The sequence below is a fragment of the Cajanus cajan genome, chromosome 4, assembly GCF_000230855.2.
Source record: "Cajanus cajan strain Asha chromosome 4, NIPB_CcT2T_4, whole genome shotgun sequence".
NCBI classification, from domain to species: Eukaryota; Viridiplantae; Streptophyta; class Magnoliopsida; order Fabales; family Fabaceae; genus Cajanus; species Cajanus cajan.
In genome coordinates this window covers 24,259,918-24,332,006 of record NC_138520.1, presented here as the reverse complement: position 1 = coordinate 24,332,006, position 72,089 = coordinate 24,259,918, and the positions used below count along the sequence as shown (strand labels likewise).

At 35.7% G+C, this 72,089-nt stretch overlaps 3 protein-coding genes across 4 annotated transcripts; 2 read left to right on the top strand and 1 right to left on the bottom strand.

Moving 5' to 3' along the window:
- Nucleotides 1-7,945: 7,945 nt before the first annotated feature.
- Nucleotides 7,946-12,234, top strand: LOC109803078 (cysteine-rich receptor-like protein kinase 42). The gene is made up of 6 exons (XM_083072425.1): nucleotides 7,946-8,975; nucleotides 9,947-10,063; nucleotides 10,173-10,523; nucleotides 10,706-10,940; nucleotides 11,219-11,363; nucleotides 11,454-12,234. The coding sequence occupies exons 1-6, from the start codon at nucleotides 8,150-8,152 to the stop codon at nucleotides 11,835-11,837; spliced, it is 2,058 nt and encodes a 685-aa protein (XP_082928551.1). The 5' UTR covers nucleotides 7,946-8,149; the 3' UTR covers nucleotides 11,838-12,234.
- A 32,784-nt stretch (nucleotides 12,235-45,018) lies between these two features.
- RCK (DNA helicase ROCK-N-ROLLERS) lies at nucleotides 45,019-55,505 on the bottom strand. Its single transcript, XM_083072424.1, has 29 exons — nucleotides 54,771-55,505; nucleotides 53,760-53,846; nucleotides 52,936-53,119; nucleotides 52,549-52,710; nucleotides 51,913-52,150; nucleotides 51,776-51,812; nucleotides 51,633-51,679; nucleotides 51,350-51,387; nucleotides 51,199-51,220; nucleotides 50,870-51,082; nucleotides 50,575-50,731; nucleotides 50,429-50,480; nucleotides 49,831-49,902; nucleotides 49,634-49,683; nucleotides 49,417-49,534; nucleotides 49,269-49,332; nucleotides 49,053-49,136; nucleotides 48,832-48,957; nucleotides 48,552-48,748; nucleotides 48,285-48,473; nucleotides 47,927-48,178; nucleotides 47,797-47,846; nucleotides 47,595-47,612; nucleotides 46,908-46,987; nucleotides 46,618-46,807; nucleotides 46,482-46,519; nucleotides 46,018-46,362; nucleotides 45,637-45,932; nucleotides 45,019-45,495 (listed from the first exon to the last, which is right to left on the bottom strand). The coding sequence occupies exons 2-29, from the start codon at nucleotides 53,825-53,827 to the stop codon at nucleotides 45,298-45,300; spliced, it is 3,585 nt and encodes a 1,194-aa protein (XP_082928550.1). The 5' UTR covers nucleotides 53,828-53,846; nucleotides 54,771-55,505; the 3' UTR covers nucleotides 45,019-45,297.
- An 8,973-nt stretch (nucleotides 55,506-64,478) lies between these two features.
- LOC145957046 (vacuolar protein-sorting-associated protein 33 homolog) lies at nucleotides 64,479-68,322 on the top strand. 2 transcript variants are annotated; one of them, XM_083073274.1, is made up of 8 exons: nucleotides 64,479-64,793; nucleotides 64,899-64,978; nucleotides 65,140-65,207; nucleotides 65,608-65,712; nucleotides 66,006-66,062; nucleotides 66,425-66,487; nucleotides 66,588-66,694; nucleotides 67,554-68,322. In XM_083073274.1, exons 5-8 carry the CDS (start codon nucleotides 66,030-66,032, stop codon nucleotides 67,651-67,653), a joined length of 303 nt encoding a protein of 100 aa, XP_082929400.1. In that variant the 5' UTR covers nucleotides 64,479-64,793; nucleotides 64,899-64,978; nucleotides 65,140-65,207; nucleotides 65,608-65,712; nucleotides 66,006-66,029; the 3' UTR covers nucleotides 67,654-68,322. The 2 variants fall into 2 exon arrangements, with proteins under 2 accessions (XP_082929400.1, XP_082929399.1); XM_083073273.1 differs by having other exon boundaries at nucleotides 65,998-66,062.
- Nucleotides 68,323-72,089: the final 3,767 nt, after the last annotated feature.

The window sequence follows — 72,089 nt, the reverse complement described above, 5'->3', positions numbered from 1 at the left end:
AGTCACAAAAGTTGTTGAGCGTCGGCTTCATCCGTGAAGTCAGGTACACCACATGGCTGGCGAATGTGGTTTTGGTGAAGAAGAGTTCGGGGAAGTGGTGCATGTGCGTCGATTACACCGACTTGAACAAAGCATGCCCCAAGGACTCATACCCCTTGCCAAGCATTGACAGGCTGGTCGACGGAGCATCCGGGCACGCCCTCCTCAGCTTCCTCGATGCCTACTCCGGGTACAATCAGATAATGATGTACCCACCCGACGAGGTGCACACGTCTTTCATCACTGACCACGCCAACTACTGCTACTGGGTGATGCCCTTCGGCCTCAAAAATGCGGGGGCAACTTACCAGCGACTGATGGATAAGGTTTTTCACCAGCAGATCGGGCGGAACATGGAAGTCTACGTCGACGACATGGTGGTCAAAACCACCTCGGCAATAGACCATGCTACCGACCTCGCCGAGATGTTCACCTAGATCAGAAAGCACAACATGCGTCTCAACCCGGAGAAGTGCATCTTCGGCGTTCAGGGGGACAAGTTCCTCGGTTTCATGATCACCAGCAGAGGAATCGAGGCCAACCCCGAGAAATGCAAAGCCATCATCCAGATGCATAGTCCGCAAATGGTGAAAGAGGTCCAATGCCTAGCAGGAAGGTTAGTCTCACTGTCCCGATTCATCCCCAAACTCGCGGAGAAAGCAGGGCCAATCTTCACCCTACTAAAGAAGCCAAAAGACTTCTAGTGGACAGGTCAATGCGAAGAAGCTTTCCAAAGCTTCAAAACCTTTCTCTCGACCCCACCGATCCTATAGAGGCCAAATCACAACACCGACCTCCTCCTCTACTTGGCCATAGCAGAAAATGCCATCAGCGCTGTAATAGTGCAAGAAAACCAGAAGACGCAAACGCCGATCTATTTCATCAGCCAAGTCCTCCAGGACGCGGAGAAGCGATACCAGATGGTTGAGAAGTTGGCGCTAGCACTCGTCACCGCGGCCCGATGTCTCCGACCATATTTTCAAAGCCACCAGGTGGTAGTCAAAACTGACTACCCCATAAAGCAAATCCTGAGAAAACCGAAACTCGCTGGATGAATGATCGCATGGTCAGTAGAATTATCTGAGTTCGGCATCCGGTACGAAAGTCGCGGCGCCCTAAAAGCCCAGTGCCTGGCCGACTTCGTAGCCGAGCTCACGCTTGCTACCGCCGAGGAACCCCAGGTATGGACTTTACACGTTGACGGGTCCTCCAACTCTAAAGGTGGTGGTGCAGGTATCATTCTGGAGGGGCCAAATCAGGTTACCTTGGAACAATCCCTCAAGTTCAGCTTCAAAGTCACCAACAACCAGGCAGAGTATGAGACACTCCTCGCAGGACTGAGGCTAGCCCGCGACCTCGGAGCCCGAAAAGTGAGCTGCAACAACGACTCAAAACTCATGGTCAAGCAGCTCAATGGGACGTACCAGGCAAAGGACACCCTTCTGCAACGGTATTTCCACATCGCATCCCAGCAAATCTCGTCCTTCGACGCGTTCGCCATACAGCATGTGCCGCGCGAACAAAATGCCCGGGCATACCTCCTATCGAAGCTCGCCAGTACCAAAAAGCCTGGACAGCACCGAACTATCATCCAGGAGACTCTACACTCGCCTAGCTTCGATGACAAGGTTGTCAACGTCAGCGACAGTGGAGACCTGGGCTGGATGACGGGCATCTCGAATTACTTAAAAGAGGGTACCTTGCCCGAGGACAAAGACGAAGCTCAAAAATGAGAATGAGGTCGGCCAAGTTCGTCATTGTCGGAGACGAACTGTTCAAACGTGGCATTTCCACCCCGCTGCTCAAGTGTTTGACCGCACCCCAAGCAGCCTACATCCTCGACGAAATTCATCAGGGCATATGTGGCTTGCATTCCGGAGCTCGCTTGATGGTCACCAGAGTACACCGGGCTGGATACTACTGGCCCATTCTGAAGTTAGATTGCCAAGACTACATACAAAAATGCAAAGAAGGCCAGCAGTTCGGTAACACACACCGGTAACCGCCCGAAACCCTCCACCACATGATGTCGGCGTGGCCTTTCTCCCAGTGGGGAATGGACATCCTCAGGCCATTCCCCCCTGCGAAAGGCCAGCTCAAGTTCCTCCTTGTGGCAATCGATTACTTCACCAAATGGATTGAAGCATGCCCACTCGCAAAAATCACCACTGAAAATGTGCAAAAGTTCACCTGGAGAAACATCGTTTGCAGATTCGGAATCCCTCATACCCTCGTTACGGACAACGGCCGACAGTTCATCGCACAGGGATTCGAGGACTTCCTCCGAGAGCTCGGTATCAAGCATCTCCCAACCTCGGTGGAACACCCCCAAACCAATGGCCAAGCCGAAGCAGCCAACAAAATCATCCTCCGAGAACACAAGAAACGGCTGGGAAACGCCAAAGGACAGTGGCCCGATGAACTTCCCAGCATCCTCTGGGCATATCATTGCACCCCCCAGTCAACCACGCAAGAAACACCCTACAGGCTGACTTATGGAGCTGACGCAATGATCGTAGTAGAAGTCGGAGAGACGTCCCACTGACGTCAAGTTTTCGATAGCGAGCAGAACGCTCAAGAGTTGGCAGCTAACCTCGACCTGGTGGACGAGCTTAGAGACAAAGCTCAAATCTACGAAGAAGCATGCAAGATCCGAGCTTCCCGAAGATACAACACCCGGGTACGACCTCGCTCTTTCCGAGTTGGTGACTTGGTGTGGCGATTGCTAGGCGAAGCCCGAAAGGACACGTCAGATGGGAAGCTTGCACCCACTTGGGGTGGCCCATTCCGAGTTACAGAAGACTTGGAAAATGGAGCGTACCGATTAGAAGAACTCAGCGAAAAACCTATACCGCGAACTTGGAATGCTACGCATCTCAAGTTCTACTTCAGCTGACTTTTGTATGAATGAGTTGTGCACTCTTTTCCCGCCTCAGCCTTTTGTCCCAAAAAATAGAAAAATGGGTTTTGGCTGAGAGGGTTTTTAACGAGGCACATTTATATAATCAATAAAATGACTCATTATATTCAACTCACATCTTTTTCACATTATTTTACGTTTTACAATAAATGGAGGTCGAGTTCAAACCAATTTATTTCGCCCCCACTCAAGGTCGAGTTCGAACCTTCACAACGTGCTACTAAACAAAAATTTAAGGTCGAGTCCGAACCTTCACAAAAAATACTTAAACCTGAGGTCGAGTTCGAACCTCGGTTTGATTAAGGTCGAATCCGAACCTTCACAAAAAATACTTAAACCTGAGGTCGAGTTCGAACCTCGGTTTGATTAAGGTCGAGTCCGAACCTTCACAAAAAACACTTAAACCTGAGGTCGAGTTCGAACCTCGGTTTGATTAAGGTCGAATCCGAACCTTCACAAAAAACACTTAAACCTGAGGTCGAGTTCGAACCTCGGTTTGATTAAGGTCGAATCCGAACCTTCACAAAAATTACTTAAACCTAAGGTCAAGTTCGAACCCCGGTTTGATTAAGGTCGAGCCCGAACCTGCACAGAAACTACTTAAAACTGGGGTCGAATTCGAACCTCGGCGTGATCAACTCAAGGAAAAATATCACCAAGTATAAGAGCACACAACAAACATCGAACGTATGTCTCAAAACGCGCAAACAGCACAAGCAGAGCCAAGACATAAAGGCAAAAATATATATATACAAGCAAAGTTCCCAGAGTTCAACACTTGAATTCAAAACAGAAAATTAAAGCAAGGAAAAGTTAAACAAGGCTATTACAAAATTGGCCTACGCAGAGGCATTGTCACTGGAGCTGTCCTCGACGTCATCCTCCTTTAACAGCCTCCCAAAGCGGACAACCTTCTCCACGTGCATCGCAGAGAAGTCAAACCCCGGCGCGAGGAGCCTAGCCTGGTGGGCGGCCTTGAGGAAACCCCTCTTATGCTCAAAGACAACAGCCTTCTCGGTATCCTCGAGCTTCCTCTCCAACCTCGCCTTGGCTTCCTCCAGCTTCGCCAGCTCCACTTTCAAAGAGGCGACCTCCTCCTCTTTTCCACCGAGAAGAACCTCGTCACAGAGACGCTTCTCAGCCGCCGCCGCCAGCTCTCCCTTCAGAGAAGTCACGACATCCTCTAAAGCCTGCACTCGGCCATGGGAAGATGTCACCTCATCCTCTAAAGAGCATACACGACCTCGGGAGGAGGCGGCGAGCTCCTGCAACTCACCCACCTGGGAGGCATAAGCCTCATTGGATCGTAGGGCGATCTCGAGAGACTTCTGCACCCTCGCAAGGTCACCCATAGCAGCTCGAAGCTCAGCCCCCTGCAATTTCGCCTCGCCAACAGCGGCCCCTAGAACTTTATTCTCCTCCTTCAGGGCCTTATTCTCCTCTCTCAAAGGCTGAACTCGGCCCTTCAACCTCGCCAGGTCCTCCTGCTGCCTGGACCATTTATGCTTCCAATAGTCCATGATGGCCACCCCCTTCTACAGGAGAACCTGGGCAGCATCTAGACCTTCCACAAGCCCGGCCGACTCGATCATAGCTTGATCAGCCGTGCTCAGTGACCCTTCAAGAAAAAAATTAGCTGCAGTCACCCTAGCGCTCCACCAAGAATCAATGTCCTCCGAGGCACTCAAATGATCCAACCTCACCACTGCGTCCCCCTTGTGGTAGCGCTGGGCGAGGTACTAGGTTCTGGGAGGCCCCTTCGACAGGCCAGTTGACGGCACCGACGCCACTGGGGTGGGCATCGGAACTTCAGAGCTTGGCCCCTTCCCGCGAGCTTCAACAGAAGCAGGGGCAGACGCCCCCTGCTCGACAATAGGAGGATCCACGCCGGCCACCTCCGACCTCAGGGGCACCGAGATCCCAGCAACGCCCCCTGCCTGGAAAAAGCGGCCCCATGTCAAAAGACACAAGAACAACACGTAAGGTAAAAAGAAAGTCGAAAAGAGAAACACTCACCACAGCCGCCCGGACGACGCGCTCAGCAACCTGGGCTCCTACCTCGGTAGCTATCCCGACCTGCAAAAAGCCGCATCGCCTCAACAAAGTGAGCAAAATCAACACAGTAGAAATGTTGAAGAAAATAAGACACTTACCTCGGTGGAGGGAGCAACCTGCTCAGCAGCCGGAGTCGCCACCTTGGCAGCCTGAGCAACATGCTCAACGACCCGAGCCATCTCCTCAGTGGCCACTGGAGGAGCCCCCTCGGGCAGGGGACTCCCGGTCAAGTCCACCGCCTCGGCATCAGCAGCCTTGGAGGTAACCTCCTCCGTTTCGCGAGGGGCAGAGGTTCCCCCGACCACTTTCACGCCCCTCTTTCTTTTTCGGTTGACCTTAGGGGGGAACCCTCCTCCTCTTGAGGCTCGGGCACCTCGAGCTCGGTAACATTGTAGCGATGCTTCAGCTTACGCCACAAGTTCTTCCCCATGATGCCTGCAAACAGTAAACAAAACACATCAGCAAAGGAACATGACACAAACCCTAACAAACTACCAAAACACAAGATACTCACTCTCCAGGCCCCTCTCCCTGTGCGCCGAGTTCTCGAGCGACAGGATGAGCTTGCAATCCAGTGGCCGAGGGAGCGCCTTAAGATCTTCAATGGCGGTCAGCTTCGCAGCCGTCAATTGCAATTGGCCCTCCCCGTGAAACCTAGACAGTTTGGGGCACCAATAGAAGGAACTTCGGCAACCCGCCAAAGTAGAATGCCCCATCCTCCATCGGGTCGACATCCACAAGGGCAACCCGGAAAAACTCTTGTTTAAAATTTTTGTATGACTGGGAGTAGAGAGTGAACAAACCCCCATCCCTACCCCCATTCAAAGACAATATGCCGTAAGGAGGAACGCCCAGCTTCAGCTGATAAAAATGAAGAAAGACGGGAAGAGACACCTCTATCCCTAGAACTGTACAAAGGACTTGAAAAGCCAGCAAAAAACCCCAACTGTTGGGGTGCAACTGGCAAGGAGCCGAGTTGATGAAGTCCAAAAAATCACACTCAAACTGAGTGAAGGGAAGACGGACACCCAAGTCCCTGAAGAAAAACTGGTACATATAGAAATGGGGAGGGTCAGTGGACCTCCCCATATACACACCCTCACCGGCCCGACAGGGTTCAAGCCGGATCATCCGAGAAACGGAAGGGTCAAAAATCCGGTGTGTCTTCTAAATCGCGTTGACCTCAAGGAACGACCGGAGCACACTTTGGACCCCGGCCACATCGCGTTTGACCCAATCGTAACCAGGAACCCCTGGCTCTAGATCCTTAGGCGGATCACTCTTCTCAGCGGCGGCCTTTCCAGCAAACCGTCGCCTTGCCGCGCCCCCTACCCCTACCCCTAGCAAGCGCAGAAGACTCGGCACCACTCTCTCTACCCATCGAGAAAGCAAAAAGACTCGAAGAAGGAGAAGATGGGAGAAATGAGAGAGAACAGAGAAATCGAAGTACCTGGTACCCCTTTGACAAAAGAAAGAATGAATAGGAAGAGGCGAAACCCAGTTGCCGGAAACAGCGACGGAAACTGAACGGAAGCGAAGGTGCACGAAGCAGCTTGCACAAGAAACTAAAAAGGAGAAAGAGAGCGAAAAGAGTAAAGTGGAAGGGGAAGGGGCGCGAGTAAGAGAAAAAGGGGTTTTCCAAAATTCAAACAGCCACGACACGTGTCAGCCAGGGGACACACCTGATCACGCATTAAATGAAGCCATCATTGCATAACCGTCGCGCCCATTAACGCGCCAGCCTCGATCATCGAAATGGGAAGCGACAGTTATGACACATGGCATCCTGACAGGCCAACGTACGCGAAAGGTCACTTCCCTCCAGCAAGCTCGGTCTTAACTCCTCGACCTACGATCTTCGGAGCTCGGGGGGCTAGTGTACTATCCGTACTGCGAGACCGAGCTCCGAGCTCGGTATCACAGCGCAAGATGACCTCGGACACGCGCTACGCGACGTCAGCTCGGCATTTAAGTAGATCATAACTGATCTCAGGGAATCTCGCTCCAGACGGGATCCATTATCTAATCTTATCATATCTCATCTCAGGCCCAAGGCCCAAAGCAACCCTAATTTACACTAAGGTACGTGCATTATTTATACGAGACTCATACTCATACAAACCCTAACTTTAGCATCGGAGTCTCTTTTGCAGGTACCACCCCCATCTTGGAATACCAACGTACCAGTGAAGGAGGCTCACCAATCTTACTCGACAGATCATCTCTACAGCAGATTTTCGATAAGAACAATGCACATAAAACATTTTATTGGTGCAATAATGATAGAGTTGCTTAATTTTATTTCATCTTATCTTCTATTTATTTGATTACCATATATAACATTATACGAAATATCCATAAGTAGAAAATATTACTTTTTATGGAAATCGTAAATTACACTATTAGAATTGTTTAATTTTGTAATGCCACTTGAAATTTATTTTTTAATAAACTTATTTTTTTTTCCTTTTATGAGTATTCCTAATTCACTGAATTTGATGACTATAATTAACTCCAAAGGTTTTCACGCACAATGAGAACTAAATACAATTTTTTTATTATTTTCTGTTAAATAAACTGCCCGAGGAGAATAATAAATTTCCTTCGAATAACGCACTCTTTAAAATCATAAAATAAAGTAATAAACCCTACAATTATTAAGAAAAAAATAAGAAACGTCGCCTATACAAACAAACATTGTTATAGTAAAACCTATGACGCCAATTATTAAATAATAAAACTGCAAAATTATTGTCTTTTAAGTCCAGGAAATTCAAAAAACCCAATTCGTACTTAAAAGTGCACGAGAAAAGAAACCTCTATAAAAAGTGATTTAATATTTTTATTTTATGTCATCAGTCATGATCACACAGCAGAAGATTTAGGCACGAACACAGTACTAGTTCACCACTCCACAAATATGGGAAATACATGAACAAAGAAATTTGAAGTTTGAAGTTACCAACTGTAATAACTCTGTTTTCTCCATACTCTCTAACAGAGGTAGGAAGAAAGAACACGTTGTTATAATAATAATAATAATAATAACAACATCCAAGTCCCACCTACACACAAAAAAGTAGTTAAGCAATAACAGTACAGCAAAGCAAACCCAGCAAGGGAATTGCCAAAAACATGTTGATGTACTCATCATGGGTTGTCTTGATCTTCACCTCGTTTTTCTCAGTTGCAGTCTCGGATCCACGAATCACGGAAGCGGGACTGTACTGCGGCACAACGAAGGCGCCTCTGAAGGCGAACTACATCCCAAGCTTCATCAACGAAATGGAGAAGCTCTCGCAGAAGGTGGCGAGTAGCAACTGGGGCATGCACTCCATCAACGCATCACCATCACCATCACCATCATCATCATCATCATCATCATCTTCATCATCTTCATCGTCATCGTCATCAGTTATTCCCATATTTGGGTTCGCGCAATGCTTCGGCGACATGTCGCACACGGACTGTCTCCTCTGCTACGCGGCCAGCCGGACGAAGCTGCCGCGGTGCCTCCCATCGGTGGCGGCGCGCATCTACCTGGACGGCTGCTTCCTGCGCTACGACAACTACAACTTCTACGCGGAGGCCACCGACGGCGCGAGGGACGGCGTGAACTGCAGCGGCGGGGGAGTGGAGGAGGACGGGAGGGCGGGGCTTGGGGAGAGGGTGGGGAGGGTGGTTGAGAGAGTGGTGGGCGTGGCGGTGGGGGAAGGTGGTGGTGGTGGTGGTGGTGGTGGGTTTGGGGTGGGAGAGGTTGAGGGGGTTTATGCTTTGGCTCAGTGCTGGAAGAGTGTTGGGAGGGAGGGGTGTAGGGAGTGCTTGAGGAAAGCTGGGAGGGAGGTTAGAGGGTGCTTGCCCAAGAGGGAAGGGAGGGCCTTGAATGCTGGATGCTATTTGAGGTATTCAACTCACAAGTTCTATAATCAACAACCTCTTCTTCATGCAGATCCTCAAAATGGTCAGTAATTAACCCTGTCAACTAGGGTTGAAAAAAAAATGCCACACTCAACAAGTTTTTTTCTTTCTTTTCATTGGAATGGGTGTTTTTCTATTGGACTTTGATTTAATCTGATATCTAAATTTACGCTGAATGTGGTGACTTTTAGTTTGTGTTGGGGGTTGAGTCTATTTGGATACAAGTTTAGAAGAATTTGTGAGTGTAAAGAGAATTTTTTTTTACTAATGAAGCTGTTAAAGGCTCTTTTAAATTTGCATCCAAATAGATTGATTGAGTAAAGGATTAGGTACAGGCAACTTCTTTGGTGGTTTTAGACTTTAGTAGCAATGATTTCTGAATATGGTGATAAGGCGGTGGTGGATCGGTGGTGATACATGCAATGACTTTGAAAGAAAGTTTTAATTGTACTCGTGGTCGCCATTTTGTTACAATCTTTTTTATGATTTATTTAATATGGTAGTATAACTCTTTCAAATTATGTTTATCTTATGGGGTAAAGTGATACTTTTAATTTTGATTTTATGTCTAAGTTGGAGGGATTGAATTCAGCCTCTGTTTATGAATACAAGTGTCGATCAATTTGTGTTAACAGTTTTTGATATTTTGTCATGGTGTATGACATATTGGGGAATAACATATTAATGAGGTCACAACTGCTGACGGTCCGAAAATCCAGATGTTGGAGCTAAAATTACGGTTGCAGATCAATTTTAAAAACCTTTGTTTTGAGTTTTGTCCTTTTGTTTTCAAATGGGGTTTGAATCTTTCTTGCGAAATTTTCATCCATTAGTCTTTTATCATTATAACTCAAATGTTTTTCAATTTTCCTACGCCTAAATAGATTCCAGATCTTAATTCATAGATGACACTAAGGGAGAAAAAAATGTTTCTGTTACTGTTTTTTTTTCCTCAGCAACCAAACAGCCAGTTCTATCATATGTAGATGTCTTGTCTGAGTTTCAAATTTTCAGGATCTTTAAGGAGAAGAGGAGTCATAGTAGCAGAAGTATTGGCAGCAGCTGCAGTTATAATGCTCGCTCTCTCTGCCTCTTATGCGGCCTTCACAAAATTGTCAAAGATAAAAAAAGGTGAACATTTTGGAAATGAAACTATCATTACCAACACCGTCAAGATGGATTTGTTAATTGTTATATGTTACTCTCTTATGCTGTATTTTTCTTCTCGTGAATCACTCAGAAAACAATAACCTTGGTCAGATTTCCTCTTCCATAAGCAAATCTAGCTTGAATTACAAGTATGAAACACTTGAGAAGGCCACGGATTATTTCAACTCTTCAAGAAAAATAGGCCAAGGTGGAGCTGGTTCAGTTTACAAAGGTGTTCTCCCAAATGGGAAAGTTGTTGCGGTTAAGAGGTTGATCTTCAATAACAGGCAATGGGTGGATGAGTTCTTCAATGAAGTGAATTTGATTAGCGGAATTGAACACAAGAACCTTGTTAAACTATTGGGTTGTAGTATTGAAGGCCCTGAGAGCCTCCTTGTGTATGAGTACTTACCCAAAAAGAGTTTAGACCAATTTATTTTCGGTAAGTTCTCTTGTTTCTTTTTTTTTTGTTTCATGGAGGTAAGTTCTCTTTTATATTGCAGTATAATGTAATTACTTTTTTTAATTTCCTAACATCAACCAACCAATATGTGAGTAGTAAGATATATCAAATGCTTTTCTCTAGTTTCATGAAGGTGACAAACACGGTAATGTGTTTTGCAGAAAAGAACAGAACTCAGATTCTAAACTGGAAGCAGCGGTTTAATATCATTCTTGGAACAGCAGAAGGGCTTGCATATCTTCATGAAGGCACTAAAATAAGAATAATCCATAGAGACATCAAAAGCAGCAATATTCTTCTGGACGAGAATCTTATTCCTAAGATTGCAGATTTCGGCCTTGCCCGGTGTTTTGGTGCTGATAAGTCACATTTGAGCACTGGAATTGCAGGAACACTGTAAGTACTTGGATTTAGCATATGATATTGTGCATGTTACATACATAATTAGTGTCGGTTCTTGATATCTGTTGGTTCTTTTAAGGAGTCGTTCAAACTTAAATCCATAAGAATTAATCTGTTAAGTAAAAAATAAGACTTAAATAGCTTTTATGTCCTAATATATGGTCGTTCTCGTTTTTTAATTTTTTGATAAACAAAAGGCCCGTTGATTTTATTTATTTCTCTTACATGTTCCATAGTCTTAATCCACACTTGATTTTTCATTTCTGGAGCAGAGGTTACATGGCTCCCGAGTACCTAATTCGAGGACAACTTACAGACAAAGCTGATGTGTATAGTTTTGGGGTACTTGTTCTGGAGATTGTAAGTGGCAGGAGAAATAACGTCTTCAGAGAGGACTCTGGTTCACTTCTACAAACTGTAAGACTTGTGCTTAATTTGAACAAAATTTGAAACAACCATTTCATTTGTTTGTAATTACCTAGTGATAAAATATCATTTTGTCACCAGGTTTGGAAACTTTACCGATTAAACACATTAACTGAAGCTATCGATCCTTGCTTGGGTGGTGATTTTCCTGAAACTGAAGCATCAAGGGTGTTTCAGATTGGATTGCTTTGCACACAAGCTTCAGCTACTCTAAGGCCATCCATGTCTCAAGTTGTTCACATGCTAAGTAATTCAAATGTGAATGTTCCAACACCAAATCAACCCCCATTTTTGAACACTGGAGTGCAAGACTCAGACAGCTCCATTAAGTCTTATAATAGCACTAACAGCTTCATATCCAATGCCTTGAAGAAGATTGGAGTGTCCTACAGCTACTCAGAGTCCTCTACTTCACGCAACTCAGACGGCCCATCAAGAAGTGAAGAATCAATTGTCCAAGTTTGATTTTCAAGAGTTTTAAGTGCAGTCTCCAATCACAATGTCACAGTTTTGAAGGGTTTTGTGACTGCAATAGCTGTTGTGTCACTTACAGAAAGATCATGATTTTGGCCTCCAGAGGGTGACAACAACCGCAGTTAAAAGCCTTGCTGATTTCAAACATGTTCCTTGGTTTTGGGTGGTCATGTTCATATGTTGTTTACTAGAGTTAGGACTTAGGAAGGTGATTTATATTAACCAACCAAATCTAAAATACAAAGGAAAAGGTCGCTTGTTGAGAGGGTAGCAAGTGAGAAAGGTTTAACAACAGTTCACTAACTGTAGAGATGAGTGACATAACATGATTCACATCCTCTTATTTGTAATGTTTCCATAACTTTTATCGATGATTCTGTATTCTTGATTCTTGTATACAAAGAATTTAACACACACAACACCAAAAAAAAGGGAAATAAATAAGAGATATCTCACTGTTCAAATATGTAATCTAACTAAAACTTTAAAGGCTAGATATTTGCAATTTCTAATATTATATTATTTTTATGAAGTTATAATATATTTTCCGACCTTCTAAAATTTTATTTTAACCCTAACACTTAATAAAATGCATTTCCCCCCTTATAATTATGAAATTTCCTCAGTCCCTAGGTATAGTTATGTTAACTTATGTATCTCAAAATGATAGAAAGGGTATGTTCTTCCTTTATTTGTTGCGTCATATAATACGTAACATTTTGTGATAGTGAAAAATCTCAAGCTTAACTTAGATACTAGTTGTCTTGTTTAGTTACCCTTGAGGTCTTTTGAAGGCCAAGTACAAAAGGGTTTAACAAGGAAACACATTGATACCAAAGAAATTTGAGGCATTACTTTGATATTAGCTGAGTTTTGCAAATGGTGTTGAATTAGAGTTTCAATTGTTGAAAAATTGTTAGCTATTACAGGGTATCAAATATATAAACTCTTAATCCAGTTTAAGGAAGGAGTTGAAGGAAAATAATAAGAAGGATTCAAGGGTATTATTTGTTCTTCAACAAGCTATTGTTGACATAATGTTTTCAAGAAAAATGGATTTCACAAATGCAAAGGAAGCATGTGATACATTATGGGAGGAATTTTAAGGAAGAGACAAAGTACACAATGTTAAACTTCAATTTTAAATTTGAGTTAATAAATATGAAGACTTTAAGACTACAAAAGATTATTATTTTAGAATAAAAGATTCAGTTAATCAAATGAGAATATATGAGAAAAATATTCTTGACGAAAAAATTGTTGAAAAAATTCTAATTTCTATTCCTATAAATATGATTCAATCATAATTACGATTGAAAAAATTAAAAATTAATTTATATTATAGGTGACACAATTAATAAGCTCTTTTAAAATCTTGAACAAAAATTGAAAAGACGTGAAGAAAATTATGTTGAAAATATATTTCAATCAAATTTCAAATAATGGTTTCATAATAAAGAATATAGAGAAAATAAAATATTGGAGAAATTTTTAAAAATAAATTTTTTTTTAGAAATTTCTTTAAGACGAATCAAGAAAAAAATCCTCAATTAATTAATTTGTTTATGATGAATTAACATTTATTCCATTATATATAGGGATGTCTTTTAACTTGAGTGAAAGTAAAGTCATCTATTATAATCCTCTCACAATTTGAAATCAATAAAAGGTCATGTCTTCATCTACACTCTTCCTTATATCTATATGTTGATTTTTCTAGACAAAAACAAATAATTATGTGCTTTGTTCATAACTCTTCTAGAAAGCTAAACATAAACAAAACAAGTCACTTAATCTAAAACAACTAATAATCAAAGGCTTTATTAATTGAAACAAATCACTAGTTTGAAAATATGATTTCTTTTTTATTTTCATATTAACAAATAATATATATATTAAAATTATTAATTAATATTTTCATATGATAATGAATGAAATTATTTCAAGAATTACTCTCCATCTCATATTTTATTTTCTCTTAATCCAATAATTTTAACGAGTAATTCATTTTTTACTATTAGATTGAGAAAAAATAAAGAGTAAAAATAAAAAGTAACTATTTTAAAGTTATTCTAGGAGTAACTTGATCCCTTATCTTTTCTTATATATTAAAATTATTTTTATTTTTCTATAGTAGTTATGATTATTATTATTCCATCACCAATAATAAATGTATAAAGTATTTAAAATTAAATAAAATATAATAATTAATATCATTTTAAACTTATAAATAAAAACTTGTTTTAAAAAATAGTACGACAAAAAGAAATAGAGAAAATATCCATATTCATTTATTAACCTCACCTAAATTTCTTTCTTTCGCTCTCAAAGTGTCCCACGTGTAGAGTACACATTCCAACATCTCCAACCACACCGTAGCTATCAAAAATCTTTTGGTACTATATCTTTCCAACACCTATTATAGTGTCTACGTATTGTAATTATCACCATTTATAACTCTTTTTATTTCTTTTAGTAATATTTTTAGATGCAATTACTTCCACGCTCTGTGCAATTATTTGGAAAGCTTTTATTGTTATTTCCTGTTTACACTCGATATCTTGGCAATTTGAAAGTTGACAAACGCGGATTTGTTGTAATTGTTGGATAATGTTATTCATCTGTCCAATTTTCTTTCTAGAGTCAAAATTTGTACTACTTTTGAGCTTGACAAATTCGGTGATCATTTAATTACGGCTTAACGTATATATGCAGTTCTCTTCCAAACAAGGGTGTAATTAATGCTAAATTTTGCTTCAACTACTAGGTTTGCAAAACGAAACTGGTTTTGATAAATTCATGTTATTCATTTAATATTACAAAATACAAATACACATTGAATAATTTCATTTTAACACAGCAGAATATGGATTGTATTCTATCCCATTGAGAAAAAAGTCTCACCTATAATGTAGTTTATAAATATTTTTTCTTTTATCATCAATCAAAATATTAATGAGAATTAACATAGATAATATTTTAAATATAAATGCAATGATGATATATATTAGCATACTTAAAAAAGGGTTTAAATCATACTTTGATTATTTAGTCCAGTAAATATCTTCTCTATTTCTTCCGTTGTTAAAGTTTTAAAAGCATAAATATAACTCTTCTTAAAATATACATTTTTATTTTATTAATTTTTTCAAAAGTTTAAGAAATGGAAGTAAAAAGAAATGGAGAGAATCCATTTTCTATCTAGCCCTCTAGCTTCTTAGTCTTGATTAAGTGATCATAGTTTCACTAAATAAAAAATTCATGAATTGGTGAAGGTTTATTAAACTGTTTATTTTTTTACACAATCTATCAAAGTGCTTTATAAAAATCAAAATCATAAAGGTTTGTGTGAATTAAAAGTAGACAAATGTATGCAATAGGTTTATTAAGATATCATTTAAACGACAAAAATGTAAGGAAAGACAAAAATGAAAAGGTTCGTGCAAGTTAAAGTAGAAATAAGCCTAATAATGTAATAAACTTAAGGTTATTGTTAGTCCCATAGCCTCAATTAACTTAAGAGGGGGTGAATTAAGTTTACTAAATTTTCTCTTTAAAAATTTTTCAATTACTTTTTTATCAATTTATTTCCTTAGACAAATTTGAAGGAATGAATGATGATGCAAACTACACAATTATAATTAATAACAAGAAATTAAAAGTGTAAGGAAAGAAGAATTACAAACTTGATTTTATACTGGTTCGGCCAATCCTGCCTACATCCAGTCCTCAAGTCTCCCACTTGAGATTTCCACTACTCTTGTAAACCTTACAAGAATTGAATCCTCCAACACCTCGGAACTCCCTTTCCTTGTGTTGAGATTCAAACACCAACAAGGATAAAAACCCTTTCTCCTTTACAGATCAACAGATCAACAGGGTATTACAGAATGACTCTCTTTAAAGAATGACTCTCTTTAAAGAGTAGATATTACACTTTCTATGAACTTGATGAACTCTTTAGATAATTGTTTGCAAATGATTTTTGGCCAAGTAGTTTTTCTAAATGATTTTCACAATAGAGTTCGTCACCTTTCTCTGAAAAATTATAGGTATTTATAGACAATTGTATCTTGAGTTATGTCTTTTCATGAAGAGTTGTAACTCTCTATAATTTTTTAGAAAATAGGCTCTGGTAATCGATTACAAGACTTGGTAATCGATTACAACGGTTTAAGTTCAAAATGTTTGAAACGTTGTATAGTTCAAATTCGAATTTTGAAAATTTCTCTTCTGGTAATCGATTACAGTCAATGGTAATCGATTACCAGAGAGCATTTTAACATTTTGAAAGGTTTTCTTTCTCTGGTAATCGATTACAGAAAGTGGTAATCGATTACCAGAAACATGTCACTTGTTTTGGCTTATGAAAACTTAAGATATAAAGAGCTTCTATTTTCCAGTTAAAAATATTTTTGTTTAATCTTTTGAATACTTTTTTTGCTTTCTTTTCAAACAACTTATTCTTATATTCAAAAGTATTAAGTTTAGGTTTTCTTGAAATTCTTATTTTAATGGCCAAGTCAAATTTGCAAATTCTAAAAGTTCATTTTACATACTAAGCTAAGCAGTCAAGACTTATCTAGTTATTACTTGAGATCTTGCTTCTTGATCAGTTTGCTTTAACTTGACCTTTATTTATTTCAATGCTTTGGCATCATCAAAACTTTGTGCATATTTTCTTCCACAGTTATAACAACATAAAAGTTGAAAGAAAAAATTTATAATATTATGGAAAAAAGGAAATGTTGGTCCATTATTTTTTATTTCATTGAGGTCAAATATTAATATTAAGAGAAATTGTTCTAATTAACAATTTGAACATGCACTACACGCAAAATTAATTTTTTGTGGCAATTAATTTATTATTTAGCGGCTATATAATTGACTATTAGTTTTTTTACCAGCATTTAAATAAATGCTTATGTATCCAGTGTCGCTAATACTATTACCGACATTTATATAAAATGCTGGTAAATATCTACTATATTGTCGAAAAAACTTATTTTTTTTAGTGACAATTCTAGTAGTCATTTTAAAGGCTATTAAAAATTATTTTTTTCAATTGTCTCATTTACTTTAAATAATTTATTCCTATAATTTCCTTTTCTAAATTCACAACTTATATACTTTTTTTTATCTCTACTCGATATGAGATTTATAAGATGAGGGTTATCTTTTATTTATATAATTTTTAATTTATTTTTTTAATTATTTTGTCTCTTAAGAAATGTGAGATTTATAAGGTGAAAGTTGTTCTCTAATTGTTTTTATAACACTATTGAATTTGGTAATAATGGGTGATTTGATACCAATTTAGAATAGTAAATTAGAAGTCAACCCTATAAAATGAACCTGTAAGGTGATAGTTATTACTTACTTATATACTATTTAATTATTTTATCTCTAATCGATGTGAGACTTAAGTTTTTTCTAATAAATAATTGTCGCTAATAGTAAACTTTAATGTAATATAAATGCATTTTTAGTGGCTATTATATATTAGCCATTAATATTTTTATATATGACAACAATTAAATTATTGTCATTAAATAATTGTCGTTAATAACAAATTTTGTTGTAGTAATGGGATGATCATACAGTTTAACCTGTGCTTTTGACTAATAATAAATTAAGAGATTATAAGAATAATATGTAATTTGTTAACGAGTTCGTTTAGGGCGTATGTAAATAAAATGAAAGAAAAGTGTTCAAAAAATTAAGATATAGGCAAACTGAATTTTTTTTTTGACAGCACGGAAAATTGAATATTATTTGTGACCGATTTAAAAAAAAAATACAAGCACTAATAAGCTGATATAGCTAGGTTACATAATAAGGAAATACGAAAATAATAATCTTCTTAACAATTACTAATACAATTTAAGATATCACAAAGAATATTTTATCATTAACTAATGTTTAGGAATGTTCAATGTAACACTCATGTTTTAGGTGTCTGTTGTAAGTTGTATGATTTAGTAGAAGATTGTTTTTAGTTAAGTTGGTTTAGCTTTAGAAGGGGTTTATATGGGTTTTCTTGAGAAAAGGGGTTCAAAACTTCAGTTTTTCAGAAATCTTTAGAGAGAGACCAGAAAGAGTTTCACTGTAACCTTTGTTAAGTCTCAATTTTACCTCTTTTTGGATGAGACTTATTGAACAAATTCCACTCATCCTTTGAACCATTGCAATATAATTGTTCTCTTTTTGGTTCATTTTGCGTGCAGATATAACTAACCCAAATTCAGCTAACAATACCTTAATACACCTCATTTTTTGTGCAGGTATTGAGCTAGAGATTTGAGGATTGAAGATCTTTGGGATTGGAAACATAAGGAGCCAAGGAGCAGAGTAGAGTGGCTGCGCCGGGCGCAAGATGACGCCGCGCCGGGCTTGAGAAGAACAGAGCAGTGAACTTCTGGAAGTCATACATGCGCTGGGCGCGAGACTCCACCACGCCGGGCGTGATCGAGGCAGAGAGTACCTCAAAACTCTCTGGAACGAATTGCGCCGGGCTTAATAGAGAATTGCGCCGGGCTTGATCTAAGGCAGAGAATGCGTGAAAGCCTCTGGAAGACACTGCGCCGGGCGTAAAAGTAATTGCGCCGGGCTTATAATGAGGCAGAAAGTGCTCAGAAGACGGTGCGCCAGGCGCGAAGACTTATGCGCCGGGCGCGAAACCCTAATCTGACCTCCCAAGCTCGTATTTGAAGCCATTTTCGAGGGTTTCTCCCTCATTCTCACATTGGGCGCCTCCAGGAGCTGCAGAAGGGATTCCCAGGGCTTGGGATCGTTCATGTGCGGATCTTTCCTTCGGTTCTTCATCCTCCTTTCATCTCTATTTTGTATTTGCCCTCTTTGTTGAGTGGTTTCACCCATTTTGTGGGGTTAGATGTAGCCAACATACTCTATTGTAATCCTTACGTTTTCAATTATATATATATTTGTTGTTTCATTCATTGTTGTGTTTGTTTCTTTGCTTAATGCTTGCTTTGGATTGATCACCCTTTGCATGATTTAAGGTTCCATTGAGTATTGGGAAATACCTTTGAAATTAGTTCTGGAACATATGCCTAGTGGAGATTGTATCTAGGGATAGAGCTTGACCCATTAATAGTCTTAAACCCTAGCCCGTAATGCGGGTGTAGGTATTGGGTACTCAAGGGATTGATATTCAATATCCGCACCTAGGCTCTTTTTCTAAGGGATTAGGTTTGAGTAAACTATTGGGTTGACTAAGCAATGAATTTAACAAGAGATTAAGGATACATTAGTGTTACGTTCGGTGAAATCTGACCCCCACAGCCTCACAATACCATTATCTCATTTCTACTCTTTCCCATTCTAAAACTAATCTTTTTATAGTTTTAACATTCCAATAGTCATGCTCTTCATCTCACATTTACATGACAAACTATAAATTGGAATTATTCTTTAGTCTCAAATAGTCAATAAATGCTTATTTTACCTTCTAATCCCTGTGGATACGATATTTTTACTACTTGAACGGCCGGTATACTTGCCGTGTTTGAGACCGTTGATAGAATTAAACTGATTTACAATTATAACAAAAGTACTTCAACGGAAATCTCAACAACCTTCCCTCCCTTTCTTCACTAACACCCATTTCTCCCCCCCTCCCTCACTTCTTACAACTGATCCAACTTAGTTGGTATGGGTGATTCGAAGCCCCAGAGTCAAGAGTTCCCATGTTGAAGTCGTACAGAGCTCATCATCTTCTTTGTTCCTCTTGTCGGCTCTAGATCGTCAACGAGGTAAGGAAAGCTTGCCTTGGTTGTGTCTTGTGAAGTTGATTTGGTGATTCTTCCAAACCCTTAATTTTTTAGTTGTGTTGCTGGAATTGTGATGGCTGAGTTGTGATTTTTGGGGAGAGTCGGTTTGGTTCTTGTAACACCCATAAGGGGGAGTTAATGAATGTTTGAAATTTATGGATGCATACCCTATTTTGTGCAAATCTTTAGTTTTTTTTATGTATTCTGGTTACTTAGATGAGTTTCTTTGGTTTAGATTTGAGATTGGAACTTGTAGAAAGCTTGGATGGAATGGAGAGGTTTGAAAATTCAAAAATCGTGAAAAATAAAGATTGTCTTTGTCATAAAATGCTTGAGTCGTTTAGAAACAGTTGAGCAAAATTGAAAAATGAGAAATGAGGTGCTTCTAGAAGGAAAAAGTTGAGTCATTTATAAATGGATGAGTGATTTTGCATATTAGAATCAGGTGTGACTTTGGAAGGAAACTACTGAGCGGATTTGCATATTAAGTCATGTGTGTTTTGGAAGGAATCCCCTGAGTGGTTTTGAAACAACTAAGGGGTTTTGTGCTTTCCAAATTAGACTTTGTTGTCTTCATAAAAGTTGTAGCCCTAGAAGTTATCTTTCCAATGGTTTTAGAATCACCTAAAAAGGAGGTCAAGAACTCTGATTATGACCTTTTTAGTGAGCAAAGGTCAAGTTGTCAACAATTAGGCAAACTGTTACAATTTTTGTAATTTTCAATATAGTATATGATAGAGTTAGAACTTGAAGTATGTATAAGAGTTATAGATAACCTTTTCGGCTTTCATATGAGATAAATATATATGAGTTTGATTAGAGTAGTGGAACTCCAATTGTGCTGTGTTATGTAGAAGTTGTCGTTGAATGCTGATTGATGATTACATGTTGAAAATGATGTGTTAATTCCCTTATAGCATATGGTAATATACGATGTCCTAAGTTATTATATGATAAATTATTGATATGGATGATGATGTATGAGGATGTTCAAAGTTCTTTATGTTGTGATTGAAGTTGATATGTTGAGATTGTTATACATGTTGTGAGTTGTACTAGTTGTTGGAAGTTGTGCTTCAAGTACTCATGTGAGTTTAAAGTTGATTCAATTGTTAAGTTGTTTGGCTATTTTTAGTTGATTGTCAATATGATGCTTCCATTGATGTATGCTTAAATTTGTAAAGCTACCTTGATGCTAAGTTGTTATATTGCCCTGATGATTTAAGTTATCTTATAGTTGTAAGATGGATGCTAATAGTTATTAAAGTTGAAAGTTATAAAGTTACTATGTACAAAATGTTGTGTTTATTATTATCTTTAAGTTGAGAGTTGGTATATATGTTGAAAGATGATTAAGTTGTAAAAAAGTAAGTTGATATGATGTTGTGTGTCATATGGTTAAGACGTAAGATGAATGATGTTTAAGCTATAATTTTGTATGATGATAAGTTGTTAAGTTTTTCAGTTGTTACACATGTCGTTGTGATACATGTCTATGTTTAGATACATAGAAACTAGATGAAAGTTAAAGATATTTTCAAACTTTAATATCCCATTATGCAGATATATGCTAGGTTGAACCCTTTAGTAAGTAAGTTGAATTTTGAATGGATACATTGTTTTCAATTGTCTCCTCTAGGTTCTATGTGGTATTTGTATGTGGGCATGATTGAGGCATACGTGTATAAAGTGACCATAGTATAGGGGCAAAGTCGAGCTATACTAATTATAAGTGACCAACCGATTAAAGTACAAAGTCTGAGACTTAGTCCATAAGGGGCTAATCCCACAAGGGGCTTAGTGTTGCAAGCTAATGTCGTGGTAGGCCCATGCACAAACTATTCTACCTTGACATAGTACCATACTTCCTTGTTTAAGTGGCAAAACCTGAGAAATCAATGTAGCTTATGCAAGCCATTGTTTCTAGCCTTGTGCTAGCCTTTGTTTCTAGCCTTAGTGTTAATTGATGTTTTCGATCGTAGTGTTAGCTGCTATTTCTGGTTTTATACTAGCTGCTATGATTCAGTAGCTAGGGTCAAACCACTTAAATTGCTCACCTTAATTGTAGGAGATCTCCGTAGTTAATATGCATGACGATGCATTAGTTGTATTTATATGTATGTAGATTATGTCATTATGTTGAAGGTATTGAGGTGGATGATAGTCGAATGAGTATTTGTGTTATTTTATGTTGTTTGTGATATATTGATGATATAAGTGTACATCTTGTCTGGTAATATGTATATATGCATACTAAAAGTGGTTAAGTTGAAGGTGTAAAGATGTAGAGGTTGTTATCTAATGAAAGTTATGAGTGTGATGTTGTCTAATGACTATGTGTTATATTGTATCTATAATGACAAAACCTAATATGATGTAATGAATGATGTTCATTTTAAGCTGTTTATGTTGCATACTGTTGTATGACATTGATTTTGTTTCACAAGTTTACCTTGTGTTTTTCTTTGTGGTTTGGGACTACTATGATCATACTTGGTATGAGAGTAGGACAGGATTAGCGGGCTGAGTGGTGCTGCTCGGTGGTGAGTCACACCAGAGGTGGCTCTCTTTTGGAGGTTGCTACCTTGATGTAGCTAGGTCTTATATAGACGCTTGACTGACAACTAGGTTTATTTTGTATATTGTAGTTACTTCTTTTGTATGAATTATATATATATATATATATATATATATATATATATATATATATATATATATATATATATGTTTAGGAACAATTTATTTTATTTCTTAGATATATAACTGTTTACATGAGATTTACCTACTTGTTGCATGATATCCTAAGAAAATTCTTAATGCTTGTGCTTTCGCTTAGTTGTTGTTGGATCGTAGTAAGTGTAGTGACCAGGTAAGTCGTTACACTTTTATGGTATTAGAGTCAGTCGAGTCTTGTAGGGATACTCTATAGGGGTGGGCCTGTTGTGCTTTTGTCGTGTAGTTGTTACGTTATTTATGTTGTGTGTTGGTTGATGTCATGGTATTTGTTGAGTGTTACCTCAAGGAGTATTGATCTATGTAAAATCATTCGTGCCATGGAGATGGTAGCCCATGCAATGCAACAACAAATCGCTCACTTTGCACAAATGGAGATAGGGAGAGTTACAACTGGAGCAATAAGACCAATATATAGGGTCTTAAAAGAGTAGGGACCTGACTGAGTTTAAGAAATGTCATCCTCCTCAGTTTAGGGGAGATTCAAATCCAGAGGTGGCTGATCACTGGATTTGTGAGTTGGAGAAGATCTTCATGGTGTTGAGATGTATGGATGAAAGCAAGCTTCCTTATGTTGTCTACATGTTGGTTAAAGGGACGGAGTACCGGTGGCGAGGTACATATTAGATGTTAGTGACTAGAGGAGTGGTAGTTGACTAGGAATGCTTCAAGGGGCGATTCTTGAGAAGTATTTTCTAGAGAGTGTGAGGCACGCTAAAGAAGTTGAGTGCATGAGGTTGTTGTAGGGAGGAATGACAGTGTGTGAGTATGCCATGAGGTTTGAGCACTTGGCATGCTTGTTGACCCAACCTATCTTTGAGGCTTGGAAGTGTAAAAAGTTTGCTAAGGGCTTGAAGTATGAATTGAGAAGAGTGGTGTATGATAAATGTGAATTTTACTTGAATTTCATATTTAAGTTAAAACTTATTCATTTTGATTTTAATAGAAAATCTTCAACTTATCCTATAACACTATGGTTTTGATGCATGCATGTTATAATGTTTATGATCATATTGTTATGTATGTGGGTTTACATGCATGTTGTAGATTATTTAGTTGTGGACAAGAGTCTGGTGAGGCTATAGTTTTGATTGTTTGTTGTGTAATGATTTTTATTGTTGGTGGTGATATAAAGTGTTTTGAAGGTATTTTTGTCTTTTTGTTGTTTTAGAGTTGTTTTGTGTTGTTTTAGAGCTCTAGGGATTAGAATATCCTTAAGAGTTAGGTTATTTGGAATTATAGGAGTTAAGGTTTAATTTGGTCAAAAACAGGAAAAGGCTATATAAGGATGTTTAGAGTATAGAAATTTCATAAGTTAAGAAATATCAATTTTTAGAGAGAAAGAGTCTGAATTTTTGGTGGTTGATCATTGGTCTAAGTTCACAAATAGATTCATCTTGATTTCTTGAGGAATAGTTGTGAAGGAAGTTTGTCAAATTCAAACTTTAAGAGCTCTAAATCCTAGGGATAAAGTTACCTTGAAGTTTTGTGGTTTTGCTCTGCTTTCTGATAAAAAAATCCATTTTTTGAAATGTTTGAGGTAAGATAAGTTCTTGCAATTAAATTATCTTGTGTTGTTGGTGTTGTCTTGCCCATTGGTGGAAAATTATGTTGATATGTTGAGTTTATTAGAGTTTTTGAGGTATTTGGAGTTTTTGAGGTATTTGGTGTTTTTGGGAGGTACCCGAATTCTTGCTATGAATTGTTTTTTTTTGTTGTTTTTGGAATTCATATATTCATGTTGTTTACATGAGTTTTGATGGTTTGGATTCGAGTATTGGAGCTTGTAGGTGAGTTGGGATGGATTAGAAAGGATTAGAAACCCTAAAATCGCGAAAAACCAGAGATAGTCTCTACCATGAAACGACTAAGCGGATTTAGGGACTCAAATCAGGGGTGTCTCTAAAGGCAAAGGGCTGAGTGGTTCTTAAAGGGTTGAGCCGATTTGAGGCTGAAGCTACCTGATTCAAAATCTATTGAGCGGATTTGAATGTGTTGAGCGAATCAGTTGCCTTTTAAATTAGGCTTTGAAATCTTCATAAAAGTTATAGTTTTAGATGCTATATTTCTAATGGCACTATAATCACCTAAAAAGGAGGTATAGAACTCAAGTTATAACCCTTTTAGTGAGCAAAGGTCATGTTGTTAGCATAAAGCTAAAATGTCACAGTTTTTATAATTTTAGGTATAGTAGATGTTGAATTTAGAATTTAAAGTCTTCATAAAAGTTGTAGATAATATTCTTATCTTTCATATGAGATAATGTATAGGTTAATAAGATTAGTAAAACTCCTTATATGTTGATTTTTGTAGAGGTTTCCCATTGTAAAATAGTTGAACTTCTTGTGATGGACTCTCTTGGTGATACCCTTGTTTCAAAAATTGATTCTTTTGTGTTGTTTATATTGAGCTATTGTAATACATTTGAGACATTTAGTCCCTATTGTGGAAAGTTTTGTAAGATGACTCCTTTAGATTCTTAGTTTAGTTTATACAGTATGGGAGTTAGGTCGAGTCATATGTTAAGTGAAGCGACCAATATCACTGAAATATGTGATGACATTTTTTAAGTCTGTGTACACCCATATATAAAGAGATATGAATAGTTATATATATATATATAGTAAATCATCCATATATATATATATATATATGTGATATACATAGTATATACACAATAGTGTAAAGAGATGTATATGCCACTATGTAAAAAGATGTATATAGTTAAATATATATGGAATATACATGTGATGATTTTCATATTGGGATGTTGATATGCAAGGTAATTGATTTGTATATCGGTACGATAATATACAAGGTATTGATTTACATTTTATTACAAGCTGTATAGATGTTGATATATATATATATATATATATATATATATATATATATATATATATATATTTGTTATATACATGCTTATAATGGTACTCCTATTTAATTTGAATGATGTTGATATATATTAGCAGTACTGATTATATATATACAAATGTTGAATGAATATCTAGGAATTGATGCATGTGATCCTAATGTGGCTGGTTGTATGTTATTTTCGTTCTATGTATGTATGTATGTATGTATGTATGTGTTTCACTAGTGTGATCGTCCAACGGGCGGATCATTGCACTTTGTTGGTATCAAAGCTGGGCAAATCTCTTTAGGACATTATGTGGGGGTGATTGTTAGCTTTTGCCAAATCACTATCAAAAGTTACTAGATTTTTCTCAAAAATTTGTAATATAGGAAACAACCTAGGTCATTCTTCTCGAAGACGCAAGCCAATTGGATCCAAAATTATCACGCAATTAAAAAGGGGATTTTTATGAACAGCAAAGAAAAATTAGAATATTGCAAAGAGAAACAGAAAATTCAATCAAAAATTACATTAATTCAAGATTTCAATCGCTATAGTAAAACTTTCATGGTTCAAATTATAATCCAAATTCAATTAACCTAAATAAACATGAACATAATCTAAATGTAGATCTAAATCTATTGAATTCCATGAAAACATGAAACGCAATCGCGATCTCACAATTTCCTTGAAATTCAAGGACGATGAATAGTTAAATTAGGCGATTTAGGTTATTTTAGGTCTAAATGTAAATCTAGATCTAGATCTAAAATTAATCTTCAAATCTGATCTAGATCCATTAAACCAAAATTCATAATCATGAAGAGTGAAAAATAGATCTAGAACGGAGAAGAAGACTAAGAGAATTAATATAGTAAAAATAAATCGGGAACTCAAATTTTACCGTAATTCATGAAACCTTAAATCGGATGAAAGGATTAGCCACACATCTTCATCAAGATGTTGCAGTTCCTTTGCATAGAAAAAAATGTAAATAGAAAATTCCAAGAGAAAAAGAGAAGAAGGAGAAGAGAGAATTTGAAGAAACTTGTAGATGAAACAACTCTAAAATCTGAAAAATGAATGTAAAATGTATACAACAAGTCTCACAACACCTATTAATAGAGAAATATAATGGGCCTAATCTAATTAATTAAAGGCCTAGCCAACTAAATCAACTAATTACATCACTAAACAAATCATAACATTACAATCTAAAAACAAACAGAAAATACTACACAGGCCGCAACCTTGTAATGCATTTTTGGGTCTCTTAACAACTGAACTCGCCTTTGCTCCCAACATAGAAGTTGTAGAACTCTATTTTAGCTTTCCATAGATACTAAGAATTTCCAAATCTAATATCGAGAGATCTAGATATGGCCTTAACTAGGGCTGGGCAAAATTAACTTAACTTAACTAAAACTATTAATAACTGAATTATTTTAAACTAAAAAACTAAAACTATTTAAAATAAAATTGAACTAAACTATTTTTTAATTCAGTTTTAAAAAATTGAACTTATTTAAGTTATAGTTTAGTTAACTAAAATTAACTACACGTTAAAAAATAAAACCACGCACGAGCACGGCATGGGTGCAGAAGGAAGCTGAACCTTGTTACGCACCCCTCTTTTTGCACGAGCACCACTCCACCAAAAGGACTCTTGTTACGCACGCACGCTATTAGGAATCTGGAATCCCTAATTCACCAGCCATCGCCCACCGGTAAATGCAAAAATGCAATCTTCCCTTTTTTACTCATTCGTAAGTATTCCAATGGGTCATGCAGTTTCGTTTTTATTTTCCTTCACTCACCTTCTCTATGTGTGAAAAGCTTTTTATCTTCATCTAGGTGTTGAATTTTTCCGTCAAAAACTTTTTCTGTTTTTTTTTTTTGTTTATTTTGCTTCTTGTGAGGAACTGCTTCGTCTTTAATGGTTTATTTTGTTTTCTCCGTCAAAAATGTTTCTAATTGATAAATTAAAAAATAAATTCTTTTGTCTCTCACTTTTATGTTCCACATAGTTCCGTAATGGTTTAATTTTGTTTTCTCTCACAGCAGATCTGGAAAGAAAAATATTGAGGGTGTTCTGGACTTCTATTATTGTGAAGTGTGTTTATTTTCTGCGAAAATTGATTTAGAAAATAGTTGTTGAAACAGATGACCTCATTCATGAGCTTTCTATGAATTTGATCAATGTGTTGCGCGTGTGTGCTTCTAATTATGAGTGTTTGTTTGAGTCTTTTATTTAATTTTATAAGGATAATTATGAGTGTTTGTTTGGTTACTTCCTGGTATGTAATTCTTGTGATTATATTTACAGCTTGCAGAAAATAATGAAGAGATGTGAGCAAGGGCAAGAGGAGAAATCAGAGAATCTCCTTCTGGGGGAAGACATGTGTGTAAAAGTAGCAGATTTTGGTATAGTTCATAAACAGCTCATAAACTGGTGGCACAGTTTAGGCACAGTTTAGAAGCAGTTCATGAATAGTTCAGTTCAAAAATAGTGCAGTTCAAAAACAAATTAAGGTGTAGAGCAGTTCAGTTTAGTTTATATTATAGTTCAGTATAGTTTAGTACAGTACAATTTAATAGAATAAAAAATAGTTCAGTTCAGTTCGTCTGAACTAATATTTAGTTTAGTTCAGTTCATGAGAACTATTTTTAAGTTTAGTATAGTTTTTATAAGTTCAGTTCAGTTCAGTTCATTTTGCCCACCCCTAGCCTTAACAAGAACAAAGTGTAAAAGTGGGTAAAAATCCAAAAATTGAGTAAAAATTACAACAATCATCACATAATACCACTATCATAAATCTAAGCCAAAACATGAATATAAGACACATACAAAGGCCAAAAAGGCCAAATAAATGCTTACAAAGTGTCGTAACTCAAAAAATTCTGATCTTACGACCAATGGCTTAGACTGCCTTTTGAAAAAGCTCATTAATTAGGGAATGCCTGAAAGCCAGATTAATCCTTAATTAATGATTTTGAGAAAAAATGGTTCATAGAGTCGCTACCAATGTTTTACTCAAAACATTGAAAAAAGAAAAGGTTTTAAAAGTCCAATGATGACCTTTATAACAAAAATTGGATTCGAAGGTTGATTACGTGTGGGGAAGGTGTTAAGCACCCCCACAACGCCCTAGATTGGTACCCTATGATTGAAGTTAAATGATAAAAATTAAAGATTAAATATTAAATCCCCTTTATTAATAGTTATTTACATACTTGAAATTTAAATTACACGATTGATCCAAAGACATCTACATGATGATTATCTATTTAGGGCAATATTTATTAAAGTAAAAAAGATAAGGGAGAGAGAAAAGTACTAATTGAAATACCTCTTAATAGAGCTTTATTAAATCTTCAAGCTTGGAGATCTTTAGGCGCTTTTTGGCTTCCTTTTACACTACAAAGTACCTCATAGAATCTCAAGAAATACAGGAGGGAGGAGAGAAGAATTTTCAAATTTATATTAGATCTTCTAGACGAATATTTTTAGCCCTTGGTACAGTGCCCCAATCTACTATTTATAGATGTCAGAACTGACCGAAAGGACCCGTTCTGGTTTTGGAACGGCCCGTTCCGGGTCAGTTTGTTATGTAATAAGTTTGAATTTGGAATGATCCGTTCTAATGCCAGAACGACCCGTTCCAAATTTGAACTTGGCTCATAACAATCTATGTTGGAATGGCCCGTTCTGGCCCGTTCTTAGCTAGGGTTTCAAGGCTTTTTTAGTAGTTTGGAACGGCCTGTTCCAGGTTAGGAATAGCTTGTTCCAGCTTCAGAACGACCCGTTCCAGTTTTGGAATGACCCGTTCCAGGCTATTGAATCAAACTTGTTGGGCTTTAGGCCCTCTAACGTCACCTCATATTGTTTCCATGTTTTGGGAGTTCCTTTCCTTCATAATAGAAGTCCATTTCTTTATTTTCAAGTCCGGACGAAATTGGGTGTCTACACAAAGTTACTTCCCAAAATGCATTATCAAATACCCCCACACTTAAATCTTTGCACTCCGGGGAAAAACTCAAAGAAACAAAAGATAAAACTCAAAACCAAACAATTAGCAAAACTTCTAAAAACTTTCCAATGAATTCACAAATGTATAAGAAGAAGAAAGAATACAACATTCAAGCATCAAGGCAAAACAATAATCCATGAATACATATGCAACATTAAAAACAAGCAAGGTAACAAGTTAAATTAAAGAATGATTCGAAAATGATAGAACCCTCATAAGATAGTGTTTACTCTCATCTCTCAAGTGTTTAGGTTTGTGTTTACACTCAAGCACATCGTGCAATACTAGTACTACCAAGCTTTGATAAGCCTCTAATCTCAAAAACTTGAAACATATGCAATTAATGGTCAATAGGACTTTTATTAGGTTGTAATGTGGACAGGGTAAATGTGGGATAAAACTAGGATTTCAAGGCTAAGAACCAAAGAGAAAAAAGGAGCAATGGAGAATAAGTAATAAGATAAGCATGAGAAGTGCCCCAGTGTTAAAACCAACCTCTTTCTCTCTCTTTCTCTCTCTCTCTCTCTCTTTTCTTCCCATTTTATTATACTTTCATATTTTCTCTTTTCATTTAATTTGTTTTTTTTTTCTTTTTGATTTTGCATATATTTTTTTTCAACTTTTTTGCTTCTTTTGTTTCCTTTCTTTCTTTCTATTTTTTTTTATGATTTTCTTTTCCTTGTTTTTTATCAAGCTAATGTCAAAGAGCACTCAACAAACATCTCATCCATGTATAAATCATTGGAGTTACATTCCCACACTTATCTTAAACCGACTTCCAAAACAATTTCAAAGCTCCACTAATCCCTAAGGTTAGGGTTTATCATGGTTTTTCACTTTTAGGCTTGTAATGAGCTAAATCATCAAAAGAAAGGTCCAAAAATGCTCAAAGAGGCTGTCAAGTGGAAAAGATGTAAGGTAAGACCATTTGGCTAAAAGCTTATAAAGAAAGAATGCCTATATCATATCAATAATGCATGTGAGACAAGAAATATCAAAGAGAGTCAAGGAAAAATCTAGAGTAACTAGCATGACAAGTGCAAGCATACAAAAAATAATATGGCATGGAAAGGATATCCATCCAACAATTAAGGCTCAAAATCTCACAAGGTATATAGTTCTACCATCAATGTTTCAAACTCTAATTTTCATAATCAACTTACAAAACCAAAAATGCATAAATGAGTAACTTCATGATGTTCAACCAATCAACAAAAAGATGGTGCAACTTTCTAAATCCATACACCTACAAATCCAAATAAAAACAAGAAAAATGTTCTCAATTATTTTAAAATTATTCTATTCTTTTTTCAAATTATTTATTATTGTTTTCAAAAACAGTAAAAAGCACCAAAAATTATTAAAAGCAGAAAAATACAAAAATAGTAAACCAGAAACAACAATTAAAACAAAAACAGAAAACAGAAATAGCAAACAAAAATAGAAACAAAATACAAAATATAGAAACAAATATAGAATACAGAAACAGAATGAAAAAAAAATAGAAACAAAAACAAAAATAGATATAGAACACAATGTAGACCCCTAAAATTGTCCGGGTCGGAAATAAAGCTAGAAGACTCTCGAAGACTGAAGGATAATCAGCCAGAAGGACTCCTGGAAGACCCTAGGAGGGTTCTCTGTAGGTCTAGAGGTCTTAGAATAGCTAAAAATAAAGAAGTGGAGGGAAAAAGCCCAATACGGCCGTACTGAACTTAATACGGCCGTATTGAAGGTTCAATACGGCCGTACTGAAGTCAGTACGACCGTATTGACACTTCAATACGACCGCTGCGAACTCAATACGGGCGTATTGAAATTTCTGACTTTCAATACGACCGTATTGAACTCCAATACGACCGTATTGAAGCTCAAAAATTTCAATACGGCCGTATTGGCCCTGTAGGCCGTATTGCGCCTATTCCCTATAAATATGACGTCATTTGGACGTCCTACCACACTTTTTCACTGAGTTTTGACTCCCTCCTTGAGTATTCTGGGGTTTTTGAGCAGTGTTCTGCCCTAGAAATCTCTCTGGGAGTCGATCCGACGAAGTTCTGGAATTCCGAGCACTTAGCTTGGAGATCCGAACCTAGTCGAGGGGAAATCTCTTTGATTCCCTTAGTTAAAATTTTGTTCTAGGAGAGCGAGGAGCGGGCTTGTAGAGCGAGGGAACGCCAAAACGCTTCCCAGTTCATTTTTATAAAAGCACGCTTCAAGAGGTTTCCCTTCAATCCTTCTTTTTACTGCTTTCTGTGTGAATATTTAAACTGTCATCATGTAGATAGTCAATTCATAATTGCTTAGAATAAATAGGGGTAATTTAGTAATTTTATACTGTTCTGTTAAAAATAATCTGTCATAGGGAACCCGAAAGGGGCGCTGTGGGGTGCTAACACCTTCCCCACGCGTAACCGACTCCCTTACCCAACTCTGGTTGTAGTGGCCAAAGTTGATTTTTAAATCAATTGCCTTATCCCTTTTTCCAATGTTTTGAGTAAAACATTGGTGGCGACTCCACGAACCCTCCTTTTATGAAAACCACTAATCCATGGAGGGTCCCGCTTGGGATTAATATGGATTAGTGAGCCTTTTAATAAAATTGCTCGTTTGACGAGGTCTCAGTTTGAGAATAAGTCATTCTAGCAATCCACTATTTTTAAACAAATAAACGAGTCCAACCATCCCTCGCGAATGCCGAAAGCCCGTTTCGGGCCGGTGGCGACACCAATGTTTTGAGTAAAACATTGGTGGCGACTCCAAAGAACCCTCCTTTTGCGAAAACCACTAATCCATGGAGGGTCCCGCTTGGGATTAATATGGATTGGTGAGACATTTAATAAATAAATTGGATAAGATCGACAAGGTCTCAGTTTGAGAACAAGTCGTTCTAATAATCCAATACATTTTCAAAACTAAAATAAAAGCGAGCTCGACCGTCTTCGCGACCGCCGAGGCCCGTTCGGGCCGGTGGCGACAGATGGCGACTCCACTGGGGAAGCCTCGAGAGTCAGTCCCATTTAGTGACAGATTATTTTTTAACAAATAATAGTTAAAATTACTTCATTACCCCTTGCTTGTATGATAACATGATTTATTATATGGCTTTAAAATAACTGTTGTATGTTTAAATTCCGCAATTGTTTGAAATACAAACTGTACACAAACCTTTGCACACAACAGTTCCCTCTATACCCGGGGGCATGAGTGATTAACCATAGGGAGTGGATGTTAGTACGGCCGGTTGTCGAATGGGTCTATAGGTGCCCGTAGACCGTTGTCGGAAAACATCACTCAAGGTGATAACCATGAACTTGAGTCCGACGGTGCGTTGGAGCTTTCCATCGACCTACGATGAGAGGAATTGGGTCCCTATAATGGGGGCACCTTGGGGGCCTCAGACCGGTGAGAACAGTTAGATCCACCTTGAATATGCACTTTTCTGCAGGATACCCCTACCTCGTGATTCGCTCGTGACTGTTCGTGGATGAGTGAATTGTTTGTGCATTGTTTATGTGAAATTGTATGAGCATACATTTGCACCTTTTAAACATACAACATTCTTTTTTAAATAAAAAATAAATAGGAATAAGAATCTTCCATTGCATGGTGTTAACATCTACCTTCATCACATTCATATAGGTAGTTTCCCTTTTCACCCAAAAATACAAAAAATATAATAAATAAAATATTCAAAAGAAAAATATGTATTTACCCAAACCAAGCAATATCATGCATCATCTTAGGAAAATCCTAAAAACATGATAATGCTTAGTTCAATAAACACAATGCATGCATATTCAACATCATCATCTCATGCATATAGATCATGGAGGGATCTAGGAGTTATTCATTTCATACATCTCTCCTAGTAATCCATTAATAAACATTAATAAAAAGAAAGGATTAGTCGATGCGTATGTTCAAAGAATGGATCGCACGCCGTTCGTCATCAAGTGTAAGCCAACAACCGCGCCAAGCAAGCGCACATCAACTCCGTTGTTGGTAATCAAGACGAATAAAGGGGAAGGTTCGACACCATTAAGGATCACCGCTCCAAGACCTTTCCCCTACGAATCAAATAAGGCTGTGCCGTGGATATACGACATCCACTCTTCTGCCGACAGCGATATCTCCAACATCGCTGGACTTGGGGGCATGACTAGGAGTGGCAGGATCTACACTCCCGAAGATCTTCATGATAAAGCCCCCAAGAATAAAGAAAAAGAAGAAAAGAAAACCGAGAAAAAAGAATCCGAGGAGGAGACAGACGAGCTGTTAAAGTTTATCCGACAGAGTGAGTACTCCATCGTGGATCAACTTCATAGGACGCCAGCAAAGATTACGCTGTTGTCGTTGATCCTAAGTTCCGAACCGCATCGGCAAGCTCTGTCGAAATTCTTGAACGAGGCATACGTGTCGCACACTATCTCCCAAGACGAGTTTGAGGGGATTGTTAGTCACATCAAGGCTAATGATCACCTCACCTTCATCGATGAAGAAATCCTCGCCGAGGGATCAAACCACAACAAGCCCTTGCACATCTCTATAAAGTGCAAGGAGTATCACATCACTAAAGTCTTGGTAGATAATGGATCTTCCTTGAACGTAATGCCAAAAAGAGCGCTCGATCAAGTGGCAATCAAGGGAGTCCAAATGCGCCCGAGCAACATGATCGTTCGAGCTTTCGACGGTTCTAAAAGAGAAGTGGTGGGAGAAGTCAATCTTCCAATCCAAATTGGACCCATCATCTTCAATGTCGAATTCCAAGTGATGGATATTACTCCTGCATACAGCTGTCTCCTAGGCCGACCTTGGATTCATGATGCGAAAGCTGTACCCTCGACGCTCCACCAAAAAGTCAAATTCATTGTGGGTGACAAACTGGTGACCGTGCAAGCTGAAGATGACATACTCATCAGTAAGCCATCCAACATACCTTATGTGGATGCAGCAGAGGAAGCTTTAGAAACCGCCTTCCAAGCATTGGAAATTGCCAATGTTGAAACGTTTCCCCGAAAAATGAAGAAGGTAGCTCATATGCTCACAAAGAAAGGATACTTGCCAGGACAAGGATTGGGCAAGTACTCCCAAGGAATCCCGGAGCTACCTATTATCAAGGACAATCCGGGGAAGCAAGGGTTAGGATACAACCCTGTTAAAGATCAAAGAACGAAGAGGAATCAAAATCCTTCTCGACGTTCTTTAAGCCAGATCTTTAGGAAGGCTGGTTCACAAATGTCGAGGCCAGCTGTTGTCATCAAGTGTCCTTCTCCTTCCGATAGGGATGTATAGACTCAGTGACTATTAGAGATCACTCCTCGGGGACAGCCCGACCCCCGAGCCTCGATAGGGCACATGTTTCCATCATGATTATAATAAAATCATTCTTCATTATTTCTTATTGCTTCTTTTCTCGCTTGCAATAAAATTCTAGACCACATTATTTTAACCCTGTTTGAATAAGCATAAATGAGGTTAAAATCATCTTGATAACAATAAACCCGCATCATTTTTATGTGGAAGTGTGCATGATAGCCTGGAGCACCTTTTCTTGGCATCAATAAGTGCCATCATGGATAAAAGAAATCCTAAAGATAATAAGCTCGGCAGGAAACCCAAAAAGGGGACTGCGCAAAAATAAGAGCAAAAGACCCGCTAGGAATCCCACAAAAGGGTGACCTAGGCAAAAATTAGGGTTACCAAAAATGAACAAAAAACAAAGGTCCGCTAAAACGCCACAAAAGGGGGTTTTAGGCAAAAATAAGGACAAACAGAAAAACAAAATAAATCCATGATGGTACCATCAAATGAATTCAACAAGGGGCTCAAGAAAAGCTATCCAAGTTGTCAAAGCACAATCATTAATAACAAAGATGTGCTTAACTTCATAAGTGTTTAATCAAACAAACCTAAACACAATAAGCCTACCAATGGCCAGCCATTCTTACAAAAACAATTTTTCAAAATAAAACAATCCCCTCTAAAACACAAACTTTTGAAAAATATACCTCTTCCTTCTTTTCTCTCTTGTCCCCAACGATTTTTGAATAATCTAGTGGAAACATGGAGATATAGTGGTCAATAGGAGGGTTGACACATCTTCTAAAGGAAGGGAGAATCATTTGGTTGATAACACCAAAAAACAAATACGCATCATTCCTCGGTTACAGAAATCGGCAGAGCACAGTCCGTCTGGAGGAATGGCAAAATCCAAACACAAAAACGCATCGGTTAATTCTTTTGAAAAAAGAATCAAATAGAATTAGGTGCATCATACTGCATACATGCATACAGATGATAGGTGTACTGGAAGATCACTTATTCTCTGTTTATTGAAAAAACAAAAAAATAAATAATATAAATTTCAGAAAAAACAATGCGCCTGTACCATGTTCAGTACACCCGTACTAAAATCAGGGTTATGAACAAAATTTTCAACTCAACATGGGCGTACTGAAATGGATACGGCCGTATTGGCCATAAAGAAATTTTCAAAGACCTCGTCATTAGGCAATTGCATAAAATAGAAAATAGGAAAAATTGATTGTGTATGACAGCAGTCAACAAAAAGCCGAAAACGGAAAAGAGGCATGGGTACAAAAAATCCAACAAGAAAATTGTACAGAATAACTGAGCCTGGAGAGGCTCGCCGAAAGAATACTCCTTCAGAATAATTGAGCCTGGAGAGGCTCGCCGAAATAATACTCTTTCATCATAACTAAAGCCTGGAGAGGCTTGCAGAAATAATACTCCCGCAGAATAATTGAGCCTGGAGAGGCTTGCCGAAATAATACTCCTTCAGAATAATTGAGCCTGGAGAGGCTCGCCGAAATAATACTCTTTCATCATAACTAAAGCCTGGAGAGGCTTGCAGAAATAATACTCTCAGAATAATTGAGCCTGGAGAGGCTTGCCTAAATAATACTCCTGCAAAATAATTGAGCCTGGAGAGGCTCGCCGAAATAATACTCTTTCATCATAACTAAAGCCTGGAGAGGCTTGCAGAAATAATACTCTCTCAGAATAAATGAGCCTGGAGAGGCTCGCAGAAATAATACTCCCCAGAGGGAACCTCAGCTCAAGCTCACGGAAAAATCCCCAGCGAGAGCTATCAAAGCAAGATCGTCAAAATCCCCAATGGAAGCACGATCTCCCAAGCAGAATATTCAAGTCAAAGAACTTAAACTTCCTCAGTGAAGATAGCTCTCCAGCTCAAGCGTTGAGTGAGGCTAAGCCTGCAGAGGCTTCCTAAATAATACTCTGGGATACATAAGATCCCTAAATCCCCAGTCGCCTACTCAGAGGCACCCCTTCAAGAAAAATCACAAAAAGATCAATAACCATTCCCCAAGAGGAATCCGGCACTCAGCCGAACACTGAACATTAAGATAATTTGCCTACTCAGAGGCATTCCTTCAAAGAAGAGAAAAATCGGAAAAATCAACATCCAGAATCCCCAGCGGATAACAGCCTACACAGAGGCAGCAAAAAATCCAAAAATTAAAAAGAGTTACCCGAATAAGGACAACCGGGATACTCCACCAACGTCAAAGGACGTCAGCCAAACATAAGGCATCGCTCAACTCAGAGAGAAAGAGCATCTGTGTCTATACCCCAAGGAGTCAGAAATTCCCCAAGGGTACCAACAATGCAATGCAAGTTGGGGCACAGGAACCTGTGAATGACTGCACATCCCCTAGACGGATCCCTGCGTTATCCAGCCCTCAGCGGCACAAAATCAAAAAACAACCGTCGAAGCAGCATCGTGGACTGTGGAGACAAAATCATCACAAATCCCTGGAAAGGAGATATTCACGCTACCCCGTTGTCACAAACACGGAGGTATGCAGCTTCCGGCTCGGGCAATGAACGAAGCTATCTCTAGAAAAAGGGTACTCACCGCTTACCGTTGTCATAAAGGTACTTAGCTTCCGGCTCGAACAAAGAGTGAAGCTAAGCCTGGAGAGACGGTACTCACAGCTTCCAGCTTGGGCAACAAGCAAAGCAAGGCCTGGAGAGGCAAAACTCACACTGCTCACCGTCGTCGCAAAGGTGCTTGGTTTCCGGCTCGAACAAAGAGTGAAGCTAAGCCTGGAGAGACGGTACTTACAGCTTCCAGCTTGGACAACAAGCAAAGCAAGGCCTGGAGAGGCAAAACTCATACTGCTCACCGTCGTCACAAAGGTGTTTAGCTTCCGGCTCGAACAAAGAGTGAAGTTAAGCCTGGAGAGACGGTACTCACAGCTTCCAGCTTGGGCAACAAGCAAAGCGAGGCCTGGAGAGGCAAAACTCACACTGCTCACCGTCGTCGCAAAGGTGCTTGGTTTCCGGCTCGAACAAAGAGTGAAGCTAAGCCTGGAGAGACGGTACTTACAGCTTCCAGCTTGGACAACAAGCAAAGCAAGGCCTGGAGAGGCAAAACTCATACTGCTCACCGTCGTCACAAAGGTGTTTAGCTTCCGGCTCGAACAAAGAGTGAAGTTAAGCCTGGAGAGACGGTACTCACAGCTTCCAGCTTGGGCAACAAGCAAAGCGAGGCCTGGAGAGGCAAAACTCACACTGCTTACCGTTGTCACAAGGGTACTTAGCTTCCGGCTCGAACAAAGAGTGAAGTTAAGCCTAGAGAGGCGGTACTCAACCATCAGCGTCATCAGAGGCGCGTTGATGTCCAACTTCCAGCTCGAGCGTCGAGTGAAGTTGGCCTTGGAGAAGGTAAACTCAGCTACCGAGGATGTCAAAAGCGCCGAGGTATGCACCCACCTGGAGAGGCTACTCAACATTTTTCCACCGGAAGACGCTACAAGTCAGAAGGTCGGCACAATACCCGGACAATTGGGTCAACTCCTTTACTTGTCAGCCGATACACCAAAAGGCCGTCCGACTAAGTAAAGGGGGGGCAGCTGTAGACCCCTAAAATTGTCCGGGTCGGAAATAAAGCTAGAAGACTCTCGAAGACTGAAGGATAATCAGCCAGAAGGACTCCTGGAAGACCCTAGGAGGGTTCTCTGTAGGTCTAGAGGTCTTAGAATAGCTAAAAATAAAGAAGTGGAGGGAAAAAGCCCAATACGGCCGTACTGAACTTAATACGGCCGTATTGAAGGTTCAATACGGCCGTACTGAAGTCAGTACGACCGTATTGACACTTCAATACGACCGCTGCGAACTCAATACGGGCGTATTGAAATTTCTGACTTTCAATACGACCGTATTGAACTCCAATACGACCGTATTGAAGCTCAAAAATTTCAATACGGCCGTATTGGCCCTGTAGGCCGTATTGCGCCTATTCCCTATAAATATGACGTCATTTGGACGTCCTACCACACTTTTTCACTGAGTTTTGACTCCCTCCTTGAGTATTCTGGGGTTTTTGAGCAGTGTTCTGCCCTAGAAATCTCTCTGGGAGTCGATCCGACGAAGTTCTGGAATTCCGAGCACTTAGCTTGGAGATCCGAACCTAGTCGAGGGGAAATCTCTTTGATTCCCTTAGTTAAAATTTTGTTCTAGGAGAGCGAGGAGCGGGCTTGTAGAGCGAGGGAACGCCAAAACGCTTCCCAGTTCATTTTTATAAAAGCACGCTTCAAGAGGTTTCCCTTCAATCCTTCTTTTTACTGCTTTCTGTGTGAATATTTAAACTGTCATCATGTAGATAGTCAATTCATAATTGCTTAGAATAAATAGGGGTAATTTAGTAATTTTATACTGTTCTGTTAAAAATAATCTGTCATAGGGAACCCGAAAGGGGCGCTGTGGGGTGCTAACACCTTCCCCACGCGTAACCGACTCCCTTACCCAACTCTGGTTGTAGTGGCCAAAGTTGATTTTTAAATCAATTGCCTTATCCCTTTTTCCAATGTTTTGAGTAAAACATTGGTGGCGACTCCACGAACCCTCCTTTTATGAAAACCACTAATCCATGGAGGGTCCCGCTTGGGATTAATATGGATTAGTGAGCCTTTTAATAAAATTGCTCGTTTGACGAGGTCTCAGTTTGAGAATAAGTCATTCTAGCAATCCACTATTTTTAAACAAATAAACGAGTCCAACCATCCCTCGCGAATGCCGAAAGCCCGTTTCGGGCCGGTGGCGACACCAATGTTTTGAGTAAAACATTGGTGGCGACTCCAAAGAACCCTCCTTTTGCGAAAACCACTAATCCATGGAGGGTCCCGCTTGGGATTAATATGGATTGGTGAGACATTTAATAAATAAATTGGATAAGATCGACAAGGTCTCAGTTTGAGAACAAGTCGTTCTAATAATCCAATACATTTTCAAAACTAAAATAAAAGCGAGCTCGACCGTCTTCGCGACCGCCGAGGCCCGTTCGGGCCGGTGGCGACACACAAAAACATAAGTAGAAAACAACCAACAATAAAGGGACCTGTAAGTTTATGTTCAATCCTAGCTTATTCACAAAATAGATTAAATTGTGCTGAGGTATATGTTAGAAAAGAATGGCAGAATCCAAGAGGGGGGGTGAATTGGATTCTATGACCCTTTAAAAATTATTAGAGTATTTAGAATCTTTATTTCACTTAAACTTTTCTAAGACTGAATTTTTTCAAATGAAGCTCTCTTAAAGACTTGTTATGAAAGTATGAACGCAATATGCTTTCTTGATTACAAAATTGTGAGGTTCAAATATAATGTTCTAATTCGGATTTAAACCAACAATTTTCACATACACATGTTAATCAAGAATTATCTTCTTTAATGTTCAATCAAGCAATTACTCAAAGTAAAAGATAACGTAGAAGAAGATTGCATAAGCCTTTTATACTGGTTCAGCCACTCCACATGTGACCTACATCCAGTCCTTAATCAACACCTGATTAAGATTTGTTCCACTATCTTAAGCAAGAAGGTTTACAAGCACACACACATGCATATACTTCAACACAAAAGATAACCACTTTCTTGACCCCAAGAAAGCACCCCTTGTAGAACCCACTACAAGAAACCTTACCACTTGAGAAACCCTTCTCAAGATTTTTACAAAGATTCACAAAGAATAAAGGAACGAATTCACCTGGAATTCTTGAAGCAAATTGTAATCTTCCCCTTTCAAGATATGATGATGATGATGATCTCACAAAGTTTTTCACAAACGTTTTTACTCTTGGATTTCACAAAGAAAACTCTCCAAGATGTCACAGAGACTCCACAAAAACGTTTTTCACAATTTGATTATCAGTTCTAACTCTTTTCTTAAGTTTCTCAAAGTTCAAACTATTTATAAAAGTTTCAGACGCAGATAATCGATTATTTTAAAGAATAATCAATTATTTTGTTCTTCAGATTTTCTGGAAATCAACCAAAAACAATATAATCGATTATTTTGCTGGATAATCGATTATTCCAGAGAGTTGTTTCTGGGATAATCGATTATTTTGGCAAATAATCGATTATTGCATAAAGGCATCCCATTTTGCCTATTGCTGGAATAATCGATTATATTTAACGATAATCGATTATTTTGAGTTAGTTTTCAAAACTTCGTTTTAAGTCTCAAAATAACTTTCTAACCTTTTCACTCATCATCACATACCTCTACTTAGCTTTAGATATAGATTTTCTTATGCACAAAGCATACTAAGCACACACAATATAAAAACTCATTCAAAACAACTTAATTTCTAAACTCTATTACATTTCTCCATTACATAGCATTTTCTTGACTTTCTTTGACTTTGTTTTTGTGCTTCCAAGTTGTAAGTTGTTGTTGTACACTTATGTTGTGATCATCAAAACTCCTTTAGGTTTCAAGCTCTCCCAAGCTCAACAGTATATTCCTTCCTATTGTCAGATATTAGGAATTTAATCTTGGAGCTACTTTGAGTTTCCACCATTTTCTTAAACTTAAAAAATACTCCAGTCACTTATGCTTGAATTTCAAGAAAAAAAACCAACACATTCTTGTAAAATCATTTATGAAAAGAATAAAGTATAGACTATCTTGTAATGATGGTGTTCTTTGAGGTCCTGCCACATCGGTGTGAATAAGTTGTAGCTTTTTGGAGGCTCTCCATGATGATTTAGGCAATGACTTTGTTTTGTTTACCAAATTGGCAAGCATTACAATTTGGCAAACGATCAGAAAGTACCGGTAGACCACTTGTCATGTCTTTCTTCTTCAAGTTCAACATTCTTTGAAGATGGCAATGATCAAGTCTTTTGTACCATAGCTCTGTGGGACTGACTTGAGTATAATAGGCTACTTGCTCCTCCTTTGTTGGATCAAATAAAAAGCTTTTGCCTCTCATTTTAACCCTTATAAGCTCTTGGCCAATAGTTTCATAAATGTGGCAATGTTGATATTTAAAGGATACCTTAAATCCTTTTTCTATTAGCTGGCCTACACTTAGCAAATTTTTGTCAATGTCGGGTACATGAAGAACTTCTAAAATAGTTTTTGTACCTGAACTTATTGAAATTGCTATCGTCCCTTTTCCGTTCATGGAAATGTAGTCACCATTCCCTATTCTAACCTTTGTTACTTTAGTGGGCTTCAAGTCCTTGAAGAGAGTATTGCTATATATCATGTGGTTTGTAAAACCACTATCAATTAGCCACCAAATCATATAAGTAGTTCAATGAAAGTATGAGTATCGTCTCCCAAGGGATTTGCGCAACATTTTACAAATTCACTTGTTATACTAACTAAGCTACCAAAAAGCAATAAGAGTCTGATTTGCTGCAGTAAATAATGTAAACAAGCAATAACAATTCTTATTAGTATTTTGGTAAACACTTAGAGTGCAAAACTTGATTCTAATGCAATATTAATAAATTGTTGGGGTTTGACTTCACTAAACCTTCCTCTCATGTTTCTCACTAAGCTCACAATAGTTATTGTTTAGAATTTATCAATCACTCTCAAAAGTAACCAACCCTAATCTCTTACAAGTTGGCATCTAAGTTGCTAACTTAAACTATCAATCTCTTGCATAGTTTAACCAAGGAACCAGCTTTAAAAACCAGAGCTTAAGAAAGACCAATGGCATTTACTCTATCTCTAGCAATAAGCACCATTAGCTTCTCTATTTCAAGTCGAAGGTTTAAAATCATTTCTCAATCTCTTAAAAACCTCAAGTTCAAGTTAAGGGTGATCAAGCCATAGCAAGCATTATGCACAGAAACAGAGCAATAAAACTGAATAACAAATAACATTGATCACTTAGAGATTACACATGAGAATGAGTTTAGTTACATCAAACCCCAACAAGGGTGAAGTTAGCTACACATAGGCATGTATAACTTTACAAATGATGAGGAAAAGAAGAAACTTGATCTTGAAGGTTCCAGAGCTCTCCAACGGCCACACAAACTCCAAGAATGATTCTTCTTCGCTTCTTTCCTCGAAAATCCCACTTTTAGGTCATAAAAGCATTTGTCTTATGTAAATAATGACATGTCAGCAGAATCCACGCTAAGCGTGAGATGCCACGCTAAGCTTGAGGATGGGTCTGGAGTGAAATGAGGTTCTGGGACTCCCACGCTCAACGTGAGGGTTAAATTTTTGTTCAGTGATTCTCTGCCATGCTGAGGCTAAGTGTGGATCTGAGGCTTAGCCTAAGGACTTAACTAAAAATTCCTTCAACTTTGAATTCACCACTTTGTACTTGACTTCCTTCCTTCTTTCCTAGCTTTCCTGAACTACAAAACGACAACCAAATACTTGTAAGTTACCTAAAAACATGATGCAAAGACAAAATGTGATCACCTAAAAATTTATATATCTTTTGAGTTAAAAACAAGGTATAAGTGCTTCAAACTAGGCCATAAACTTAATGAAATCATAGCACTTATCAACTACTCCTTGCTGAAAAACATGTTACATAAAAAATACGATCTTCTTCATCTTTCTCAACGACTTGGGCATTGGCTTCATGCAATTGAAATTTGCTTCTACAAAATGCATCTTCATGCCTAAGTTGATTACACTTATTACACTTTGCATTTGGTCTTTTCCAACATTTGAATGGTTGATGGCCCATTCTGCCACAATGCTCACAAGGTGGGTAATTTTTCTTTTTACCTTTGCCTTTGTTTTGGATTTTTGCAATATTTTCACTACTTGTTGCCTAGTACTTCTTGTAGTTTTTCATTGCTCATGGGTTTTTTTATGTTTCCAACCTCATGTTGCTTGGCTAGTAAAGCATCTTCAACCATATGATCTTGTCTCATAAGACTTTGCTGCTTTTGGGCATGCAAGGAATGTAATACCAAAGTGATCTTGGACAGATCTTTTGTGTTCTCCAGGGCTGTTATCGATGCTTCACATCTCTCGTGAACTATAACCAGAATTTTTTCTACAATTTTGAAATGCAAATCCAATGCCCAATAACCTTACCTTATTAACAATGGTAAGCAATTTGTCCGAGTATTCTTTGATGGTTTCAGATTCCTTCATTCTTTGCAACTTGAATTCTCGCATTAAATTAAGCACTTGCTTGCTTAGTATCCTTTCATCTCCTTCATATTCTTCTTTTAAATAATCCCAAATTTCTTTTTCTATTTTTAGAGTCATGATTCCTATGAAGATGGTTGATGAAACTCCAACAAAAAGACACGACCTCACCTTTGCCTTTGTGTTTTTTTTTCTCCTTGTGACTTTTTATCCGGGTCATGGTGAGATTGCATGTTTGGCAACTGAGGAACTTCATAATCCTCTTCCACGACTTTCCAAAGATCCAAATCCTCCAAGTAAGATTTCATTCTTACTGTCCAAAGGTCATAATTTTTTCCATCAAAAACAGGAGAAGCAACTTGTGAAAAACTTGTTTTAGTTTGCATTTTCACAGGTCCCATAAGAATAAAGCCCTATGATACTGATTTGTAGGCTTATGACAGAAATAATCAATAAAACATATAATAACATAGAGAAGAAAATAGTTAATTTAAGAAGAGAATAAGGAATCCTATTTTATTCATCAACCAACGTTACATTTATAATACTTGAAAAAACAGAAAACCAGTAACCACCAATATTTTAACAATGTTAGATAAAACAAACTAACTTGCTCCTAAAATATAAGAACCACTTATTGGCTAAATCAATAAAATATTTTAAATCTAAAATAGAAACAGATAAGGATACACTTTAAACATTATGCAGTCTATAAGCATATAATTTGCAAAATTGAAGGTATATAAATTAAAAAAGGCTTTGTATAGCCTTAAACAAGCATCACACGCATGTATAGTCGCATGGAAGCCTATCTCACCAAGGAAGGTTTCGAGAAATGTCCATATGAGCACACCTTGTTTGTGAAGGTAAGTGGAGGAGGTAATATTCTTATTATTAGTTTTTATGTTGACGATTTGATATTTACTGACAGTAAGGATAATATGTTTAAGGAGTTTAAAAAATCTATGGAAAAAGAATTTATGTCAGACCTTAGTAAAATGAAGTATTTTCTTGGAGTTGAAGCTATTCAGAACGAGGAAGAAATTTATATTTTTCAAAAACAAAAAAAAAGTATGTTGAGTGTTGTTAGAAAAGTTTGGCATGGCAAATAGTAAGTTGTCCAGAATCCTATTACCCCTGGGTGTAAGTTGGTGAAGGATGAAAATGGTGTGAAGGTGGATGCTACAAATTACAAACAAATTGTTGATTGCTTATAGTACTCAGCAGCTACAAGACCAGGTATTAAGTCTAATTAGCAGGTTCATGAACTTTCCAACTGCATTACATATGCGTGCAGTCAAAAGAGTGCTCAGGTTTCTCAATGGCACAATTGATCTGGGAATTTTGTATAAGAGCAACTGAATTATTTATGGTGATTAAATCCTCTGAGCATAACGAAGTTGAACAGTGACGTTTCTACTATATTTTCTCATGTAGCAAATAAAGACTATGGGCCAAGATTATGGAGGTTGGCGAACTTCCTTATAACTACAATATCATGGTGCCAAGCGTCAACTTCTACTTGAAGCACAGTACAGGCATTTTGGTCAGAAGTTCGTTCAACGAGTAAAAGTTTAATATTGCGGCATTATCAGCTATTCAGCTGTCCCCTTGAAAAACATTAGAGAAAGGAAAATACACTCTTAAAACCAAGATATGACTCTATTTCCTTCATTTGGCCTGTGGTTTCCAAGGAACAGCATTGTCTTCGTATTTCGCTTGCACTAGACTTCTCTTCTTTAGATTCTCTAGAAGTGCAACACTGCTTCTTATTACTCTCTAGAAGTGCAACACTGGTTTCCAACGATCGCTTTTTCTCCTTCGACATTGAAAAACTAACAGTTAGGACGTAAATGGAAGATTGAAAAGAAAAGATGCTTGAAACATCTCTAGAAATATTTAGTTCTCCATCAATGCTGCAGAAACTTTCAAATTTGTTACTTTTTAGCTCAGAACCAACCTGAATACTGGGTGAATATTTTTCTAGTTCAGCAGTTTCCATATATGAAGTAAGCATATTATCAGTGACCATATCCGAGGAATTGGTCTCTCTTGCGAGACCCAAAGCAGCGCTCAAAGAACTGGGAGAACTGGCATTATTCTTTGAGAATAATTCCGTTTTACGGACTATTGATTCCACGCAATCAAGCTTATTAATCAGTGGAAAATCCTTAGATTTTCTCCGTATATGGTCAAAAACTGTTTCTTCAGTTGATTTTTCTTGAGCTTTTGCTTCAGGTTCAGGGAGGAAAACACCTTCAGCCACAAAAAAGTAACAATGATAACTTGACATAGAAAGCGAGAACTGATGGCTAAATCATATGCCTGTAAAAAGGTTTACCTGTATCAACTATACTGCTCATGTTATTTGAGCTTCCAGGTGTACTTAAAGTTAGATAAAGTTTGATATCATCCTGTTCTGTCTTCCTGAGTTCAATTGGAAAATTGACATCATTCGGAACTTCAGGTTCGTCTTCATCATCCAGAACAACTACCTCATGACGATGGTTAGGCCTCTTCTCACGGGCATGATTTTTTGAAAGAAGGACCTCTAGAGATGGAAAGCGAATATTATCAAATACAGACAGCGCAGAGAAGTTTTTGGCTTTCTCCCGTATGTGGTCAAATACTGTTTTCTCTGTGATGATTTTGCATTTGTCCTCTTCAACCCCAAGAGCATGCCCACCTTCCACAACAAGAAAAAAGAGTCATTATCAACTGCCAAAAATCCACTATAATTGCAAAAGGATGAAAGAATGTTTTCGAAAATCATAGAAGTTTATACAGTCATCTTTGAAGTGGTACCTTCCTCTAACTTTTCAGCCAAGAGGTCGAAACTTGGACTACAACAGACACATTTAAAATTTTAGGTCTTAAAAAATTATGCTAAAATGGACAACATAAACAACTATATCATATATTTCAGGGGATAATGACTAACATGGAATCATTGTTCTCGCTCAATGTGCATAGCTCTTTCACTGGTAAATGAGGTACAGTTATGTTGTCATCTTCTATAACATAAATCTCTTCAGGTGGAGGACAAGAAGAAGGTTTCCTGTTTCTTTTCAAAAGCGCAATTGAATTGCTCTCTTTCATAAAGAAAAGCTTTTGGTGGACATCAATACCAACTGAATGGACAAAACTGAAGAATTGAGTGATAATTGCGCAATTTGGACAAACTATATTGGAGAAGATGTATAATAGACACATCTATTGACAATATCTTACTGTATTCCTCAAATATAAAATCAGCTTTGATAGTTTGCTTCCCTTGTGGGATGGGCACAAGAATTGTTGTACTGTATGGACTGCAAGATGAAAGAAAAAATAATATTTCTCGCAGCATAAAATTTGTGTTGGACCTTAAAAAATAGTTAGCAGAAGATCCAGCAGTTGACTATCCGAACTGCACTCGTAATATATTTAAGATGTCATCCTAAAAAAGTTATATATGACTATTTTATTTATTTACATATGCAAAACCAAATTACACTTTTAATATATTTAGTGCATGTTTGTTTTGACGTTTGTGAGATATATTTAGTGCATTTTGTTTTGACGTTTGAGAGGCAAATATCTATTTATTTGAATGCACCTAAATACATGCTTTTCCATTTGGAAGCATCGGAATATGTGCAAATGATAATACAAATAGAGCCTTAGAAATCTTAATTGTTTTCACTAATCGGTTGATAAGATATTATAAATTATGACAACTTGCATGTAAACAAACTTCAAGCCTTTTTCACAAGTAAAATGGCCAATATATGACGCATTTTATGTAGTGTTATTCTGTTTAACTACTGTACACAAAATCCTCCATATTAAAATTCTTAGCAGTCTTTTATTCTTGAATGCTCTGCAATATATTGAGTTTTTACTGCATAATTAAAGCCAAGGTTTCAATTCATGTACCTGGAGAACTGATCAACCCTGCGGCAATGATTTAGGGAACATTAAACCTTGATCAGATGAGGATATAACAATTTGAACACTTAGTTTGCCATAATACCAATGAGTCAATACCATCAATGAGACATTTTTTAAGGAAATTCTTTTAATTATTGCACAATATCAAGTCATCAAATGATTAAAATCTGAATTAGTAAGTCATCACCTTATTTTTTCATGAAAGAGAATAGTATTGTCCTCCTCTGAACCAATGATCTGGGAGAAAGAAATTTGAACAACATATGTTAATTGTTAAATGCATGAAATTTTCCTTAGAAAACATTTGGATAACACACCATATCAGCATAATGTCGTTTAACTGACTGGCCTGACTCTGATATCCTAGCCAATGTAACTACTATCTTGGAATTTCCTTCTATATGGCTTTCAATTTCTGCAAGCGTCACGTCAACTTTTGGAGGTAGTGATAGTAGAGAATCTTTAATATGATTACCAAATGGGTATTTTCGACCAGTCACCAGCTCTATTCTCCTTGGATCAGCTTCAGCGAGTGCCTCAAACGATTTAATTCCCATTGAATGCAGTGCCTGGAAAGAACATCAAAATAAGAATAATAAGCAACTGATTTCTAGTGTATATGTATAACTAACTATTAAATTGTGTTAATAACTCCAACGAATCAACTAATATTACCTTTGCTGTAACCATACCAATTCCAGGTAATTGTTTCAGAAGGTACGGACTGTCATCCCAAAGTTTCTGATCGAATGATTTGGCCAGAAGGGCTGAATTCACAGCTCCTTTGTAATTCTTTTTATAAACAAAATAGTCTTTCATGCATTTTGCAATTCTACATCCATTTGAGCATATAGAATTCATGTCCTGTAGCACCAAGTCTATTCAATCACTAAGATTTAAGAATCTTGATTTACACAAAATACTGATGTTACAGTGCAACACCTGAATCAGAGATAGGTCATGAACTGATGGATCCCCAGTTAAGCAGTCATTTGCTAAAATAAATATCTTTTCTTCTCTTGTTTGAATGCGCTTTTTCTTTTTCCCTTTGTCTCCAAAAATGTGAAAGCGAAGCCGACCATCTTTATCAGCATTGATCTCATTTAAGAGCTTCTTCTCATTGCGTCTGAGCTGTATCCCTTCATTTTTCCAGTGAAGAACTGTGTCAAGTTTTAATGTCAATACATCGTGTATTCAAAAGTTTTCACAAATATATCCGCACATGCAATTTCTTCTGCACAGCACACAACATGAAGTGCATCTTCAAAACTGCAATTTTCAGGAGTCCGCATTATCTGTTTCATAGTGTTAAATCTCAAATAGTACTTTGTCATTAACCTTCCAGGATCTAAGGCAGGAAAAGGAAAATATTAGCAAGCAGTTTGGATTAAAATATTTTACCAATAAATCAGGAATATTAATTATACTTATAGATATTGATACCTAATGGTCGCAAGAGGAAACCATCTTCATCAACCCAGACCATTTGAAACTGTGATAACTCGTTAACTTTATGTACACAAATATCTGAGATAAAATAGCTTCAATAGTTTTATGAGGGAAATATCGGGTGGGAGGTGGGGAAGTATCTAGGAAAAGGGAAACGGAGATAATAAAAATGAAAAGTTATATAAGACAACCTAATGATGACTACTGTACCTTGCACGTGCTTCTCTAAACGATCGCCAGAAATTCCTTTCTTAATTGCGTAGTTCATAGGGTTCTGCTTGTGCATAAAAAAAATTCGTCTGATGGGATGGGATACTAATGAACAAAACAAAACTAATAGACATCCTAAGCCACTTACCTTTTGCATTCTAACATACAAGTAGGAGCATTTCAGCCATTCAATCGCTTTTGTAATATCAGAGACTGTCAGTTGAACTATTTCCGCAAGTAAATGCTCCGTCACACATGAGAGCAATCTATGGTAAGCAAACATTAATTAGCTGAACAGGGTAAATGTTTGCAAAACGTAAGCAACATTCATATATATTTTGCAATTTAGAAAGAGGAAGTCTTACTGCGATTCCACCACTTCACACCCGTTTAAGAGATTCTCGTATAAATGAACCTTTGGTATGACAGGACGTAAGATTAAATAAGATCACGTGTTTTAAAACAATAGAGCTCGTGATCAAAATTAAAGAACTTTGTGAGTATAGTAGTGTCTGAGAGAGAGAGATGAGAAGGAAATATATGTGCAAGTAGCATAGTTCACCGTTTCTCTCCTTGTCATGATTACAACCATGCCTGTATCATCAAATGGTGGTCGGCCTGCCCTTCCACACATCTGTACCATAAAACTTTTACCTCAGATGATATATGCGTAACATGAAAAATCAAGCATTAATTCTCCCTGCCTCTACCATGTTAGGTAGACATAGCGTGACTGAAGGAATAAAGCAAAGTAAACAAATCCTATGAATGTGCCTGCTTGTGTTGTAAGTGCAAGTATCATATTATATGTCTATATAGAAAGAAGTAACAGAAACATCTTTCTGGAAACGAAATGATTGTTGACAAGTACAGCCATTAATGTTTTAACTTAGCTATCAAAATATACAGGATATTTGGACAAAGAGAATAAAATCACTAAAACAAATTGGACATCTTAATCATAGGCTATCCGGTTGTAACCAAAGAAATTTTTAAAAATTAACAAAACCAATTCGTCGTTGCTAGGTCAATTATGATGCATGTATTGACATGAGAATCAACTTGAGGAGAACCTAGCCGTTGAAACTCCTAATTACTAATATTATTAGCAACTATGCAATATTATATATGATTTTCAAAAGGAATCTTAAGAAGCGAACCTGTAATATAGTGGAGCGATCATATTCCATATAAAGACCTTTTTCCTTGTTGCTGGCCATAATTTTTCAATAAATCAATTTGTAAAAACAGATTTTCAATATGCTACAATGAAGTGCATAAAAAATTAAAAAAAAACATAACATACAAGTGCTGCGTCGATTTAATAACCACTGTATGAGCTGGGAGATTGATTCCATGGGCTAGTGTATTTGTGGTGCAAAGTACTTGAATGTCACCCTTGAGAAAAAGGCCTTCCACAAGATTGCGATCTTTGAGGCAAAGCCCACCATTGTGATAACCAACTGCTAGGAAAGCCATTTTCCAAAAGTCACACATCTACCGATTGGAATACTAATTCACGTGCATGGGATTGCAGTCACTTCCCTGTAAGAATTATAATTTAGCCAAAGCCCAGAACAATATATAGATTCTTTTCATACCACCATAAAGAATATATGACTGCATTTGCTTGTCACTGAATGATAGAGAAGCCTCCCTCAGCCGATCTTGTTGTTCTCTGTTCTTAATGAATGGATTCGATTGACCAAAAGTCATTACTATTTGAGAGAGTCGCTGAGCAGCTTCTTGCGCTCCTTTTCTTGTTGAACAAAATACAAGCGCAGACTTCCCTCGTGAGTATTGCATGAGAATATCTGAAATCATTTGTACATGTAGAATGGTATTATTTCTTCTGATATAGAAATGTTAATTGGAGTGAAAAGCTACAAGGTATAAATCTGTTATTGCGGCATGAATTATCTATACTTACCAAAAATATAATTTTGAAGGCGCTGCATGGTAGTAGTATAAAGAAGAAATAAAATAAGTTTGATTGGCATAATGGATCATTTAAAAGTAGCAGTTCCTAGAGAAAACAATCAAGATTGAAACTATTTAAACTTTGTCAGCTTTAAACCAACCTTTTCAAAGAGGAAGTCATTCTTGGCTGGGGCATATCCTGTATAAATTTGGAAAGAACAATAATCAAACATTTCTAAATTACTGCCTCGACTACTGGCCATGACATTGACTAATATTGAATAAAAATTCACTACTTCAATTAGAGATGTCTGTTTCTGCCATCTCTTTTTTCTGTAGAATTGCCAATCCAACTTGGAGGTACAGATTTTGTAATAGGTGCAACAAATAATAATTGATAAGAAACTAAATTAACAACGGTTGTGTTCAATTATATTTGCATACCAAAAACCTTAGTTGTCAGCTTTACTGGCCTCATTTCTTCTCCAAACCTGTTAACATTCAAAAACAAAGCAAAATTTGTCTGAATATTGACTTTCAGCATTATAGCACAAAGTCATATAATGCATGTTGAGGTGGAAAACTACCTTTTGATCCCTTGGTCAGGAACCTCAAGCCACTTTGCTGCAATAGTGCATATATTGCATAAAATTCTTCCCATGGTTGTTGACACGTTATTTTAACTTCCATATATCTTGTGACAACATCAATATAAAAAAATTACCTAGATCCTCAACATTTGGAATTGTGGCAGACACTGCTAGGAAGCGGACCTGAGCCAGAGGATTTGATTTCATTTTTGGATTGCATGCAACAATTTTTATTCTACTAACAATCGCTTCCAGAGCAGCTCCACGTGGATCATTCAATAGATGAACTTCATCAATTAGTAAAAGTGCAATGTCACTGAAAAAGCTCATACAACCGCTTTCTATACCATATCGTGACACTGCATCAAATTTCTATTCATTGGAAGAAAAAAAATGAAGTTCAGAAATCTCCCATAGTTTCAATATATCAGTCAGCCTAGTTCTTGTGTGTGGGTACATCGTACATGGTCAAGGAGAAGCTCATCAAAAGTACATATTTTATGAACTCAGGAAAAGAATGCTGATTTTTAACACAAAAATTGCAGAGTGAAGGTTAATTTCTTATTAGAAAATATATGCTTCTAGAGGTTGTGGGGATTGGGGTAAAAATGCATTCATAAACTTGATAACTCTTTACCAAAAAAAAAAAACTTAATAATTCGTGATAATATCAAACTGTATATATTTAATATTTTAAAGAAAGCAGAACTGAGAAAAGTATGCTAAAGAGTAATGAGTAAGTGGTTTCCATCTAGCGTTCTTATACTGACCTCAGGAGTTGTCAGAATAATATCAGCTTCTAGTATATTCCTCGAAGTGTATGATTCATTGTCACCTGTTAGCTCCAGGCAATTTATCCCCCATAGTCCATACTTATTATTCCAATCACGGAGCTTCTCCTGTACTAAAGCCTTAGATGGGGCTATGTAGATCTTAACACCACGAGAGAAGATAATTTTACCAATAATTAGCTACTGATACATGATGACAGAAATACTCATTAAATTGTGTTCCATATGATTTACAATGTACAAAAGCTTGGGCTGGCGTTTATGTGCCGATACAATATAAGCCTCATAACATTATTGGACTTGTAGCATTAACACAAGCATAAAGAAAACCTGACTATAGGCTTTTTCTTTCAGGAGAGGGCTTACTGTTTTAAGAGATCCCTTTACATGTATGAATCTTCCCTCTGTGGAGATGAACCTGGAGAGTAGCCTCAAAATGCAAAGCTCAAAGAGTACAGTTTTACCACTCCCAGTTGGTGCAGAGATGACCATGTTTACATCAGAGTGGAAGCAGATAGGAAAGCATTCACTCTGAAGTGAATTAAAATATCTGCACGCATAATAGAAAGCTCATTAGTCATTACGCTAATCAAGAACCCTTATGAGGCCAATTCAGGTGCAGAGTGTTTTCTGGGCCTATCAGAGGTTTGAAAGGAAAACCAACAACTTTTATATTATATCACAAGGATAAGTGATAAATTCTAATCATCTCTTATTTGAGACCGGATGGAATGTGGTACAGACTAATGCTTCAGAGCAGCTAAACTTTTCTCTAGAAAGTAGAAACATATGGCCGTTTGCTTTACAATTAGTTAGAAACCTATAATTAAATTTGATAAGATTTATTTTTAACCATTAAACTTAACTGAGATACTTATTCAAATTAATCTCGCTAATAAATTTTATATTCAAATGGGTGGTACCTAAACGGGTAAAAGGAAGAGTAATCAATATGGACATTTTTATATATCAAACACCTCATTAATACTTCTTTATTTTTCTCTCTCTTTTCTAATCATTGCATCGTATCACATCATGTATCACATTTATACTTCTCTCTCTTTCTCTGTCTCGTGTCAATTGGCATTTAGGTATCTATATATGGATGATTTTCTTCATAAGGAATTGATTCTACTAGTTTGCCAAACAAGCACTTCGTATATCTTTCACATAAAAAATATATATAGTACCTGAAAGTAAAACATGAACGAAAAGCTGCTGGCAAATCGAACACGGACTTCAAAGAATACGAATCCATAATCAGGATGCTGAATTAACTAAACAAAAAGGAGTTAAAAATAGAATTTCAGATCTATGTACAGAAACGAACGTAACTAAGGTAACATGATCGAGAACATGTGACAAGAATTGAAATATATATAACAACTGCTTATTCCAACTAATTTTCAGAAAAATAGTGATACACAATAAAATGCAACATCAATCATGACAGTAATCTTGAAAAGAAAAAAAAAAGAATCAACTTCTCGCTCTGATATTTCCTGTTATCAGTCCAGCGAAAAATCAATGTGAAAAACCCAGCTATTTGATAAGTGATAACTCACCAAAAACAAAAGAATTTAAAGATCTTCAATAAAGCAACCACTGAAATTCATGGCAACAGAAACAAACAATAAAAAATGAATCAGAGAAATTGAAAAAATCCAAATCGTTCTCCGAAACTCTCTTGTTTTTGACTGAGATTAGAGTTCATAGGAATCCAAATTTAACGAAATATAAAATCATTTTTCTGCAGCAGAAATCTTATATATATATATATATATATATATATATATATATATATATATATATATATATATATATATATTTGAAGTAGAGTCTGTTCGAATAAAAACTTAAAAAGTATTTTTGAAACTTTTTTATTAAAAATAAAAAGTATTTTCGAGTAAACAAACTAAGTGAGAAGCACTTTCAGTTTGTATTCAAATATGATTGTAACAAAATTGCATCAACGCATTAGCGAATACAAACTACAACACGAAAATGAAAATTGAAAAAGAGGATTCGCGATGCATATAGAAAAGAATCGAAATAAATCAGAAATAAATATTAAAAAAAAAAAAAAAAACGGAAACGAGTATTCTATTGGATTCCACAAATTCAGAGGCGAATCGAGATTCTGAATGGCGTTTTCATGCGTAGAGAGGGTAATAGCGAGAGGGAAAGAGAGAGAGAGAGACCTGAGAGAGGAAGAAGATAGAGAAAGGTTCCTAAAATTGTTCAGAGGGAGGTGCGTGCGTTTTCGCAGTGGGGAGAAGGGTGAGAGAGAGAAAAGCGAGGTAAGAAGATGCAATGAGTGTGAGTGTGAAGTTACTTTGAATAGGGTGGTATTTATAGTTGATTCCTCTTGGCGGGAATACCGCGAGCCTACTTGAAAGAAAGGCAAAGGCTTTGATTCTTACTATTAAAAGTGGGTTTGTTCATATAATTGGATCTCCAAATTATCAAACAATAACCGTCAATGATTGTGTTTTTTTCTGCTCAACCAATGAGAAGACTAAATAATGTGAAAATGTATAGGAAGAGTAAAATATAAAGAAAATCAAAGTAAGTATATACATTTATATTTATATTTGTATTTATGTTATTAGCAAAGCCAGATACATTTTTAATGTATTTCTTTTGATACAAATGCTATAGTTATTTAAAATTTATTGAAATTAAATTATGAACGAAATTTATTTAATAAAAGGTGAGACTTTGAAAACAAGACTTTATGATTTCTAATAAATTTGATACAACAGAAAAGCGTATTTAAAATAATATATTACTAACATTTTTCTTATATTTATTTAATAATTTGTTACATGTTTATTGTACATGTGCGAGTCTTTATTTTTTTAAGATTGAAATAATACAATGTCAATATATATATATTTTTACACTATTAATCAATTAAAATTAATTTTTCCTTAAGATAACTTTTAATAATTTTTACAGAAATTAACAAACTTATCATATATAATATGTTTTTACTTAGTTGACTTCTATCAATTACACAAAATTCTAAATTTATTATTTCTTTTAAATAATTTGTCTACCATTGATTGTAACCTTATTAATCCTATTTAATTTTTGTATATTGACTAGTTTCTTACCATTTCACTAGTGTTTGACTTAGTTTACCAAATTTCCCTAGTTTAAGTAAAAGAACCTACATTAACTTGGTTTTTCTTTTCCAGCAAGTTAAAGTCAAATCTCACCGCTATGGTTAAATCTTGTTAACTGAGAAAACTATGTCAAGCTTTCGTTCATTTTCCATACTTAGATGTAACAATTCTTTCTCTTAAGATCATTCTTTAATGATTCACACTTTTTTCTAATATATAAATATGTGGTAGTGTCTTGAATCTCTATTGATCTCTTGCAAGTCAAATTTAAGAATAGTGACCTATTAGGATTATGATGTTCAAGTTGACATATGCGGAAGATGATATAGAACGTGTAAAATTAGAATATGTCTATCTTTTTTCTTTTTTCATTAGGCTTAAGTTTGGTATTTCTTGTGTGATGAGGTGTGAGAGGGGCTCCTAACTCGAATTCTTCGATTTGTCGATGCTATTGCTTACCACTAACAAATTATGGTCGTGATATAACACCTCATGTTTAATTGTTTATACAAGTTTTATGCTCCCATTACGAGGTTCACTTTGGCCAAATGATAAAAAATTTAGGCTTAGAATTTATTTAGATACCAGTTTTTTTTTTTTTTTTTGAAAGATTCTTTACTTAAAAATATTCTTTAGTTTTAGGGGGAAAAAAGCTTCTTATTAAATTTGTATCCAAATAGACTCTTTAATAGAGGGTGAGAATAATATGTTTTCTTTGTTTGTTTATATGGATTAAGGTGTTGCCCCTAAGTTGATATATATGTTGGTCACATCACTACTTAACCTAGTTGCAAAGGATGAAACACTATCAAGGTTCTTAACTTAATGAAGTCTTACAAAAGTCCTTTGTCCATACAACTTTCAAGGTTATTTTCTTTAAGTAGTGTTGACACATACATTATTGGAAATGATATATTTTATTTTAGAGGTTTTTGACTTTGCCATCTCTAGTCCTAGAATCTCATAGATCTTATCTCTCTCATCCCCAAAGTAAACTTTCTTTTTTACTTTAAGGGACTTTTGACCCATAAAATATCTATGTAATGTTATCTATAATATTGTCACCAAGGTCATACTTAATGAAGATCTTACAAAAGTCACACTTATAGTATCAACCAAAATTAAAGGACTAAGAGGTAGAGGATACTTGTACCATGATACAAACAATAAGAAGATGAACCATGTTTGACAAGTCAATCAGCATAATGTTTTCATTCTCTCAAGGTATGATAAAAAGAAAGAAGCCAAGGTTTGTTTGTAAAATATTTTATCTTGTTGATAATAGATGCATGGGATTGCTAAGAAGAACAACCATCATAAATTAATTTATAAGTTATTAAAGAGTCAATCTTACAAACTATTTTCTTGTAACCAACATTCCAATCCACTTGCAAGTCATATAAAATAGTCAAAAGTTCAACATTCATAATTGTAATGAATCCACAGTTACCAAAAAATCCCAATAACCATTTGTCATTTGAGTCACAAATAAGACCTCCAAAACTTAAGATGCCCAAGTTACCCAAAGAGTTTTATCAATGTTTATTTTAATAAAATCATCATTTGGAGGAATCCATGTAATATATCTTTAAGAAGATGCATTAGTTGTTGATTGAGTAAAGCACAGAACATCATGAGTCAATCGGATCTAACTAAAAGTGAACCGAAGTATTTAGATCTTGTCTTCAAAAATCTCCACATTCCTTGATCTCCATATGAACTGGCATGCACAAGCAAAAAGGTGTCATAATTATGTCTAAGTTGGTCTTAGAATTATGTTTCTTGATCCATTATGTAAAAATCAGGTAAAGCATTAATTCTAAGAGCCTTCCATGCTCTTTTGGCACAAAGATAGTCCCTAAGTAAATGAACAGAATCTTTCTCTTCAAAGCCACATCTAAAACAAAGAGGATTAAAAGAAATATTTCTCTTAAAGCCAAAAAGGTTAGTGTAAAATCAAAAAATGATTTTGAATCCCTTGCAAAGCTATAAGATTTAATGATAACAACTGAAATCTTTCAAGAAAACCTTTTTGGACGAAACAAGCATCACATTTCGTCAGTAAGACAATGTACACTAGAAAAAGCACACAATCTGAATTAATGCTACATTTATTTATTGTTATGAATTTAGATTATTTTCTAAGTGCATTATATACTTTATTCCTTAATAAATCGAAAGAGAAAATTTTCTCCTTAACTAGTAATATTGGATAGTCAAATCTATGTGTTAGAAAGAAAGAGAAAGATCTCAAAAGTCACGGAAAAAGCAGATAGAAGCTATGAACATGCCGCACTACTCTGATTCAACCACTGTTTTTTGTGTCACCTAAACAAAATGATGATAAGTAGCTGCAGAGATCATTTAAGAGATGGACATCTTCATACAAAGCATTAAATACTTGCAGCAATAGCTAATTTACTCTCTCTCTCTCTCTCTAATCTCAAAGAGAAGAACAGATGAAGCATCTTGAGAATCTTGCTCAATGATCATTTTCTCCAAAGCTACTATAAAATGATTAGTCTTCAAACAACAAATAGCAAGGAGAAAAGAGAGGGTAAAATAATATAAATAAAACGTCAATGCCAATTGAGAAATTTTCATACTACAAAGAAGCTCTACAATTTTTGTAGATCCTGTACATAGTTCTTTGTAGATTTTTTGTGCTTAATTTTCATAGCGTCACATCTAGAAGAGACAAAGCTATCTCTATAACTCTTTTCAAATTCATTTGTAAGGGCTGAGTCTGGAGAAGCTTATTTAAAAGAATACTTAGTGGTTGAGCCTAGAGAGACTTGTTCAAAAGAATACTTAGTGTTTGAGCCTGGAGAGGCTTGTTTGAAAAGAATACTTGGTGATTTAGCTTGAAGAGGCTTGTTGAAAGAATACTTGGGTAGTTTCTTGAAGAGGAAAATCAAAGACTACTTAGGTTAAGCCAGAAGTGGCTTGTTGAAAGAATACTTGTATCTTAAAAAAGATAGTGGAACTCAATCTGGTTGGATTGAGAACTGGAAATAGTCTTTGTGTTTGAGATGAACTAGTATAAAAGATCTATGCTCCTTCGTCTAATTACTTTCCAATACTTCATCTATCAAAACTTCTACTACTTCACTACATTTTAAAAGTGTGAGTTTTTGATATATACCCTTCAACCCCCCCTTTTAGTGTGTATCTTTTTCTCCAACAGTTAGTGGGAAGATTATTTTGAAGGATAAGCCAAGTAAAGTGTTTAATATTCTAGTGGAAGCCTCCAAACCCAAGTCTAACTCCCAATGAAGTTTGCATGAATGTCAAGCTCTTAATAATATCATATGTGGACTTGGAAGTATAACTACTCAAATGAGATGGTCCCATATAAGATTGTCTTTAGTATTATCATCAAGGGTCAAACTTAACATTTTCTATTTAATTTCAGAAGGAATGTTTGAGTATATAGAACCCAAATTCCAAATGCCACCCATAAAGTTTCTATGTTTATTGACATTAAAACTTGAAATCCTAAGCAGTATAAGATAATCTTTTAAGCTAACAATCTTTTCCTTTTTTATGGTGACAAACATGTTTTTGAAAAGAGAAAACATATTGAGCCTAAAGAATTTGTTTATATAAGAAAGACGAACAATCTTTTCTTAAAGACTATTGAAAAAAGATTTATATGATTAGAAGAAATAATATCTTTGCAAAACACGTTTTGTAGATTTGATTTGAAATAGGTCAAACGTTCACCATTATTAGAAAAAATATATATATAACAACCATCATTATATCTATAATTTTAAAAACACGTATAACAGATCATACATTTCAAAACATATATCAAAGTAATTTTATTTTATAGCAAAACATATATATCCAAGTAGCAATTGATATCATAGTAAGAATTATATCAAAGAGAGAAATATACTAAAGTAAATATGCTCCCCCTAAATGGAGCACTAGTTTAGAGCATGATGAGACTTAAAAAGTTTAACAACAAAAAGTGCAACATCCCAAATTTTCTATTGGTAAATAGTTAATTATTATTTATTTTATATTTGTGGAGATTATGTTCTTATAGTTATTTTAATGGGTTTTATAGAATGTTTTAAAGGTTTTTAATAATTATTAGTATTTTGATAATGAATATTTATGAAAATTATTTTTGTAATATTTTGATTTTTAGTAGCCCAGAACGGGCCATTCTCAAACTGGAACGGACCTTTCCAGACTACTAAAATGGCCTAAAAAGACTAGGTTGGAACGGGCTGTTCCAACACACGATTTTATGAGTAATATGCGATCCCAAAACGGCCCGTTCTGGTTTAAGAACGGGTCGTTCTAGATATGAAATTTATGTAGGACGAATGAGTCCAGAACGGGCCGTTCCGGATTCAAAATGGGCCGTTCTGATCACACCTGATGCCTATAAATAGAACGTTTTAGCACTCCAAAAATGCATTTTTTTTCACTTTTGACCTTTTTTCTTCTATACTCTCTGAAGACCAAAGGGAACTCAGAGGAGGAGATTAGCAAGGTCTTGTTTTGGTTTCAGCTCCTGCTTATCGAGGTAAGGGAGAGTGAGAAATATCGCTTTGGGTGTGGGAATGTATGTTGGGTAGTGGGATTGACCCCCAATCCTATGTTTGTTATATGCTTATTTATGAGGGGTTTTTCCCAATTATATATGTTTCTTCTATTTTCTCTGTTTATATGTAAATATAAATGTGTAGTTTGAGATCTCTATGGGTTCCCGTGGGAAACCCTAAGGGAATGCATTGGTAATTGTAAGAGGCAAATTTTAAATGTTTTCTGACCTTCTGAGTTTTCTGTTGTGTTCCTTAATGTTTGCTGAGTGTAAATATGTGTCTAATTTTGAAAATAAACAAGTTTTGATATGAATTAGAGTGCTCTGTGGGTTCTTGTGGGAACCCTGTGAGAAACAGGCATATTTTTAATATTTTCTGTTTTACCTTCTGATTGTTCTGCTATATTCCTTGTTGTATGAGATGTATGAATATGTATTTAATTTTGCAAATAGATGAATTTTGATATGAATTAAAGTGCTCTGTGAAAATGGTGAATATGATGTGATAATGTAAATGTGATGATGTGAACATGATGATGAGAACATGATGATGAAATGTGATGATGAGATGTGATAATGTGATAATGTTATAATTCTACTGATCGTACTATATGTTATTTTTAAATTTGAACTCCTAAACTTTATTTGTTATGTATGACATTTTATTTTGTATGAATGAACTTGTTTTGATTTACATAATTATGATTGATTTAATATCTTTAAATAGGATAATTATTTAATACAATTTTTAATTTAAAAAAAAATAATTTTTCACATAATTTCCCATGGATTTATCCGTGGGTAATTTCCCACGGACTAATCCGTGGGAAATCCGTGGGAAATTCTGTGAAATATTTAAAAAGAAAAGAATTAATAAATAATATAAATAAAAATTATTAAAATTAAAATATAGAAATTAAAAAATTTAAGACAAAAAGACAAAAACATACTTAAAAAATAATTCAAATTAAAATATAGAAATTCAAATATTTTAAGTGAAAAGACAAAAATATACTTAAAAAATTATTAAAATTAAACTATTTAAATATATAATCATATTATTACAAATAAAATTAGAATATATAAAATAAAAATTAGTTAAGGGTATGATTATCTATTATTTTTTAGACAAAATTAGTTACAAGATGACGTATATTTCCCTTTATCTATTACTATAGATAATCAAACAACTATATATTTAATTATTTTTCTTCCATTCATTTTCTCTGTCTTTATCTCTACTTTCTATATATAGATTCATTGAAGTTTTAAATACTCATATTTATACTCGTTACTTTGTATTTTACTGATTTACTTAAATATAAAATTTAGAAATCAATAAAATGTAAATTTAAGAAATTACTACAACTTAAAGAGAGATTTTTAAATCAATCAGTTATTAGGAACAAAAATAATTATTTAGTGTAATTATTTTAACTTTAATGTTTTAAGTTTTAAATAAAGAAGATTTAATCTAGAAAAAATTCCATTAACCCCTACTTGAAGTTTTTCTCAATAACGTCATATATCTCTTCTCAAATTTTTAAGTGAGTATTAATTTTCTTATTTATTTATTTAAGTGGCACATACAACTACTTATATAAGATAATACTTTTTATATACTATTAAGAGAAAATAATTTATTAATACAAATATCAATAATTAAATGAGATTTGATTTCTTATTTCATTATTTCAACTTTTTTGAAATTTATTTTAAATATCATGCACACTGTGATTTAAAAATATATATTAAATTTAAGTAATAATTTTAAAAATGAATTAAAAAAATCTTATTTTCAAAATTGAAGATCAATGAAAGTTTTCATCAAAATGACATAGTATTGGATGTAATTTAGAAATAAATGATAGATACATATATATGATTTGCATAACATAATTTAACTTTTTCCCCCTTATTTAATTAATAACGTTATTTTCAAAGAGATGAGTGATTTTTAAAAATTAAAGAAAAGATATGACATTCTTAAATTTGGACGTCATGTGTTGGTATTTTTCAAGATAAGTAACAAAAAACACATTTACGCTAATTAGTTTATAATTTATAATAACCTAAACATATAATTATATATAGGTAATATAAGTCATACCTCACACACTTTGATTTATATTTATCTTATTTATATTTTGAAAATACCCATATAATAATGAAAATATTATATACTGCTTTGTTGTGTGTATCGATGAGATCAGGATTGGTTGCATTTGAAAAATAATTGGCTTAAATTTTATTTAATAATTTCAGACGGATTTAAATCCATGGGAAACTCCGTCAGAAATTTCAGACGGATTTAAATCCGTGGGAAATTCTGTCAGAAATTTCAGACGGATTTAAATCCGTGGGAAATTTCGTCGAAATTTTCAGACGGATTTAAATCCGTCGGAAATTCCATCATTTAAAAATCCGTTAGAAATTCCGTCGGAAATTTCCCACGGATCTAAATCTGTGGGAAATTTCTGACGAATTTTTGTCCGTGGGAAATTATCCGTGGGAAATTTAACTTTTTCTTGTAGTGAATTATCAGTATGAGACTGAGGATGTTGATGATGAAGCTTAGGCTTCTATGTTGGGATTTGCTCTGATAGGACATGCGACATCGGGGCGTAGATAGGATTAGATTAAGATGTTTTTATTAAATTATTTATGTTAGTCAAGTAGCTTCGTATAACTTAAGAGGGGGGAGGGGTGAATTAAGTTATCTAATTTTTCTTCTCTTTATAAATTTTTCTAACTTCTTTCTTATAAATTCAATATCATAAACAAATTGTATGTAATGATGCAAAAACTTCACAACAAAATTAAAAGAATAGGGAAAGAGAATTGCAAACTTGATTTTATACTAGTTCGACCAACCTTGCCTACATCCAATCCTCAAGTCTCTCACTTTAGATTTTTACTATGCTTGTAACTTTTACAAGACTCAAATTCTCCAACACCTAGGAATTCCTTTTCCTTGTGTTGAGAATCACAGACCAACAAGGAGAACAACACTTTCTCCTTTACAAATCAATAGATGAATTGAATGAAGTAGAACAACTCTCTTTTGAAGAGTGGATTTTTACACTTTGTTGATCTAGTAGAACTCTTTTGATAATTTTTGCAAATGATTTTGGCCAAGTGATTTGTAAAGATAATTTTCACAATAGAGTTCGTAACCTTTCTCTGAAAAATTATTGGTATTTATAGATGATTGTTTCATAGGTTATGACTTTTCATAAAGAGTTGTGACTTTCTAAAATTTTCCAGAAAATAGGCTCTGGTAATCGATTACAATACTTGGTAATCGATTACAACGGTTTAATTTCAAAATGTTTGGAACGTTGTATAATTTAAATTCAAATTTTGAAATTTTATCTTTAGTTTCTCTGAAAAATTTAAGATTGTCTTTAGTATTATCATCAAGGGTCAAACTTAACATTTTCTATTTAATTTCAGAAGGAATGTTTGAGTATATAGAACCCAAATTCCAAATGCCACCCACAAAGTTTCTATGTTTATTGACATTAAAACTTGAAATCCTAAGCAGTATAAGATAATCTTTTAAGTTAACAATATTTCCCTTTTTGATGGTGACAAACATGTTTTTGAAAAGACAAAAACATATTGAGCCTAAAGAATTTGTTTATATAAGAAAGACGAACTATCTTTTCTTAAAGACTTTTGAAAAAAGATTTATATATGATTAGAAGAAATAATATCTTTGCAAAACACGTTTTATAGATTTGATTTGAAATAGGTCAAACGTTCACCATTATTAGAAAAAATATATATATAACAACCATCATTATATCTATAATTTTAAAAACACGTATAACAGATCATACATTTCAAAACATATATCAAAGTAATTTTATATTATAGCAAAACATATATATCCAAGTAGCAATTGATATCATAAAGTTGGAGTTTGTTAGCGTTCGTTTTCTAGCGGTTTTAGAAAACCGCCAAAAATTGCTATTTTTGTGGCAGTTATATTAACCGCCAAAAATTACTGCATTTTTTTTTGCTTTCAAACACCAGAATTTAATTATCTTTTATGGCACCTAATCCACATTCGAGTAACATCTTTCCATTCCACTAACTTAATTGCTCAACACATTTATTTTATTTTATTTTATTTTATTTAATAAAATGAAAAAATCAATATAAAAATTATAAATCTTATGTATTTAACGTAACATAATATTATTATTATATTTAGAATTCGATTTTCACATTCAAACTCAGTATCCCAATGGTGTAACGCCGTCGACTTATTGGGAAAAAGGAGGAAAATCACTTTTCTCTCTTGTTTTGGAGAAATAAGTGGCTCACGAGGAATGGAAAGAAACATCTTATATTTGATCTCGAAGTCCTCATATGGCGCTTCTTCTTCAAATCCTGGATAAAAGTTAGAGAAAGAGAGAGGCAGAAAATGGATGCAATGGATTATGTGTTTGATCTGTTTAGAGAATTTGAAAAAGGCAATCTGATAATTGGGAAACGCTACCACAAATCCGATTGTAAAGGTGAAACCCTAATCCCAAATTTTCATCGATTCGAATTTTTGTGTGGTGGATTTGTTTGCTTTTTAGCTACCAATTAGTGAGTTACAAATTTGTTTGCTTTTTTAGATTCAAATCTTCAGATATTTCCTCCATTTGTACCATAGCGCAAGATTTTCGCTGCTTCCGACCCTCTTCGCGCGTTGATGGTACGCATCTTAATCTTAATATCCCTCCATTTTAATTTTTTAATTAAGTTCTTGAAAAGAGTTTGCAGTGGAGTGAGTTTACTAATTTGCTTATCTAGATTTTAAATTTGTTGTTTTGGTGTTTTTCTATGAAATTGATTTCATTTTTAAATTTGATGCAGGGTGTTGATCCTAGTATTAGAGTTAAAGTTTGGCCATTCCTACTTGGAGTTTGGGGCTGGATTGTAGTGTATGATAACTTGTCAAAACAGCTTTGGGATATTATGAAACAGAACTAGAATGCCACTCAAATGTGTTGAAATGGCGATAGAGCATGCCCAAAATTTGCATTAGGCATTTCTGTTTGGTGTTATAAACATGTAGTGTGGAGTACTTTTAGTGCTAATACTTTATTTAAATCTTAATGTACATAAATATATTTTCAATGGTTGCTATTAGTAATCCTACATTGGTTAAGAAATCTAAGTTCTACATTGAATTAATTCACACATGATGTTTGCTGCATTTTATACTATATTTAATAAAAAAGAAAACATAGAATTTGCTACTTTTTTTTATAATTGTAAATCCATGAATCCTTGTTCCCAATTAAATTTCTGCATGATTTCAAACTATATATTTTGCTACAGAGTGTCTTGCCGGGCATTCTTCAAGGGGACTGTTTGGACACTCTCGTGTATGGCTCTCTTGACAATGGAAAAAAAATTGTGTGGAATGAAGATTTTCATTCAAAGGTAAAACATCTTCTGAACTTTTAATTTTAGTGAAGGGATAAAAAAAAATTGGATTTGTTGTTTGTCCCTTTGGCTGCTGACTTTTTGGCTGATTTTTGACTTTTTAGCTGATTTTCTAGTCAATGATTCTATGCTGATTTTCTTTGGCTGACTTTTTCTCTGAAACCTCTTTTTAGCCATAGTTCAGACATCCATTTTCCATTTCTTTACACTTCTTTTGTTGTTCATTTTCCTTTTGCTCATAGTATTTCTTTAAATAACATTTCCTTGTATGGATTGTGTTAGTATTGCAGTTTTTACGTCAAAAAGCTACTTCCATGAAGCAAGACTACACAAAAATGACAACTACTGTAAGTAGATGGTCTTTTACTCGGACATTTATTTTACTGCCAATTTTGCAAAAGTATCTGTTTTTGTAACCAAACTTTTCATGTGAAAGTAATAGCAGTGAATCCACTGATGTCCTGTTGTTTCCTTTTATTTCTTTGAAATTATAATACACTAAATTTTCCAAGTAGTTTTGCTGCTATACTTTACGGTCAGAGGTAATTTTAAAGTTGGATGTTTGTTTGATAGATGCTATAAAACTACAACTTGAATAAATTATGTGTTGAAAAAATTTGAAAAGCACTTTATAAAGTTTTTATATAATTGGGAAAATTAAAATAGATTTGTAAAGACTTTATAATATATTGCTTTCCATGACATCCAGACACAGACAGTTTCCGAGTTGAAGGACTTTGTGAAAAAGCTGAAGTCATTGCCAGAGATGACTGTAAGAACATTTTTGTTGTAATTTTGATACTTCATTGAGACATTTACAAGATTCTCTTAATGAGTATCAAATCATAATATGTTTTAAATTATTTCCCCAGAGGCACATTAATCTTGCTCAGCATCTATCAGTATTCACATCAAAGCCTTCATTTCTAGGGCAGCTTGACATGGAACATACAATTGTGGAGGCCCAAAGTTATGACATGTGAGTTTATTTTGAATGCAGACTGTTTAGTATACTTGATGGTATTATATTTTAAATTAATATAATTTCTCCATGTATATGAATTGAGTAGGTTGTGATATCCTGTATTTTGGAGGTGGCTAATACTAAGGTTTATGATGGGTTAATTTGTTCTAGCTAGAGCCACTTGCTTTTGACTTGGTGGCCTCAAAATTTTGTTAGGGGTAATTATAAAACATAAATTTCATACGATCATTTGCAACAAGTACCGTTTATTGACTTGTATTTAATTGCCCAATATAAGAACTAGTAGTTTAGTATCGTTGTTTGGAACATATAGCTTTATAGATTCTTCTACTTGAAAACTTAATGTTTCTGTTTGAGGTATATATTTGTTAATTAAGACTTAAATTTGAATGATATTTTGCTAATAATAATTTGTTAATTAAGACTTAAAATTGAATGATATTTTGTTTGTTTCACAATCTTGTATGCTTTCATTTTATTTTCTATTTCTATGACATCTCTATTTATTTCTAAATTATTATGCTTTTAATAATCAAGTGATAGGTTATCATCCTAGACTTTTCTAAGTGATAAAGTGATCCAATACTAAGCTTCTAAGTTTGGTTTTGAAAACTTATTTAAGAGTGGTATTTTATAATGTAAAGATTTATGGATGGAGTTTGACTTGCAATGGAGTGAATGTTCTAAAGATTTTTTTAGGAAGAAGCTATTTTGACCTGTAACCTTTTGGCATGATAAATCAGATCTGCTGTCTTGTTTTTTTTACTTCTATGTGTTGTCTAGGTTATATTAACTCTTTCTTTGACAAACATGTTATATTTTATATTTGTAATTTTTTTATGTAATTTTGCAGTTACCTTCCTGGACCAGATGATATGCTAGTTTTGGACATAGCTTATACAATCTATAAAAAAGTCTGCCCGGGAACTCATTACGTGTTTGCAGAAGATTGATGGTGACAACTATCATGAAGTGTGTTATCTTGTTCCTTGTATAATTATTTGCTATTTTCTTTCGGAATGCTGATTTCACCAGTTTTTGGAATGGGTAATAATTTTGATCGGTCTTGTCAAGTACTTTATTAGGCCAATAAATAGCTCCCAAATGCAATTTTTTGACGATTTAAAAGTGTAAGAAAGTGTAAAAAAAAACAATTTTCTAGCGGTTTAAAATCGCTAAATGCTGAATCAAGCAAAATTTAGATGAATTTTGTGGCGGTTTTAAACCGCTAGAAAATGTAAAACAAGTCAAACAAAAATGCATTTTATGGCGGTCTCACACCGCCACAAAGGGATCGAATTTTCTGGCACTCAGAACCAGCGTTTACAAAATATCCGCCGGAAACGGTTTTTGGCGACCGTAGATCCGGCGGTTATTAATGACTTGCGATTTGTGGCGGTTTTTAACCGCCACAAAGGGTCAAAATAACCGCCACAAATCACACATTTTTTTGTAGTGTAAGAATTATATCAAAGAGAGAAATATACTAAAGTAAATATGCTCCCCTGAAATGGAGCACTAGTTTAGAACATGATGAGACTTAAAAAGATTAACAACAAAAACTGTCACATCTCGAATTTTTTATTGGTAAATAGTTAATTATTATTTATTTTATATTTGTGGAGATTATGTTCTTATAGTTATTTTAATGGGTTTTATAGAATTTTTTAAAGGTTTTTAATAATTATTAATATTTTGATAATGAATATTTATGAAAATTATTTTTTTAATATTTTGATTTTTAGTAGCCCAGAATGGGCCGTTCTCAAACTGAAACGGGTCGTTTCAGACTACTAAAATGGCCTAAAAAGACAAGGTTGTAACGGGCCGTTCCAACACACAATTTTATGAGTAATATGCAATCCCAGAACGGACCATTTGGTTTGAGAATGGGTCGTTCTGGATATGAAATTTGCGTACGATGAATGAGTCCAGAACGGGCCGTTCCGGATTCGAAATGAGTCGTTCTGGCCACACCTGATACCTATAAATAGAACGTTTTGGCACTCCAAAAATGTATTTTTTTCACTTTTGACCTTTTTTCTTCTATACTCTCTAAAGACCAAGGGGCACTCAAAGGAGGAGATTAGCAAGGTATTGTTTTGGTTTCAGCTCCTGCTTATCGAGGTAAGGGGGGAGTGAGAAATCTCGCTTTGGGTGTGGGAATGTATGTTAGGTAGTGGGATTAGCCCTAATCCTATGTTTGTTATATGCTTATTTATGAGGGGTTTTTCCCAATTACATATGTTTCTTCTATTTGCTCTGTTTATATGTAAATGTAAATGTGTAATTTGAGATCTCTATGGGTTCTTATGGGAAATCCTAAGGGAATGCATTGGTAATTGTAAGAGGAAAATTTTAAATGTTTTATGTTTTACCTTCTAAGTTTTCTGTTGTGTTCCTTGATGTTTGCTGAGTGTAAATATGTGTCTAATTTTGAAAATAAACAAGTTTTGATATGAATTAGAGTGCTCTGTGGGTTCCTGTGGGAACCCTATGAGAAACAAGCATATTTTTAATATTTTCTGTTTTACCTTCTGATTGTTCTGTTGTATTCCTTGTTGTATGAGATGTATGAATATGTATTTAATTTCGCAAATAGATGAGTTTTGATATGAATTAAAGTGCTCTGTGAAAATAGTGATTATGATGTGATAATGTGATAATGTGAATGTGAATGTGATGATGTGAATATGATGATGAGAACATGATGATGAAATGTGATGATGAGATGTGATAATGTGATATGGGAATGAGACATGATAATGTGATATGGGAATGAGACATGAAAATGTGATATGAGAAAAGCATGGAGTCTTGATTGACATGCATCATATGCATAAATGTTTTTAAGGGTACGATATGGAATACACCACTAGAGAAGGCCCCTAGTGTAAAAGCTTTGGGGATTAGTCCTTGGGGATAGCTCGGTTTGTAAGTCCTAGTCTCGCCCATTGTGTGCATGGGATGTATCTTGCGCGGCTTAACTATCCTGACGAGACTCTGGTAGTATGTTCTTCTAGTGAGAGTGCGTAGAGGGTGTGACCCGGCATGTACTCCTAGACTACTCTTCGTGTATTGCTAGAGGCAATACGCCATGTGATATGTTACTGGCGCCACATGCATGATAAAATGTAGTCCGTGTCCATACATATGCATTTTAATGTTATATGAAAAATTGATATGTCTTGGATGATTGAGATGTGATATTATTATTAATTTATCTATGTTATATATATTTTTTTTGTGTTTGGCTATCTGGTGTATATTCCTACACTGTGAGCCAGAGTGAGAGATGTTTCTCACTCCCTTTTCTCGTGTTATTTTTCCTTGACTGTCTTACAGGTAATTATCAGTATGAGGCTGAGGATGTTGGTGATGAAGCTTAGGCTTCTATGTTGAGATTTGCTCTGATAGGACATGTGACATCAGGACGTAGATAAGATTAGATTAAGATATTTTTATTAAATTATTTAGTAAGACCTTATATTATTTCTTTGTAATTTCCACTGATTAAGCTACTATTTAAGTTATGGATGTGGTACCCTCTATTTAAACATGTTTGGTATTTTAATTATGAAAAAAATTATGTTATTCAATTTTTGTTATTTGTGTTATGGTATGTGGGGTAGAGGGTGTCAAAAACAATTGTTCAAAGTAACAACAAAAATTTAATAACAAAAACAAGTATACTACTCTCCCTTTTTTAGCACCAACAAAAGTTAGTCCAAAACTACTCATCCTTGTTTGAGTTGATCTCTATGTTGAGTCTGGTAAGCAACTTCTGAAACTTGCATTCGTAACATGCTTGCTTGTGGCAAACAAGGAAACCAATCATCATAGTTAAAGTACTTTTGCATTCTTGTTGGGATGGTGCTGATTAAGGTTTAGGAGTACGAAAGGGAAATAAACCTTAAGGGAAATCATAAAAGAAAACAACATTTACAAGTAAGCAAACAAAAAATTGAAAGTGGAATAGGGTGTCATAATGGAAATTACAACGGGCCTGGTAGAGAGTGTTTCTAGTAGAGGTAAAAGTGTTGACAAAAGCTAGAGTTTGTTGGTATAGTAGCAACCCATGGTATGGAGGGGGTACTCCTTATCTAAGATAGAAGCACTAGATTGATGTCATCGAGCATACCTCATATATCACCCATCCTTAAATCGAGCTTTTTTCTCCTTAGCCTTGCAGAAAAAGTGCTAAGTAGCCTTAAGTTTTGAATAAAAAATGAATAACTTTGTCCAAGGTTGGATCATGCATGGCCTTTGAGGTTAACCAATAATTAAAGGAAGATTATAAGGGGTTCCCTCATAACTTAGCTTTAAAGTAGCCTTGAAATGAAATTTGTCTTCAAGCTCATGGTGTTGTTGATTGATGATTCTAAGAGACTCTACATCTAGATGATGCAAGCCATATAGATCAAGTGCCCTCACTTCTGTCACAATGGTATTTCTTGGATGGATGGTAATGGGATGCTTTACTCGATAACACATTTGCAAGTACTCCTTTATGTTGTAGTAGAGAGATTGCTTGGTAGAATCATACACAAGAAGCTCCATATACTCTTCATCAATTGTTTACTTTTCCTCCAAATGCTCCAATTCAGTTACTTCCTTAGATTCAATACTAACATTATCAATATCGTTGCTAGGAGGCATTATAGAAACAAAATCTTTAGGTGCTTTTAGATCAAGTTGTACTAAAGATGTGTTAACATTCAAGGTTGTGACCTTAATTGCAAAGACTTTAGTGGACAATTGTGCAATGTCATTGGTTATTCTTGTAGTCTCTTTAGCAGATTATGAGACTTTAACAACTCTTGTAGCATGTTCATAAAACTTCGTTGGTTAGACTGTGGGAGTGACTTCAACAGGTGCTTTATTACCCATAGTCTATATCTTAAATGGTCTTGTTTAGGTAGGTGGAAGACTCTTTTTAATAATAACAAATGTTGCTGATAGGGTGGAGATATGAATGGCTTCTTCAAGCAATTTTGCTTCTTCAACAGCTAAGGCAACTTCCTTCTTTTTTTGCTTTTCTGCATCTGATTCACATAAAAGCTTAGCACGCTTGAAGTTTTCTTCTTCTTCTTGCTATGTACAAGGTGTCTCTTCTTGGACTATTGAGGCTAAAAGGATTGTGGTTGTGTTTGCAATAGTGGTGGATGAGATGAAGTGAGTTTGGGGCGAGAGAGACAAAAGGCCAAGGATTTTTCTTCTAAGTCAGATGAAAACTCAAGAACATGAATTTTGAGAGGCTTGGAAACAACAATTTTGGTTTTTGTTTTTGGTGGTAGAGGAAGGGCTTGTGTTGGGATTGAGGATGGTTGCAGAGGGTGCGTTGACTAGTGGTAGACTTATTTAGAGGGAAAACAATTTATTTATTATA

What these genes read in the sequence shown, in the direction of transcription:
- LOC145957046 (XM_083073274.1), top strand. Translation starts at nt 66,030, where the DNA reads ATGAAGCAAGACTACACAAAAATGACAACTACT. An exon ending in ACACAAAAATGACAACTACT is followed by an intron (nt 66,063 to 66,424) that starts GTAAGTAGATGG and finishes CATGACATCCAG; the next exon opens with ACACAGACAGTTTCCGAGTT. An exon ending in AGTCATTGCCAGAGATGACT is followed by an intron (nt 66,488 to 66,587) that starts GTAAGAACATTT and finishes TTATTTCCCCAG; the next exon opens with AGGCACATTAATCTTGCTCA.
- LOC109803078 (XM_083072425.1), top strand. Translation starts at nt 8,150, where the DNA reads ATGTTGATGTACTCATCATGGGTTGTCTTGATCTTCACCTCGTTTTTC. An exon ending in ATTGTCAAAGATAAAAAAAG is followed by an intron (nt 10,064 to 10,172) that starts GTGAACATTTTG and finishes TGAATCACTCAG; the next exon opens with AAAACAATAACCTTGGTCAG. An exon ending in CTGGTTCACTTCTACAAACT is followed by an intron (nt 11,364 to 11,453) that starts GTAAGACTTGTG and finishes TTTTGTCACCAG; the next exon opens with GTTTGGAAACTTTACCGATT.
- RCK (XM_083072424.1), bottom strand. Translation starts at nt 53,827, where the DNA reads ATGGATTCGTATTCTTTGAAGTCCGTGTTCGATTTGCCAGCAGCTTTT. An exon ending in CTGTGCAGAAGAAATTGCAT is followed by an intron (nt 48,749 to 48,831) that starts GTGCGGATATAT and finishes GGAAAAATGAAG; the next exon opens with GGATACAGCTCAGACGCAAT. An exon ending in AATATTCACCCAGTATTCAG is followed by an intron (nt 45,496 to 45,636) that starts GTTGGTTCTGAG and finishes TCAATGTCGAAG; the next exon opens with GAGAAAAAGCGATCGTTGGA.